Raw genomic sequence first — 60,948 nt, forward strand, 5'->3', positions numbered from 1 at the left:
AGGCTTGACCTCATCTTCACAAGAGGCTGTTCACCTACTAATCTCGCTGCTACCCCCCTCCAGGTCTACTACTTTGTTTCCTTTTCTGTCTCACTCTCCTCCAACCCTACCCACTCAGACCCTACACAATGGTCATGCGTCATCTCAATCTTCCCTGTCTTCGCTCTCTCTCCCACTACTCTCTTCTATTATCTCTCCTGCCAAATCCTTCTCCCTCCTGTCTCCTCAACCCTACTCTCCTCCCTTTCCGCATCCCATGACTCGCACTGTCCCCTTTCCTCCCGGAAGGCTCTGCCCTCCCCTCCTGCTCCGTGACTGAGTGACTCATTGTGAGCTTACAGAACAGGGCTGCAGGCAGCTTAAAATGGAGGAAAACTACATTTACGGAGGACCTATCAACCTTTCACTCCCTCCTCGCTACCTTCTCTTCCTTTGTATCCGCTGCTAAAGCCACTTTCTATCATTCTAAATGTCAAGATACTGCCTCAAACCTTGGAAACTATTTTCCAACTTCTACTCGCTCCTTAATCCTCCACCACCTCGCTCCTCACTTTGAAAAGAAGGTTGACAACATCCACTCACACAACTCACCTACCCATTGACCTCTTTCTCCCCTCTCTATTCAGATAAAATCCTGCGACTAGTGAGGTCCGGCCGCCCAACAACCTGCCCACTCGACCCCATCCCTTCCTCAGACCATCTCTGGAGACCCTCTCCCATTCTTCACTTCCCTCATAAACTCATCCTGACCACCGGCTGCATTCCCTCTGACTTCAAAATTGCCAGAGTCGCTCCCCTCCTCAAGAAACCAACAATTAACCCTTCTGACATCAAAAACTACAGACCGGTATCTCTTCTTTCTTTCCTTTCCAAAACACTTCAGTGTGCTGTCTCTGACCAACTCTCTCGCTATCCCTTTCAAAAGGATCTTCTTGACCCTAACCAGTCAGGCGTCAATACGGGTCACTGAACCAAGATGGCTCTCCTCTGTGTCACGGAGGCTCTCCGCTCTGCCAAAGCTGACTCTCTCTCCTCTGACCTCATCCTCATAGACATTGTGAACCATCAGATCCTCCTCTCCAGCCTCTCAGAGCTGGTCATCTCAGGCTCTGCACACTATTGGATTGTGTCTTACCTGGCAGGCAGTTCCTACCAGGCGACATGGAGAGGATCTGTGTCTACATAAAGTACTCTTACGAAAGGCTGCCCCTCAGGACTCGATTCTAGGCCCTCTCCTCTTCTCTCTATACACCAAGTCCCCTCGGCGCCATCATATGGTCTCTCCTAATTGCTACTACTTTGCTCCTTCTGACACCCAGGTGGTGACACGCATCTCTGCGGAATATATTTCAGCTCGGTTGTTGGCCCACCACCTCAAAAAAACATTCAAGAAACGTTAAAGAATTGTATTTTAAATGACCATACCAAACCTGCCCGCTCCAAGACCTTGGCATCAGGGTTGACAACTCCACAGTGTCACCCTACCAGAGTGCAAAGAACCTTGGCGTGACCCTGGACAACACCCTGACGTTTGCTGAAAATATCCAAGCAGTGTCTCACTCCTGCAGGTTCTTGCTCTACAACAGTGCTCACCAACCATTTCTGAGTCAAGATCACTTTGAGTCAAAATGCAAGCCGAGATCTACCGCTTAGATTTTTTATTTCTATATGACTTAAACAACATTAATCTACTAAAAATAGTTCTGTAGCAATGAATTGCCCGGCCAATGTTGTTCTTCTCAGACTATTTTGAAATTATATTTCAAAATGTAAGGTACATGATCACACTGGTAATAGATAATTTGTTGTATTACTTGTGAGGCACAGCTGAATGAGCATAATAATTTGCTTTTTATTATTTTACTACACTGATGGCCTGCATCTGATGGTCAGTCTTACGGGAGGGAGATACTGTAGCAGCGGTGAGACTGTCTGTCACTGTCCCTCCGCTCTCCCTCCCTCCGCTGAGAAAAGGGGACACAGACTTACAGCTGCATTATTTCAGGACCGTACCCCTCCCAGTCCATGAGGTACTGAAGGCCCCTCACCCGACGCCTCGAATCCAGTATGGAGCGAACGGAGTACGCCGGGGCCTCCTCGATGTCCAAAGGGGGCGGAGGAACGTCCCGCACCTCAGACTCCTGGAGCGGACCAGCCACCACCGGCCTGAGGAGAGACACATGGAACGAGGGGTTAATAAGGTAACCGGGGGGAAGCTGTAACCGGTAACTGGTGCAAACACCGGGGCCTCACTGCGGTGACAGTCTGCGCTGGCCTTCTGGCGCAGCACGGCCCGCTGGAGGTGAACATGGGCGGCGTACCAGGTCTCCTCCACGTGCCTGAACCAGTCGTCCACCACAGGAGCCTCGGTCTGACTCTGATGCCAAGGCGCAGAACCAGCTGGTACCCCAGTATGCAATGGAAGGGCGAGAGGTTAGTGGAGGAGTGGCGGAGTGGCGGAGCGAGTTCTGAGCCATCTCGGCCCAGGGCACGAATGCCGCCCACTCCCCCGGCCGGGCCTGACAATAAGACCGCAGAAACCTACCCACATCCTGGTTCACTCTCTCCACCTGCCCATTACTCTCAGGGAGAAAACCCGAGGTAAGGCTGATCGAGACCCCCAGACATTCCATGAATGCCCTCCAGACCCTCGAAGTGAACTGGGGACCCCGATCAGACATTAAATTCTCTGGCACCACGAAGTGCCGGAAGACATGTGTAAACAAGGCCTCCGCAGTCTGTAGGGCCGTAGGGAGACCGGGGCAGAGGGAGGAGACGGCAGGACTTGGAAAAACGGTCCACAACGACCAGGATCGTGATGTTACCCTGTGAGGGAGGAAGATCGGTGAGGAAATCGACCAACAGATGTGACCAAAGCTGTTGTGGAACGGGTAAGGGGTGTAGCTTACCTCTGGGCAGGTGCCTAGGAGCCTTACACTGGGCGCACACCAAGCAGGAGGAAACATAAACCCTCACATCCTTTGCCAAGGTGGGCCACCAGTACTTCCCACTCAGACAGTCCGACCGATGCCTGGATGACCAGAGGAGGGTGACGTATGGGCCCAATAGATCAACCGGTCACGGACAGCAGACGGAACGTACAGATGCCCAGCGAGACACTGGAGGGGCTCTGTATGCAACGCCCGCGTCCAGCTCCCATACTACCGGCGCCACCAGGCAGGAGGCCGGGAGTATAGGGGTAGGATCCATGGGCCGCTCCTCTGTGTCATACAGCCGGGACAGTGCGTCTGCCTTAACATTCTGGGAACCTGGTCTGAAAGAAAGGGTGAAAACAAAATGGGTGAAAAACATGGCCCAACTTGCCTGACGAGGATTCAGTCTCCTCGCTGCCCAGATGTACTCCAGGTTGCGGTGGTCAGTCCAGATGAGAAAAGGGTCTTGAGCCCCCTCAAGCCAATGTCTCCATGCCTTCAACCCCTTGACCAGAGCCAACAGCTCCCGGTCTCCCACATAGTTTCGCTCCGCTGGGCTGAGCTTCTTCGAGAAGAAGGCACAGGGGCGGAGCTTCGGTGGCGTACCCGAGCGCTGAGAGAGCACGGCTCCTATCCCAGCCTCGGACGCGTCCACCTCCACCGTGAACGCCAAAGACGGATCCGGATGCGCCAGCACGGGAGCCGAGGTAAACAGAGACCTCAGGTGACCAAAAGCCCTGTCCGCCTCAGCCGACCACTGCAAACGCACCGGGCCCCCCTTCAGCAGTGAGGTAATGGGAGCTGCTACCTGACCAAAACCTCGGATAAATCTCCGGTAGTAATTGGCAAACCCTAAAAAAACGCTGCACCTCCTTTACCGTGGTGGGAGTCGGCCAATTACGCACGGCTGAAATGCGGTCACTCTCCATCTCCACCCCTGAGGTGGAAATGCCATACCCTAGGAAGGAGACGGCCTGCTGAAAGAACAGGCATTTCTCAGCCTTGATGTACAGGTCATGCTCCAACAGTCGACCAAGCACCTTGCGCACCAAGGACACATGCTCGGCGTGCGCAGCGGAGTATATCAGAATGTCATCGATATACACCACTACACCCTGCCCATGCAGGTTCCTCAAAATCTCGTCCACAAAGGCTTGGAAGACTGACGGAGCATTCATCAACCCGTACGGCATGACGAGGTACTCATAATGCCCTGAGGTGGTACTGAACGCTGTCTTCCACTCGTCTCCCGCCCGGATACGCACCAGGTTGTAAGCGCTCCTGAGATCTAGTTTAGTGAAGAAGCACGCCCCGTGCATTGACTCAATCGCTGTGGCTATGAGAGGTAGTGGGTAACTGTACTTCACAGTGATCTGGTTAACCTGTCTGGGCTAGGGGGCAGTATTTTCACGGCCGGATGAAAAACGTACCCAATTTAAACAGGTTACTACTCTGGCTCAGAAACTAGAATATGCATATTATTAGTAGATTTGGATAGAAAACACTCTGAAGTTTCTAAAACTGTTTGAATGGTGTCTGTGAGTATAACAGAACTCATATGGCAGGCAAAAACCTGAGACAAAATCCCAAAATCTGAGTAACTTCAGACAGGAGAGGAGCTACTGTAGTAAACCTAGAGAGCAGCCTAGGGCAGATTAACAAAGGCTGTAGCTCACATACAAGCAAGTTAACACTGTAGGCTAAATGCACCCATCAATCACAGTCACACACATCCCTCTGCAAAGGAAAGCAGGCCTGAGCTTGACTCCACAACAACATCCTAGGCTATTTGCATACCTCTAGGAATTTGTGTTAGGCCTATCTTTTAAGTGCTTTAGAACAGATTTAGAATGGAATCGATAGACTACAGGTTTAGTAGGTGTCTATGGCATCCCTAATATCACAATAACCCAGACTGACTGTACACAAGGACACACACACACACACAATACACAGACAGAACACCTCTGCTGGCCTGTCTTTTCCCCTCTCTCTGGGCTGGTGCATGGAGAAAGGCTCAGCTTGCTCACTTCAGTTTCAGCCTATTCCCCAGACAGACAGATCAGATCACATCAGATCCGAAACATGTACACTATTTACACACTAACCAGGTTTCCACCATTTCATGCGGATGAATTACCTGACGCATGAAAAAAGTCACGACCGGGCTGATGGAAACAGGAAATGCCGGTACAATTTGAACAATGTTTGACATGGTGAGATCTTTCTGTGTCGGTAAAATGTATTATGCGAGAAATGGCGATGGAAAGTCCTTTATGCACAAATACTGATATAATAACCAGTCATATCAAAGTACATGTGGAGTCATGCCATGACATGTTGTGTGGTCCTCTCACTACAACTTGGAAAAGCATGCAAGTTATGATGAACTTCACAGGGTGGTGAAAGTGCAAGGTGATCATCTTGCTCCTTTCCAAAAAATGTCAAGGGTCTTATTGTGGTGACATGATGATTGATAATTGGCTGCTATTTGACTAATCAAAATAATCTCACTCTTATCAACAATAATTTCATCATATAGGTAGCCTACCCGCAATGTATCTGCCAGCTGTTGGCTAGAGCACATGTGAAAAGACCAGAGTGGGCTCATTTGCTATATAAACGCAACAGTTGTTGTGATAAAACCATCAGTAGAGTTGAAAATGCGATGGAAACCTATTTTAACTTAAAAAATATATTTGGTACATGGGAATGTATGCGCAAAAGTTATTTTTATGTGCACTACGTCATCACGGACGGGCTTTTAGCTGCAATGAGTTCGTTTGATGGAAACTCATTTCTGGTGGATTTTTGTTTTGCATATTTTATAATATTTACAAAGAAACACAGAAAATCTAGCTAATGACACTAAGTAGGGTCAGAATGCTTCATCTTTTGAATGTACAGTACCAACATTCTCTGCGCACGCTTACAAACATGAACAGGCTACACACTCACAGACACTAAAGTTAACGTGAGAGGTAAAAGGTCCATAAACCAGAGTGCCACAGGTGTGACACTAGATCACTTCAGCCTACCTGACAAAGCTGCATCACCTTGGCTACAGTCCACGCACAGATGCACATCCTCTAAAACCTACCCACGGCATGGATGGAATATTATCTTACTCCCTCTGGAAATGGCAAGTTGCCAAAAGTGATGGCAACCTATTTGACTCACTTCTGAGGGCAATATGCCAAGGCTGGAGGCAAGGAGGAACTTAAATTCCCTTCCTAAATTGACTGAATCTAAACGAAATTCACTCCAACGCTGGATTTCTACAACACATCCGAAGCCTTATCTCAACCAGTGTCCCAGCCTCCCTGGGGCCCATCCAAAGCCCCTGTTAATGCATTTTAATCTGAGCCACTGCAGTAGGTGAGTAACTCAGCTCTCTGACAGATTGATTAGGAAGTGCCAAACACAGTGCAACCAGGACAATAAAGCAGAGGGGCATCCCTAATATCACAATAACCCAGACTGACTGTACACAAGGACACACACACACACAATACACAGACAGAACACCTCTGCTGGCCTGTCTTTTCCCCTCTCTCTGGGCTGGTGCATGGAGAAAGGTTGTGACCTTCTTAAGTAACAGCAGTGACACCGTGACAGTGTCAGTGATGAGGTCACTGAGGAGGAGTCCCACCCATCCTGGACCAGCCCATCTGGTTCCAGTCCAACAGCCTTTTCCTGTTCCTACCCTGACGTCATATCCTGCAGGTAACCAGGAGAGCAGCATTACTGGCTTCAGCTAAGGCTATCTGGAATAGAGGACATACACCTCACTGTTCTCTGGAAGCAGTCCTAGGACCAAAATGTACTGAAAATCAGTGCCCTTCTCACAAGTTTGTTGATGACATTTTCTGAAGGTTTGGACATTTCTCACTCAAGAGCACCTGAGCACACTGATCAGTGATGGTGTGTGCGACGGAGCCTTTTTTCACTAGGGGTGAACAGGTGTGGGCTCAACACCCCACTACCTGTGTCCAGTCAGTGTCCAGGAACCCAGAGAGCAGAATCTGTTCATAACAAGGCCAAGATCACAGGGATCTAGCCTACCTGTCAAATGGGAGGATGATTTGTTTGTGTTTGAATGTTGTGTCATGCTATTTCCATACAGTGGCCAGGGATGTTCAGCCTCAGAGCGTCTTTGGAAATGAAGGCCTTACCCACAGCATAGCCTGAGCCAGCAGGTCAATAGGGTCGTCCTCTGTGGAGAGAGGCACAATGTATGTGTGTGAACTGGAAGTGGGTGTGTAAGAGAACTTTGAGAACGTCAAGGAGTCCATTAGGATTAAACCAGGTGTCTTTTTCCTGACACCAGGGCATAGCTATTCAAAAGGTATCGTCAAGTTGGTGTACGTGTAGGCCTATGTTTGTCTGTTTGTCTGTGTGTCTGTCTGTGTACGAGCCTTCCTGAGATTTTCTCACCCAGAGCAGAGTGACGATCTCGTCTCACCAGACGTGCACATGCCTTTTGGTCTTAGCTCATCAACAATAAATAAACCCTCTCAATCATATACCTCTCACCTTAAATATCAGCAGTCACGCATCTAAACACATGCTATTAAAGGTCTGAGAGGCCTGAGCGCTGACACAAAGAAATGCCACCAACACTGACCAAAACATCCCATCTACTCACATAGCCCAGGATTGGCTCTCCTTAAGGCCCATGCACAATAAATACATGCACTTCACATTATCCTGCATGCATGTTGGGTCCTTTGTGCATGACCAGAAAAGGAGAGGCAGCAGTACAAGTAGCCTATCGACCCACCTACCTGAACCGGACTTGACTGTATGAGACAGATAGTGACAGGACCAGTCTCAGGTAAACTAAAGGAAACCAACATGGAGAAGTGAAAGGTTTAAAAAGGGGCGATTAGTCTACTTCTCTGGAGAGAGGGAGAGAGAGAGGGAGAGAGAGAGGGAGAAAGAGAGAGAGAGAGCGTTTCACGTGGACAACTAGTATGGACAGGCTGGCTGAGGGAAACTCAAGATTGGCTTTTAAAGTTTCACTTGGAAATATGATCATATTAAAATAGGATATATGATCATTACAGGGTGACTGAGGGCTGGAATCTGCTGTCTCACCCTGGAAACGTAATACTTACTGTAAGTTAAGATCCTACACGCACACACAACGACACAACTAAAAGCAGCCAGACTTCTGACAGTTGAATAGAATATTGGGAAGCAGCAGTTGTCATTGGTGGTCTGAAGTAGGGTGCGGGGCCTATTAGGTTCCTGCAAGTTCATGTTGATAATAATCAGTGAGAAGTGCATAATAAGTGTAGTGTATGTGTGTGTGTGTGTTTTTAAAACAAGTATGACACAGGCGGTGGATAGAAGTTATTTGGGCAGTAGCACAGTGTATTTTGGTGTCATGACCAACAATTTGTCCCATGGCTCTGCAGTGCTTGTGTGCACGTGAGGGAGAATGTGACTCGTGTCTGCAGATCACAGAGGAACTCCTACCTGTCCTCTAATGTACTAATGTACAAAACCATTTCCATCTGCATGCTGAATCACTATCACCCTCTCTCTGTTCCTATCCTCTCCACTCATGCTACCCCACATAACAAATACTACAGTTTACTATAGAATACTACAGAACTTACAATAGAATTCTGTAGTAAACTGTAGCATACTGTAGAATACTATACTACACACTGTAGTATCCCTCGATCGTGTGTATGCAGTGCTTAGTATAGAATGGTGTAGTATACTGTAGAATACTATAGCAAATACTACAGTATTATCCACACAAAAAAAACACTTCAAAATAATACAGTATGTCCCCAAAAACACTATAGTAAATACTACAGACAGCCAAAACATAGTATATACTGCTCTTTTTTAACTACAGCATTTATACTATAGTTTATACTATAGAATACTACAGTATTCACTGTCAGTCTGCAAAAACACTACAGTGAATACTATAGTATTCCAAACATAGTACACCCTATAGTATTTTTTCATGTGTGACTGCTTGGGCATTCTGTGTAGAGTGCTGTAGAAAGGAAGAGCAGTGTCTGTGATGGATTGAAAGAATACAGACAGGGTGTCTGTCTGGCTGGCTGCTGAGGTGAGGTGAGCTAGCCAGAAAGTGGATTGGGTGACTGGTCTGATGATGACCCCTGAGTGGGTGCTGATGGGGAACCTGGGCCTGGTCCAATGAATAGGCTACACCTGAGACCCACAGTGGAGATAGTGACAAAGCATAGCACAATGGAACAGTACTGCAGCCTGAGTCACACAACACAGTGATCTGACACACACACACACACACACACACACACACACACACACACACACACACACACACACACACACACACACACACACACACACACACACACACACACACACACACACACACACACACACACACACACACACACACACAACCTGCTTACAAGCAGCTCAACAACTACAGATAAATTCATAAAGACACACAGAATGTTAAAATATGTGCAAAGCAAACAACATACTACAAGTAGACTAGGCAACAGATTCAGATCAGAACAGCTAAGAGAAGTGCATTTTGCACAGACAGTTCCACATCGAAAACTAATCGAGAAAATAAGGTCTATGCCAATGAGTGGGGAGCTAGAATATGGTCAGTGTGGGAGTGTGTCAGACTGATGATAAGAGCGTGAAGAGTACACCCAGTAATTTCTAGCCTTTTCTCTCCACCATTATCACCGCTCCCACTCAATCCAACCCCTCTATCCCCATTTCACCCCTTTACAATCCTCCTTTGTACTTCCCTGCTTGCGCAATCTGAGACAAACTCCCCTTGATGCCCCAAATCCCTTCATGCTCTTCAACAAGCCACTCCCAAACAAAATTGCCTTCTATTTATAGTCACCAAAACAAAGAAAACTCCAAACCACACCTAATGCCTGCTCAGCTGTACAGAGAGAGAGAGAACTTCTAACCCTATGCCCTCACAGTGTCTCTGTCTGAAGCAGCCTGGGTTGCTTTCCTCCAGAGTCCTCCTGACCCCTGACCTTTGAGTGCACATGCTGCCCTCCCCAGATGTCAACTTAGACAACACTTGATCAGTGTGCCCAGTGGCAACAGGAACAGTGTGTTCCCCACACACACACCATCAGCAAAAAAAACGAATCACATCCAAAGTAACGATGGGAACCAATTCTCTGGGTGCTCTGCTGCACGCAATCCCCAGCTGGAGAGAACAGGAGGGATCAGCCTGGCCCTGCCATAGCAAAATGGAAGAAGTGGAGCGAGAGAGAGACACACTAACCCAGCCACTGTGCCAGCCCGATGCATGTTATAAAAACCCATTGAAAATAAGATCCCAGGTTCAATATAATAGTTCAACAAAAGTGTGTCAGATTTGAATTAGAGTATTAGGGCGCCAGAGGGAGAGGAGGTAGAGTAGGGTACGGTAGGGTGGGGTAGAGGGAGAAATGTAGTTGGCACCATCATAACCATTTTTTTTGTGTGTGTGTAACGAACAGTTGACTAAAGATGTGACGGCCGGGCATTCGTGCAGTTGAGTCCATTTCTGACATGGACTCTTAACAACATGATGAAACTTTGTTGCTCAAACAAACAAGGCTTCAATTGCCTTGGCAACAGCCCCAAAATGCAGCAGCAGCAGCACACAGAAATAAAATGAATGATTATATTTCTATGGCAGCACATGCAGTCAGAAGCACAAGAAAATGTGCGTAAAAGGTATTACTCTAACAGTTACTACGGTGACCACGGTCATTTGGCTGGCCAATTACCGTCATCCAAAATTCCATGATCTTCACAGCCCTACACTCTACCTTACAAAGCAGGTTGCAACGACTCGGCTGTTACTGTGAAACAGAGCCATTCTCTGTGCCCTCTCAAGGACAAATACCATGGCCTACCTCCCTCCCTCTCTCTCTCTCCCTCCCTCTCTCTCCCCCATTCACTCAATCTAACCGACTTCCCTGGCACAACAGTCTCTTCATGGTTGTGCCACTTATGGAGCCTTATATACTGTAGCAAACCATGCTTCTCGACAACTAGGCTAAGAGCTGCAGGCCAGGAAAACAAAAGAGCAAAAGTTAGGATAGATATATATATATATATATATGATTCATGCATTTGACAAGACACCAACACACTTTCCATGACAGCAACCAAATGACTGCCTGTGTGTGACCAACAAAGGGCACGATGGCACCTCATAGCTCACACACAGGCAGTTGGACTGGGGGAGGTATTACTTTTCCTGGCAGTGTCACTCCTCATCTTAGGTTTGATGGTGCACAAATAAAGCCATGGTGTCCCTCCAGAAGAGCTTTTAGTCTCCCCAGTCCCCTCTCTCCTCTCACTCTCAGGAGGCAGGGAAACCCCCCCTCCTGTGCTGGCAGAAGAGTGAATATGTGTACTTTAGATACGGCTCAGTTGTGATTTAGTATGATCCACACAGTCCTAGCCTAAAGAGAATCCCTCCACTCTATTACAGCTTTTGTCTCATCAAACAATCTGTCCATCACTAGTAGTCAGTCCACAAGAGTGTACAAGACTTGAGCTTTGGTAGTATATTCATTTTGATTATGTTGACTCTACCTAACATAGAAATAGGGAGAGATCTCCATCTCTAAACATCAGATTCAATCTTATCTATTAAAGGAGAGTAGTTGATTTTATAGTCCTCCTCCAAAACTATATTCGGATGATTACTCCTTATTGGAATTTGGCCTCCAGGAACCCTCTCTAAGGCCAGAGGTCACCATAAAGTAGGTCTTAGTAACTGATATCTAGGCCCTTGAGCCATAAAATCGGCCATGGGGGTCCTTAAGCAATTAAGATGTTTCAAATGTATAGTCTATTCATTCCCTAGGTCTCAGCCTTTATTTAATGTTTTGACCCAGGGAAGGATGAGACAACAAACAGATAAGATGAGTATTTAGGTCAGCCCTCCCCGCTAGAAGGGGAGAGATTTGCTGCAAACCGCTTAGAGGAACGTGTCCGTCTTCCCATATGCATATATCTTTCTATGTTTGTCTATGTCTGTCTATTAAACCTTTAAATATAGAAGTTCTTCACCTTATATTTTGCATCGAGCATTTCCACACCTTGACCAGTTTTCAATTCCTAACAGTATCAATACACCCAGGTATTTGTCCATTTCCACTGAAATTTACTTTCCAAGCTTGAAAAGTCATAATTAGTCATTCACTTTGAATCCTGATACAGCACCATGTGTCCAACAGTTGAAAAATAAATGATAGAGAATGTTCTGGTTTGGATAAGGTAAAATGTAATCTGCATACAATCATATCACGTGTGGTTCTCCACCAATCTCAATTCCAAAGATTGAGCAATGGAAAGCTTTTTAAGGATATCTGATCAAGTCCCCATAACAGCCTGGCTACATATAAATGAGTGTGTGAGCAGGGCCATCTAAGGACAAATGTATGTATGTATGTATGTGTATATATATATATATATATATATATATATATATATATATATATACACACACGTGTGTGTGTAAATTCATCCTGACGATGTCTCTGCCTTCTTCAACCTGTTACTACGGGTCTAACCCTTTCCCTGCCTACCTCCAAGTATGTTCCCAACCCACTCAACACCAGTAATTACAATGCCAGCGGGACAGGGGTGTGTAAGTAATCAGAGCCCAAACTTCAGAGGGATCTCATATTAACACGAGGAGAGTGACTCACAGTGTGACGCTGCGAGTCTGGTAGAGTGGAGTTAAGGGGAGGACCAGGGGGTTGCCAAGGGGTAGAGAAGGAATTAAGGAGATGTAACCTACCAGCCAACTCTGCAACGTCCCTATCGACATACGAAAGTGCTGCTGACAATGTAAGACTTAAGCTATGTGTGTTTCGTTCCCTCTCATGTAACAGAGTAGAATAAATTCAAACAGCTGAGACGTCCAGGAGCAGTGCTGTCTCTTGACAACCCCTGCAATAATAAAAGAACAAAACAACATGCCTTTGGTTGAGAGGAGCCAAACCAATCATTACTTTATGAAGGACCTACATGGCAAGATTAGCCCCAGTGTGTGTGTGTTCCATCATCAGAGACAAAGTAACAAATGAATGACTATTAAAAAACTGCCATGAAAGATGTGAGGCAGCAATTCCAATGCCACCAACACAACTAATCAGAACATAGCCTAAGGGGAATTTCACAGTAACGGAATTACGCTGATTGTATTCGTCACATGCACCGAATACAACAGGTGTAGACCTTACCGTGAAACACTTACTTACAAGTCCTTAATCAACAATATAGTTCAAGAAATAGAGTTAAGAAAATAAGTTAAAAAAATAAAAAACATCAAAAAGTAACACAAGAAAATTACATAACAATAAAGAGGCTATATACAGGGGGTAAAGGTTGGGGGGGTTGTCAATGTAAATAGTCCGGGTGGCCATTTGATTAATTGTTCAGCAGTCTTATGGCTTGGGTGTAGAAGCTGTTTTAAGGAGCCTTATGGTTGTAGACTTGGCTGTTTAATCAGCTTCTTGATATGCCACACCTGTCAGGTAGATGGATTATCTTGGCAAATTTGAAATGCTCACTGGCCTGTAGTTGGTGAGGAGCTCAGGGTCCAGGCCCTGTTTCTTCAGAATGGAAGATAACCGCTGTTTTCAAAGGAGTAGGAACAGGGTCAGATGTGAGGGATGCATTTACAATCGTGACCACCAGGGGGCAGAGAACAGGGAGGCATGCCTTAATTATGGCAGCGGGCATGGGGTCAACGGAGCAGGTTGTGGTTTTAAATTTAGAAAAGAGTTCAGTGATGGTGGTTTCCTTGACAAGGGAGAAGGAATTAAGTCTGTTCTCAGGTGGTGAGTCAGGCAGTCCTGGGGGGCAGGGCCGGCCCTGGGCATAAGCAATATAAGGGGTTGCCAATTTCCTTTAAAACCACAACATTTTCCCTGTGCCTCAAGGTAAAATGGAGAGAATTACAGGAAATTAAAAAAAAATTAAAAAAAGATTTGTATAAGAATTCTCTCTGCCGTCAAGAACGGGTCTACCAAATCTCGCTTAGTGCCCCCAAAAAGCTAGGGCCAGCCATGCTGGGGGGAGAGGGGGTCAGATGAAGGGTCAGACTGTTGCAGCTGTTGGTAGATAGCCTCCTGGCCAGAAAACTGTCACAGAGGTCAGTGTCTGTCTGTCTGAGTCTTTCACCAATTTACCTATTGCAGCTTTATCAAACTTTTTTTCCTTGAATGCAATGTTTTGATTTATGCAATCCTATCAGTCAATATCCTTGACACTTATTGCATTCAATGCAATGTGTTGACTTCTATATGTCAATATCCAGTCTGTGGAGGTGGGAGAGAGGAGGGAGAAAGAGAGAGAAGGGGAGAGTGATGGAGATTGACTGAGGGAGGGGAGAAGAGAGGAGGGAGAGAGAAAGAGACAGGATAGGGAAAGTGAGGAAGGAAGAAAAAGAGAGAGAATGGTTGACACTCTTCTTTTCCCATATACTGCAATGTATTGACATAAACGTAAATTCATTGACACTCTTTTCCTATTTACTGCAATGTATTGACATAAACATCATCTGTTGTTTTCTTTTCACAAAAAATTCACAGAATGACGTTTTCCTATGATATCATGTTGCGGCCAGCCCAGTTTAGGTTCAGATCAGAACAAATTAGGCTATTATTTGCCAGGTTTGTCATTAGCCTAGTGAGTGCTTCCTATATCAAATTGTGGTCACCAAAGCAAGCTGAGGCGGTTCTGCATTATAGATGTTTGTTCTGGCGAGAGACAAGGTCAGTCTTTGAAACCAGACACATGCTGTTACCTCTGTGACTCAAAGCCTACAACACCAACAGAGACAAGAGAATTCTCTTATTACACACACACACACACACACACACACACACACACAGCTTTGAAGGTTAAATTGTAAAACAATGTTAGCAACCTCGGTAGCTGATGCTGTAAAGTGTTGGGAGGGATCCACATATAATGTTCATATCTGGTTACTGCTAGCGGGGATAGGGTGACCACATTTAAAATACCCAAATGCGGGACAACAGGATGATTTTGCGGGACATTCGCGGCCAAGTGTAACCAGTGTTGTAGCACTGGAGACCGAGGCAGTCCAGTCTCGAGAACACATATTGAGTGTCCTGGTCTTATCTGATGTCAGATACCTGTGTACTCTGTCTTGACACGGTCTGGGACAGTGAGGACTCTAATTTGTTCCCGAGACCAGCAGAGTAGAAAACAAATAATTAGCAGCTTCCATTCATTCATTCATTCAGCGCATACATATATACACTTCTTTCTTGAAATATGAATATCTTAACAGCCTGTATATATATTATAGACATTTTTGCGCAGTGGCGAACCTATAGGCCTTCAGTGTGTGACAGGTTGATGATTCTGAAAGGACAGCAATCGTAATACCAGCTCACTCACGTGGATTTTTTGTCATTTAGGATCACCACTTGATTTTAAGAATTTGAAATGTCAGAATAATAGTAGAGAGAATGATTTACTTCAGATTTTATTTATTTCATCACATTCCCATTGGGTCACAAGTTTACATGCTACCAAATACTAATTGAGTGTATTGCCTTTAAATTGTGTCAAACGTTTCAGGTAGCCTGCCACAAGCTTCCCACAATAAGTTGGGTGAATTTTGGCCCATTCCTCCTGACAGAGCTGGTGTAACTGAGTCAGGTTTGTTGGCCTCCTTGCTCGCACACGCTTTGTCAGTTCTGCCAACAAATTTTCTATTGGATTGAGGTCAGGCCTTTGTGATGACCACTCCAATACCTTGACTTTGTTGTCCTTAAGCCATTTTGCAACAACTTTGGAAGTATGCTTGGGGTCATTGTCCATTTGGAAGACCCATTTGCAACCAAGCTTTAACTTCCTGACTGATATCTTGAGATGTTGCTTCAATATATCCACATAATTTTCATACCTCATGATGCCATCTATTTTGTGAAGTGCACCAGTCCCTCCTGCAACAAAGCACCCCCACAACATGATGCTGCTACCCCCGTGCTTAACGGTTGGGATGGTGTTCTTCGGATTGCAAGCCTCCCCCCTTTTCCTCCAAATATAACAATGGTCATTATGGCCAAACAGTTCTATTTTTGTTTCATCAGACCAGAGGACATTTCTCCAAAAATTACAATATTTTTCCCCATCTGCAGTTACAAACTATAGTCTGGCTTTTTTATGGCGGTTTTGGAGCAGTGGCTTCTTTCTTTCTGAGCGGCCTTTCAGGTTATGTCGATATAGGAATTGTTTCACTGTAGATATAGATATTTTTGTACCCGTTTCCTCCAGCATCTTCACAAGGTCCTTTGCTGTTGTTCTGGGATTGATTTACACTTTTCGCACCAATGTACGTTCATCTCTAGGAGACAGAACGCGTCTCCTTCCTGAGTGGTATGACAGCTGCGTGGTCCCATGGTGTTTATACTTGCGTATTATTGTTTGTACAGATAAACGTGATACCTTCAGGCATTTGGAAATTGCTCCCAAGGATGAACCAGACTTGTGGTCTACAAATATTTTTTTTGAGGTCTTGGCTGATTTCTTTTGATTTTCCCATGATGTCAAGCAAAGAGGCACTGAGTGTGAAGGTAGACCTTGAAATACATCCACAGGTACACCTCCAATTGACTCAAATTATGTCAATTAGCCTATCAGAAGCTTCTAAAGCCATGACAATTTTTGGCAATTTTCCAAGCTGTTTAAAGGCACAGTCAACTTAGTGTATGTAAACTTCTGACCCACTGGAATTGTGATACAGTGGATTATAAGTGAAATAATCTGTCTGTAAACAATTGTTGGAAAAATTACTTGTGTTATGCACAAAGTAGTTTTCCTAACCAGACTTGCCAAAACTATAGGTTGTTAACAAGAAATTTGTGGAGTGGTTGAAAAATGAGTGTTAATGACTCCAACCTAAGTGTATGTAAACTTCCAACTTCAACTGTGTCTACCAGTAAATGCTAACTAAGGCAACAATTGGCATGCAACCTAAGAATTGAAAAGCTTTAGTCTGACGTGTTGGTTAGTAGGCTATTTGTGATGCGCAATTGTCATCATGCCCTGTTTGCATCATGGATGGACCTGAGTGGAGAGAGGCCCACCCACTGGGGAGCCAGGCCCTGACAGGCCTACCCAATCACATTGATGTCGTTTAAGTAACCTTAGAGCGTCACATTTTTTTTCTATTTAAAAAAGTGTGATTTTGAGAGTGAAAATCTGAAAAATCTACAGGAAAATCTAGTATTTCTTTACACAGGGAGCCTTTCCTTCACAGGGCGGGCCGTTTGACAACTTTTGGCTAAATTAGAGTATACCCACTTCTCCAGGCACCACTACACCACTGCATAGGGATGACGGAAAGACAGCAGTCACACACAGCATCGTTGGACATTCGTTGGACACTGTGTTAACTAACCTCCAGATGAGCTTCAATGCCATACAACTCTCCTTCCGTGGACTCCAACTGCTCTTAAATGCAAGTAAAACTAAATGCATGCTCTTCAACCGATCGCTGCCCACACCTGCACGCCCGTCCAGCATCACTACTCTGGATGGTTCTGACTTAGAATATGTGGACAACTACAAATACCTAGGTGTCTGGTTAGACTGTAAACTCTCCTTCCAGACTCACATTAAGCATCTCCAATCCAACATTAAATCTAGAATCGGCTTCCTATTTCACAACAACGCATCCTTCACTCATGCTGCCAAACATACCCTCGTAAAACTGACCATCCTACCGATTCTTGACAATGTAATTTATAAAATAGCCTCCAACACTCTACTCAACAAATTGGATGCAGTCTATCACAGTGCCATCCGTTTTGTCACCAAAGCCCCATATACTACCGACCACTGCGACCTGTACGATCTCATTGGCTGGCTCTCGCTTCATACTCGTCGCCAAACCCACTGGCTCCAGGTCATCTACAAGTCTCTGCTAGGTAAAGCCCCGCCTTATCTCAGCTCACTGGTCACCATAGCAGCACCCACCCGTAGCACGCACTCCAGCAGGTATATCTCACTGGTCACCCCCAAAGCCAATTCTTCCTTTGGCCGCCTCTCCTTCCAGTTCTCTGCTGCCAATGACTGGAACGAACTGCAAAAATCTCTGAAGCTGGAGACTCTTACCTCCCTCACTAGCTTTAAGCACCAGCTGTCAGAGCAGCTCACAGATCACTGCACCTGTACATTGCTCATCTGTAAATAGCCCATCCAATTTACCTCATCCCCATACTGTATTTATTTATTTATCTATCTATCTTGCTCCTTTTCACCCCAGTATCTCAACTTGCACATTCATCTTCTGCACATCCTACCATTCCAGTGTTTAATTGCTATACTGTAATTACTTTGCCACCATGGCCTATTTATTGCCTTACCTCTCTTATCCTACCTCATTTGCACATGCTGTAGATAGATTTTTCTACTGTATTATTGATTGTATGTTTGTTTATTCGATGTGTAACTGTGTTGTTGTATGTGTCGATCTGCTTTGCTTTATCTTGGCCAGGTCGCAGTTGCAAATGAGAACTTGTTCTCAACTAGCCTACCTGGTTAAATAAAGGTGAAATAAAAAAATTAAACATTTCACTGTTGCGGACAATTTATGTTTGAGGCTTTACTAAGCTGGACAAACTTCTCTGTTCAATGAGAGCCCAAGAACTTCCCCGGTGTTTCCCCAGATCAAGTATGAAGACATTGCAAATCTCTAATCAGAACAGGCCCTGCACAAACTTTTTCCCCTCGCACATTTTATAGCTGGCGCCCGCATTGCCTTCATTGTTGTTTTCCAAATCATGCATTCCGATTCTAGATTGTAATGGACACAAACTCAGCAAAAAAGAAACGTCCTTTCACTGCCAACTGCGTCTATTTTCAGCAAACTTAACATTTGTAAATATTTGTATGAACGTAACAAGATTCAACAACTGAGACAAACTGAACAAGTTCCACAGACATGTGACAAACAGAAATTGAATAATGTGTCCCTGAACAAAGGGGGGGGGGGGGTCAAAATCAAAAGTAACAGTCAGTATCTGGTGTGGCCACCAGCTGCATTAAGTAGTGCAGTGCATCTCCTCCTCATGGACTGCACCAGATTTGCCAGTTCTTGCTGTGAGATGCTACCCCACTCTTTCACCAAGGCACCTGCAAGTTCCCGGACATTTCTGGGGGAATGGCCCTTGCCCTCCGATCCAACGGGTCCCAGACGTAAGCTGTTAGTGTCTTAACGACCGTTCCACAGGTGCATGTTCATGAATTGCTTATGGTTCATTGAACAAGCATGGGAAACAGTGTTTAAACCCTTTACAATGAAGATCTGTGAAATTATTTGGATTTTTATGAATTATCTTTGAAAGAAAGGGTCCAGAAAAAGGGATGTTTCTTTTTTTGCTGAGTTTACATAGAGGCTGCTGCCCTAAAGGTGCATGGTGGAGTAACCAAGTGGTAGTGACAGGGACTAAAGTTCAGGGTAGGGTACTGGGCGTGGGGCGGCTAGTAATGACTATTTAACAGTCTGATGGCCTTGAGATAGAAGCTGTTTTTCAATCTCTTGGTCCCAGATTTGATGCACCTGTAGTGACCTAGCCTTCTGGATGGCTCGGGTGGCTAAGGTCCTTGATGATCTTCTTCGCCTTCCTGTGACACCGGGTTCTGTAGATGTCCTGAAGGGCAGGCAATGTGCCCCTGGTGATGCACTGGGCAGACCACACCACCCTCTGGAGAGCCCTGCGGTTGCGGACAGTGCAGTTGCCGTACCAGGTGGCGATACAGCCCGACAGGATGCTTTTAATGGTGCATCTGTAAAAGTTTGTCGGGGTCTTAGGTGCCAAGACAAATTTCTTCAGCCTCCTGAGATTGAAGAGGTGCTGTTGTGCCTTCACCACAGTGTCTGTGTGGGGGGATCATTTCAGATTGTTAGTGATGTGTAAGCCGAGGAACTTGAAGCTTTTCACCTTCTCCACTGAGGCCCTGTCGATCTGGTTGAGGGCATGCTCCCTCTGCTGTCGCCAGAAGCCGACGATCAGGGGCGGCATCCTTGCAAGGGTTAACAATCTTCACGTCGGCCACGGAGAACAAGAGCTCACAGTCCATGGAGCGGCCTGCATCGGCGGCACGTTGTTTCCCTCGAAGTGGGTGAAGAAGGTGTTTAGTTTGTCCTGGAGGGCAGACAGGCAAGATGTCCGTGTCCATGACGTGGCTGGTTTTCCCTTTATAATCCATGATTGTCTGGAGTCCCTGCCACATACGTCTCGTTACAGCCTGAATTCAAAATTGACTAAATATATATTTTTTTTCATCTCGCCCATCTACAGTGAGGGAAAAAAGTATTTGATCCCCTGCTGATTTTGTACATTTGCCCACTGACAAAGAAATGATCAGTCTATAATTTTAATGGTAGGTTTATTTGAACAGTGAGAGACAGAATAAAAAAATACATTTTTATTTTTTAAAACATCAAATGTTATAAATTGATTTGCATTTTAATGAGGGAAATAAGTATTTGACCCCTCTGCAAAACATTACTTAGTACTTGGTAGCAAAACCCTTGTTGGCAATCACAGAAGTCAGACGTTTCTTGTAGTTGGCCACCAGGTTTGCACACATCTCAGGAGGGATTTTGTCCCACTCCTCTTTGCAGATCTTCTCCAAGTCATTAAGGTTTCGAGGCTGACGTTTGGCAACTCGAACCTTCAGCTCCCTCCACAGATTCTCTATGGGATTAAGGTCTGGAGACTGGCTAGGCCACTCCAGGACCTTAATGTGCTTCTTCTTGAGCCACTCCTTTGTTGCCTTGGCCGTGTGTTTTGGGTCATTGTCATGCTGGAATACCCATCTACGACCCATTTTCAATGCCCTGGCTGAGGGAAGGAGGTTCTCACCCAAGATTTGAAGGTACATGGCCCCGTCCATCGTCGGAAGACGGACGTCACAAACATGTTGTCACTAAAAACATAAGGCTGGCTGTGTTAAAACAGTGTACAGTAAGTGTGTATTTTGCATTTGAAATTATTTTGATGTGATTTATGTTTCTAGAACCGTACCGGAATTGAGAATCAATTCACGTTTAGATTGAGTATTTGGCTGTTTTGACTGCCAGAGCCAATTCACACTTTAAAAACAACATTTTTGGACTAAGGAGTAATGTTAGCCCGTACAGGAACATAGGACAGGGGACTGACTGATGCAGCTGTGGACTAGTTGCTGGTAGAGGGGGTGGGAGTAGGACAAAAAGTGCCAACAAGAGGCAGGGCTGTCTCCAGCACTGGAACTGTTCCACAAGCTCGACAAAGCCCTCATCATACTCCCCTTGGACATCGGGATCGCTGCCGCTGTACACAGCCCATCTGTAAATAGCCCATCCAATCTACCTACCTCATCCCCATATTGTTTTTATTGACTTTCTTGCACACCAGTATTTCTACTTGCACATCATCTGCAAATCTATCACTCCAGTGTTAATTTGCTAAATTGTAATTACTTCGCTTCTATGGCCTATTTATTGCCTTACCTCCTCACGCCATTTGCACACACTGTATATAGACTTTTTCCTATTGTGTTATTGACTGTACATTTGTTTATTCCATGTGTAACTCTATGTTGTTGTTTGCGTCACACTGCTTTGCTTTATCTTGGCCAGGTCGCAGTTATAAATGAGAACTTGTTCTCAACTGGCCTACCCGGTTAAATAAAGATGAAATAAATAAAAAATAAATAACAAGGATCACCTGTCTCCAGTTCCTCAATGGCAGCCTTGTAATCCTGCAGCACCAAACCAGTCTGATTGAAGAGGTACTCCAAACCCATCAGCTTCCCTAAAGAAAAAACTACAGAAATATGAGAATACACCGGACTGAGTATGGAACAATTCTATAATAACATTTCACAAAGAGAAATGTGTTGCAGCTTTTATATTTAATACAAACAGCATTAGATTATTAAATATATAATCATTACCAGTGTATTTGCGTGGAACAATGTAAGGAACCACTGATGACCTTCCTACTGCACCTGGGACATTAAAGGTATTCTGCTGCCACATAGTAGGATCCATCCACAACCTGCCTGATCTTCTGGTGGAGTCCTGATGTGGTCAGCTCCCCCCTCTCACAGTCAGAATGTGGGGAATATAGCTTCACCTGCCAGAGCTTCCTGGGCATCCATTGCAGCAGAGGACGGGCAAAGTACCTCTCCATCACCAGTACTGAGCTGCAGATGAGGGGTGGTGGAGGGTCCCACCACCTTTTGTCAACCCTGGCAAAGTCCATCTCTGGAATCCCATTCCCCGACCACCTGAACAATGCCTTGGACACCCACTTACGGTCCACATCTGGCAAAATGCGTTGCCATTCCCTTGGGAAGTCATCCGTCTCTCCATGAAAAGAAAAGACAACATTCCCACACGAGAAATAATGTAAGGATGATACATTCCCCAAATAACAGGTTATCATATCACTTGAGACATACTGTGTAGGCCTAGTACATCATTTGAAATGTAAGTCATCACTATAAATACGTAAATACGTAAATAGTGAGTACTATATGTAATAAACTTGATACTCGTAACACCATTGGTCATGACATGTCTGACTCCTGTGACTCAAGCTGCTCTGCTGCCATAAAGAGCTCACCATCATCAGGCTCAGAGGATAGAAGGGCTGAAAAGTAGAACTATTAAATAAATGATATCAATTGATTAAACACCATCAAAAGATGATCCTTTGTTTTACTTATCTATTATCTCCATAAACTAAAGCATCATCATTATGATATAATTTATATTAACATAATATAGAGCTTATTAGGCTGAACCTTCCCGAGACATGAGCTTCCTTATTGTCCTGTCGAGATTCTGGGAGGGGCGAAGTTTTCCAACCAGCAATGACCTGAGTGAGGATGTTGAGGACCTCTGGGAACCAGTGGTCATCTGGTCTTTGCATTGCTGGGTGGTGGTGAATGGCAGACTTAATCCTGATAGCCTCCCGGCCCTCAGGGAAGAACTCCATGTATTCCTTGAAAGCAGCATGGTTTTTGAAATAACTTCTTGCTGGCTGAGAGGCAGATTTGTTCTGCATTGATGCCACCAAATACCTAGCCCAGCACGTTTTCAACCACCCACTTCGCGTGTCTGCTCCTTATAAAGGCCAAATCTCATGCTGACCCAGCAAATGTGCCCTGCTTGCTGGGTTGCCACCTCTGAGCAGTACAGCCCTCCTGGTTGAAACCACCACTTTGTCTGGAGACAGCCCTGCTCCACGCTCATTTAGTAGTTTTTGTCCCATAAATCCTGGAATCCTTACCGTTAAGACAAGGCTTCCATTTGGCAGTTTTCTGAAGCTGGGTTCCATGCCCACTGTGAAAATAAAGAGGAAAGTTTGTCTTTAATAAGCATAAATTTTATACATTTTAAATCACAGTGAGCAGACTGGATTAATAGATGGAACAATAAAATGAAGTGTATAAACTCTAGTTACCTATGTTGTCATCTCTAGTTACTTGCTAAAGCACATTTCAACCACAGACAGACACACCAGTATATGCAAGTGCATAGGATATCACTCATGGCTTTTAATAACATGATGACCCTAGCCTATTTGATATCAAGATAGTGTTTGCCCTATAGCTATGTCTACTAATTAGCTAAATTAATTAAAAGAGTAAAGGAGAGGTTTGCTGAGTTGAGTGACAAAACACAACTAACTTTACAAGCTTAAAAAAAAATCCCACTTTGTTAAAATAGCTATCTACGGTAATAAGAAAATAACTCCACGTTAGTATGGAAATAGTGGGTTTAACAAACTATTTTGATGGTCAGAGTCATCGGACGTTTGGCTAGCTACGTTACTTCGATAAACTGTGTCAGTGTCAAAACACCAGTTTACTAACGCGTTAGATAGCGTTACTGTAACTACACTGTAAATCGTGTTAACTGTGCTAACATATTACATGCTGACCAAACCGGATGTGCGCGGTGTGGTCAGCATGTTACTGTAGCCTACACTTTACCTGCTAGATATTCCGATCGATGATGATGAATGAAAACAGCAGACAACAAAAAATTGTAACTGTCGTTACTTCAAGAAAATAAAGATAATTCGCGAAAATTACCTGAGGAAATATATTTTTCCATTGTCCTCTTCCAGTGTTTAAAGGTCCCGCCATAGTTCATAGCTAACGTTACTTCAGAAAAGAAAGATAACACGCGAACAGAATTACCTGAGAGGAAATATATTTTTGCATGGCACTCTTTCTGCGTTTAAAGATCCCGCCATAGCTCTATCCTCATTGGTCAATATTGGTTACCTAGTGGTTGCGGTGGTGTCTCGGATTGGTCGGAGAGTGCAATTCTTGGTTAGTTCTTGGTGACAGACGGCGATATGATTGGTTGTCGCAACCAGACATTTCCTCGACACACTGTTGTCAGGGGAGGATATCGAGCATTTTATTTTTCAGAAGAGTACGACTAGCTAGGTTGTCAGGCATTATTAATCAAATAAGTAATCAGAAATGTACATTACTTGGAGGAAGAACAATTAATTTCTACTAATCAAACGGATGTATAGCTTAATCTAACTTGTCAGCTAGCTTGCTATGTATTTTTAAACAGTATAAGGTGTCCATTTCATTTTCTTTGTGAAATTGTAAAACAACTGTGTCCAGTCACGTGTATGCCGAAACCCGGGATCGAACCAGGGAGCTTTAGATCTTCAGTCTAACGCTCTCCCAACTGAGCTATTTCGGCTTGAGTGGGATTTGAAACGTCGTGGTTAGCTAGCTTGCTATGTATTTTTAAACAGTAAAATGTGTCCAATTTTCTTTGTGAAATTGTAAAAGAACTGTACAGTCTCGTCTCTGCCGAAACCCGGGATCGAACCAGGGACCTTTAGATCTTCAGTCTAACGCTCTCCCAACTGAGCTATTTCGGCTGGCGTACGGCTTTAGAAAACAAGCGACGATTTGAACACCTCCAAGGCATTATGGGCTATGATATTCTATTGCATGTAGTTTGACAGATATATCTGCAGAGGTCGACATAAGGCTAAAGATTGTAATGCAAAGCACAACTAAACTACTGCACCCCACTACATAGCTACTCAAACGTTTTGTATAATTGCATTAAAATACTGTCTTACATTGTAAACAAAATACTATTGACCAAAAGGCTATGAAATACAATCTGGATAATACTAGATGTTTATGACAGGCATTACCCACTAAGCATTTACCAACAGCGACATCTTTTAGATGTATAATTGATTCCGCTTTGGTCTGGTCCGGACTCACCTTGAATTGGTCCAAACAGACTTCTATGATTAATTCAGTTTGAACAACACAGCAGTATCATCATAGTTCAGTACAGTAGAATAAAGCACAGTAGTCCTGTACCGTTTAATTTGTAAGTCGCTCTGGATACGAGCGTCTGCTAAATGACGTAAATGTAAACGTAAATGTACCATACCATATCGTACTGTACTAAACTGTGCCGTACTATACTGTGATGTTCAAATTTATGAAACATAGCAGCCTCCACTGACTTCTGGGCTGAGGGGAGGAAGGCATAATAATGGGAACCATGTGGAACCATGTGTTTAATGTATTTGCTACCATTCCAAAGATTCCGCTCCAGCCATTACCACAAGCCCATCCTCCCCAATTAAGGTGCCACCAACCTCCTGTGCTAGAAGTCTATGATTGATTCAGATTAGGTCTGGTCTGGACCAACCAAATGTGTACTTGTTTGGGGGCGGAGCTCATTAGAATAATACCCAGCATGCTTTGCGAAAAAATATACATTTACATTTTGGTCAAACCAACTTACAGTCAGTGCATTCAACTAAGGTAGATAAATAACAACATATCACAGTCATAGAAAAAAAAACGCTACTGAGAATGTTAACTGTTCTGTTGGACTACTTTGAACATGATTGCTGCCAGTTTAAAGCTTTTGAAAACTCTATGATAACTGCATGTGACAGATGGGAGTAATAATACATATTCTGTTGGCTCCTGTATTAATAGGATTGAAAAAGTATTATTGTGATATGATTACTTTACTGAGAATGTATGTGCAGTTCAAATTTGGGTATAGAATCAATGACCAAAAAAGTTGCCTGTAAATGACATCTTTTCTACTTACATTCAGAACTGGAAATTACTTTGATTTCAACGTCCTTAAAATAGGTATTTTCGTCTTCCGAATAAGACATTTGCAACATACATATAAGACGTCTTTTATTGACGTCCGGAGAAGACGTCTTTTCACCTTTCATTCAGCACCTAAAATGCACCTGACTTCAACATCTGGAAAATACGTTTTGCTTGCTGGGTAGTGCCTGCAGCTCACTCTGTTGTTGGTTGTTGAACTGTTGCTCCTGCGCTTTGCATGCCCTGCAACTGCTACAGCCCACACACACAACTTCCTTTGACATGCTGAAGAGGTATTTTTTCCCATCTCCCACACCACACTTCAGCCTGTACTCAAACTGTAGATAGGCCTATTGCTCATAGCAACAGAGAACCCATCATTTGTACACACACACACACACACACACCCCGTATATGAATAATGCATGTCAGCATTGTCTTTTATTATAGTATGGGAAAAGGCAGTCTCAGAGAGCCTACAGTACAAATAGACCCAACGGCATTATTGTAAGTCTATTTCAAAGATATACATGGGTGCATGATTACATTCTGCATGTCAGTGTGCCTACAGTATGTGTCCGTTTGTGTGAGTGAGTGTGAGTGGTTGTGTATGTTCATCTGCCTCCAGCTTAAGGCCTCACAGCAGGGCCTTCCCTTAGCCCATTTTTATAATGAAGGAAATACTTCCATTAAGCACTGTAGCTCCCCAGTCTTCAACTCCAAGCAATTTTAAACCATGTAGTCTAAGGCCTAGATTCAATCAGATCAAGCGTTAACCGGTGATAGCAGACACCCACATAGCGGATGTTTTGGCGGTGCCAGAGTTGAAACTGCATCAGAGCCTTCAAATTGGTGGGCGGATGCTCTCGTGATCATTGTCACGAAGCCACAGCCGCGTTAGAAGTTTAGAACGAGAAAGTATAGGCTGTAGACATTTTTACGCTCAAATTGAAAAATCGTTAAACAAAATAATGAGGATTTCTATCATGGTGTAGTTTATATCTCATTTTCCGGTGTTTGAACTTGTAAACAAGGCCGCATGGAATTTCTGTTAACGCAACACCAGGCAGCCAATGGTAATGTCCGCTTTAGGTATAATGCCGTGAGTCACTTGTAGAGCCATAAAGTGTATTTATTCATATAGCAATGTGTATGGTACCCATCTTTATTCAGGGATGAAATGTGCTTCCTATTGAAAAACCTATAGATGACAAGAACACAGGAGTAGAGAAGCCAGATAAAAAGGTGACTGACTGCAAACAAAAGCCCCAATACAATAGTCAAATTTATTGATATTGTCAGTGTCTTCTCTCTATATATTCAGATACAAGAAAACACAATTAGAATTTATACAATGAATACATGCGTATATATACCAGGTGTGAGCATTCAGTAGGCCTACTATAAATACATCAGATTTGTCTCAGGTTTTATGACAATAAATCTAAGAGTCCCACAGGAGGATGAAGGTCCTACACCACAGAACAGTGTTGTGCAGAAATCAAACACAAGCCAAGTGTTGTTCAGTTTTGTTTTTACCTGATCAACACGTATAACTTCTTTCAGTCCTATATTTTCATGTATTATTTTTTGCAAACAACAAACAAACAAAAAAAGTAAATATACTAGAAGTGCAAAAACCTACCTGTATTTCATACAGGACAATTATGGGGAAAACACTTTCCTGTTCAGTTACGCCAGCTCTAGGGACCTTTGTATCTGCAAAGGTGTTGAATTGGTTTGACACAGGGGCTGACAAGATCACTCTTTGTTACATGACCAAATGATTTGGGGATCAATAGACAAGGTGGAAATCACATTAATTATTCAATGACAATGTCTATTTAATTTACAGCACACCGCAATAAATAAATATCAATACATGACTACAAATTCAGTGCCAAAGAGTGGACACATTTATGAGCTTTATGGAAGTTTGTCAATATTAAAACATCTGTTTGCTACAAACTATCCAATGCAACACTGTCTATTACATACAGCAGTAAGTTCTTTAACCCCCCCCCCCCCCCCCCCCTCTATTTACATATGAATAGATGATAATGTTCACAATATGTACATACAATCTTAGGGAAAAAAAGCGCTATCAAGAACCTAAAAGGCTTCTTCGGCTGTCCCCATAGGAGAACCCTTTGAAAACTCTTTTATTCAGAGGGTTCTACATGGAACCCAAAAAAGTTATTCCTGGAACCCAAAAGGGTTATCCTATAGCGACAACCGAAGAACCCCTTTGAAACCTTTTTTCTAAGAGTGTAGTTAAGTCTTATATCAGGAAGGATATACACATGTACTAATATTCTCATTCAGAATCAATTAATCATTCTTAATAGAATTAAGGCATCGGTAACATTTAGCAGATCCAAACGATCTGTATTTCTGTATCTATGAGTGTCAATGTTTTTGTGTTGGAAGCTGCTTCGAATGCTTGAGTGGGTGGCATTCTGAGCCTCTGCTGGCTAAATACACTCATACTGTACAGAAGTTACATAAGCATCTAGGGAGTATACTCAATATAAATACCGTATATGTTTCCATTTGTAAACAGACACTTAAGTATATTAAAGATGACCAATGTTTGACCTGTCATTAGCTTGTCTTTTATGCTTTGTTTGTTCTAACAAATAATTTATTAGTATTAGAGGCAGAGTAAGGTGGCTGAGGACACAGAGATGCAACAACATGGTTGGACTATAGTGCTGCAAGAGGTGTTTCTGAAATCCAGCACTTTGCTGGTGGTTATATTGTTGTACGTCCCCGAGGTGGATGCTACAGTGTATAATTGACAATTCACTAAGCCCCGCCCCATATGTTTGGCAACCAATTGCAGTGGTCGGTTGGATAGCAACTGTCTCTAACGTTGATGTATACCTCAGAAATACTTTAAGAAATGAGATGGGAAAATCCATTCGATTCGTATTAACACTTATTGTGTACATTGTCAAGGGGCCGCGCGGTGCATTCTGGGCGATGTTGGGAGTCGGACAAGGAGTGAATGGGAGTCAATTGGGTGCTAGCTAATAAAACACAAAATGTATACATATTTTCCAAGATGGGAGATAATAACCATATAGCTTTGAAATCGTGACATTTGGTACTTTCCAGGAAAGTGGGCAGGTTTCTCGACTCATAACATTACTTTTAGAAGGGATTGCGTGGCGATTAGTTTAGCAACGGCATGCAGCTGCATGACAACGTGAACTCAATTGATCAAAAGTCTGCTGGGCGGGGCCTTTCACGTTCCTCCCATACATTGGCCATTGAGGTTCCCATCTCATTTCTTCAAGTATTTCTGGTATATATGGAGTGGAAACAGCGTCCAAATTGGACGACCGTGGTTTTCAACATAATCTACTCACCTTTGCAATCGCCGTTTTGTGGCTGTTGCCATCTTTCTACATCGGCTTTTAGCAGAATGACTACCACTTAGTGCGCACTGGACAAACAGCCGTATCACAGATAGAACAATGAGACAGATACTTCACCGGATGTATAAATGTGAAGCATCCGCTTAGCTTTTCCACTCACTACCAAATCGTGATATTGGAAGCCCAGTGGCCGGCAGTGGGAGAAGAGGGAACGAGAATGATTTTGGCTGAAATGTTCTCATCGATTAAACATTTGATCTCAATACAGTTCCCAAAACTAAAATATGTTATGAACACAGCGGACGAAGTGTTGTAGACTTTACCCTTTGCCAAAGTTGTAAGACATCGCATTGTTTGGAAGAACGTAAAGCCGAATTGAGTTATTGCACATGCGCACTTCAGAGTAGGCATTCCCTAACGGAAATATGCAAAGCTTTGCTAGAACGCGCCAATAGGATCTGCCCAACTCCTTGCTTGTTCTGCCCACTACGATTAATTTGTTCACATTGTAAACGACAGGTTGTGGTCTATCTTGGGTTAGTTATAAAAATCTTTGGCGGTATCAGGTAAACAAACCAACAGGCTCTTCCCCCTGGCCAGCTGGTTCATGATGTCAGAGCATGAATGCAAAATGTTAATATCTTTGCCTGTGAGTGATAGAAAAATGAAAATCGGCCTCAGTGACAATACTAATAATTCAATGGATGTTTTTTTTTGTACAAAGGTGATGACTAAAGGAATTTTCAAATTTGACTTCTCTATGGGGCCGTCCATGGGAATTGTCTTGGCCAGACTTCAGTTAAACTGCAATAACTAAGCAGTCTACATGTACAGTATTTAATATATAAAAAATAATGTTCTCTGGGAATAGACCGGAACCTAGGGGCCTTGTGGTGAATTTAAGACTACTTGGAACTCGGAAAGTCTGAAATTTACGACATGGAAACTTATTATAGAAAGATGAGGACCGAGTTTCCCACTTGGAAAGTATCAGAATTACGGTTGCAAAGCTACTCGTAGATTACCAAAGTTACTGGAATCTTCAGTAATTAACAGAAAATCTATGGCGATCTATTGTAACTTTGGTAATGTATACTTGAATAATTTTTGTATTGATATATATAGTATTCCTTTTTCATATTTGTGTCCATATCGTTCATGAGTTTCTAGTAGATGGTCTATCTACTAGAAACTCATAGACAATATGGACACAGATATAAAAAAGGAATAATATATATGAATACATTTCATATATAAAGAAATGTCAAGACAAAATAGCCTAATTATTGAAAAAAAGCATCTAATCAACAACGGCATTATTTTCAATTAACTCTGAAACTCTTCCAACTACTTCTTTACCTTTACATTGAAAACAAATACATACTTTCATAGTAAAATTGATAAGTGTACAATTCATACTGAAACTCTCATATTAAACACCAATGGTATTCACTAAGTTGATGGTTTATATTAAGGATAATGTTTTACAGCTGTGTCAGTATTTTTTTTTATTTAAATCATCTTATTTCATGGTCCTCATGTGGTAAGGCCACACAGAGGGCCAGACATAATTATAGAGACCTTTACAAATCTGAAGTACCCAAAAGGGTCAAAAGATGTCTTGTGATATCTTTCAAGTATTTTATGTAATCTATCAAAATTCTGGTAGTTTACTGGTAAACTTAGTTTCCAGTAATATACCCTCCCTTTGCAACCCTAATCAGAATCAACCAATTGGAAGCTCTACACAAATAACTGAAGTTCATTTTAACTTGGGGGTTTCGAGTTTGACTTGTCATGAATACACCATTGATCTCTAACCAAGCTTGTGTCCAACATCCACGGACAAGCTTTCGTTTCAAATGCATGGAAGCCAATGAGGGCAGTGGAAAAATGTTGATCACAAAATTAATTGTTTAAATGGCTAAATAATTTAACAGTGCACTAGGGGTACTTGCTACTGTGATTCCTGAAATGCAGAGCCTGTTGGAGTATTTTTCGAATCCAAATTATACTTTTGCTGTATTGTTTACTAGCTAGCTCTCAGTCTCATTGTCCACCATTAAAAAACGTTGCTAATACTAGCTAGCTAGCCAGTTAATATAACTTGTTTTCTCCAAATGCATGTCAGCTAGCTAAGTTATCTATAGGCCTATTATGAGTACAACTCTCATCTGCTGTCGACATCAGGATACGATCGGGAGCACTAGTTAGTCCTTAAGTAAAAATACTTTAAAATACTACTTAACTAGTTTTTGGGGGGGTATCTGTACTTTACTATTTATAGTTTGACAACTTTTACTTCACTACATTCCTAAAGAAAATAATGTACTTTTTACTGTATACATTTTCCCTGACACCCAAAAGTACTCATTACATTTCTAATGCTTAGCAGGACAGGAAAATGGTTAAATTCACACACTTATCAAGAGAACATCCCAAATTGCCTCTGATCTGGTGGACTCACTAAACACAAATGCTTAGTTTGTAAATTATGTCTGAGTGTTGGAGTGTGCCCCTGGTTATCCGTAAAAAAAAAAAACAAGACAATTGTGCCGCCTGGTTTACTTAATAAAAAGGAATATCAAATTATTTATACTTTTACTTTTGATACTTAAGTATGTTTAAGCAATAACATTTACTTTTGATACTTAAGTATATTTAAAACCACATACTTTTACTCAAGTAGTATTTTACTGGGTGACTTTCACTTTTACTTGAGTAATTTTCTATGAAGGTATCTTTACTTTTACTCAAGTATGACAATTGGGTATTTTTTCCACCACTGTCCAAAAGTGGTAGCTGACTGCATGCTGAGTCATGGCAGTGGCTAGCCACACTAAAAGCTTAATTTTATCAGGTTTCTGTAAAGCGATTGTAATGAGTCCACCACAACGTACCCGAGAGTCTCCTAATCAGCAAGGGGTAGTCTGTTTCATTTAATTGTGTATAAAAAAAACACAGTTTGGGATCATTGTGAGGGGTTTTCTCCAGTGGTTTGAATGAGGAATTTGGCTTCCTGGGAAAATCTTGACCGAGGCAGGAACAATAACTAAGAGGGCGGGGCTTAGTGAAGAGTCAATTACCTTCACACAGACCTGTATAACGAGCAGGTGAATACACCTGTTGTCTGGCTGTTAGTAGTGTTATACACACTCAGTCTGTGCTGTTCTCACAGGGGCTCTGCCAGGCAACGGCCAGTGGCGTCGCTGCCCTCCAGCCGTAACTGACATCCCTTCTTTGGCTTCACCCAGGAGTTGTGTATGACTGTCCCTCCTGGCGAGGGGTCCAACTGCAGCAGGGACACCACCCGCTTCTTTACCTTGGCCCTGAGGGCACGCCGCAGCTTCTGCCTCGTGAAGGCATAGAGCAGTGGGTGGGAGACGGTGGTGCCGTAGGCCAGGGCCAGGAACCACAGGCGCATGCTGACCAGGGTGTCGCTGGGGCCCAGGCCCAGGATCAGCACATTGGCCATGGACAGAGGAGCCCAGCAGCCCAGGAAGGTGGAGATGATGAGGAGGGACATCCTGAAGACGCGCCGCTGGCGCTCCCGCCGGTCCCGGTGACGCCTCACGGCCCGCCGCAGTGCGATGATGGCCGACACAGACGCCTGGACAGTGGGACCGGGGACAGGGGCAGCAGTGGCAGGGCCTTCTAAGCTGACCAGAGGGGCTGAGGACAGGGCTGGGGGGGAGGTGGCTGTGGAGATGGGGGGGATGCAGGGAGGGTGAGAGAGTTGCTTGCTTGTGTCTGTACACTGCTCTCCTCCCTCTATCACTCCCAGCCCTGCCTTCTGCTTCTGTCTCTTACGGCGCCCCCTACAGGGTGGGCGCCTGAAGCGCTGGCTGTTCTTAATATGAGAGCCGATGTGAATGTTCAAGGCCCGCAGGATCCGTGAGTATGTGAACAGCATGACTGCCACCGTGGTAAAGAAGATGGGCACCTGCAGCAGGAGGTGGTAGTACATGGCCAAGCCTGTGTGGTAGCCCTGGCCGCCCACACACAGCAGTGTCCGGTTACGCCACACTGGCGCCAAGGTGGTGGCGGAGGAGGAAGAGGTGGGGATGTGCTTCCCATTCTCCGACCCTCCAGTGAGAAACTCCACCTCCAGGAAAGGGATGAAGAAGACGGCCAGAGACGTGGCCCAGACGGCAGTCAGCAGCAGCCCTGCCCTCCGCGGGGTGAGCAACCGGTTGGCGGGTCGGACGGAGATGTCGTAGCGGTCCACGCTGATGACCAGCACATTAATGGCAGTAGAGATGGAGGCAAAGGTGACACAGGCCTCGTGGAAGCAGCAGAGCAGGGCAAGGTTTGGCCCTGGGGGTAGCAGCACCACCACCAGGGTCAGAGGCAGACACAGCACACACAACACCACATCCAGCACATGCAGGTTGACCGTGACCATGTTGCTGACCGAGTCGACCAGGTTGGACTGAGAGCAGTAGAGCACCAGCACCGTCATGTTGCTGCTGAAGCCCAGCACCAGCTCCAGCATAAGGAAGGCAGTCAGGGACACCTGGAAGCCCAGGGAGTAGGGCATGTACCAGGCTGTGCTGGAGGAGACACTCCCCCCTGAGACCTCCTCCAGGGCCCCCACACTCACCACCATCCCAGCCCAGTCGCTGGGGACCGGGGTCGGGGTGTAGCTGTCCGTCTCCATTTTGCTGACCTCTCAGCCGTGATGTGTTCTCATGCTGCAACCTGGCTCCCTGATGGTGATGGAGAACAGTTCAGTGACAGTCCTGCAGAGAAAGGGAGACAGGAGGGATGAAGTGTCTGGTGGGGGTCTGAAATTCAATGGTTAATTAAAGCTATAAAAGGCAAAGATAAGTCATCAAACATAAATATCACAATCAGCAAACTGGTTATGATCTTTGGCCAGTTAGCTATAACTCAGAATGCCTGCTATATTTTTTTGCGCTTTCACTGTAAGTGCATAGATGTTATGTAATTTGTCAGAATTGACTGCTCTTCAAATTAATTTCAGGACATCATATTCAATGTCAAATCATTTGAACCATGAATTCATAGAAATGGCAGTCGGTGGTCTAGAAGCGTCTATATAATCCACTGGAGGTGAAACCACATCATGGCACTCTGACAGAACCGGCCTCTCCTCAAGGAGATTAACTACATCATGACAATGTTTTTTTACGCAAACTGAACATGCGAGTGCAAGACCAAGTCAAGCTTCAGCGCTTGATTAAGACGGCGGGAAGGATAATTGGTATAGATCAAGAATCAGCCACCAACCTGAACACAAGACTCATCCTCCTAAAACTTGAAAGCATTTTACAGGACAGTACTCATACCCTCCACTCAAAATACAGTCACAGCAGCAGACGGACAAGGGGAAAGAGAGTTCTACAAAAGAAAATTAAAACGGACAGATATGAGGACTCTTATTCCAACAGCCATTAGGCTGTACAATAAATCGTATGTTGGTCCCTTGAGTATACAATATATTGCACTTTCACTTTAAATGTGTAGCTATAGCACTTTGAATTAATTATTTTGTGTAGTTTCTGTGTTATGTACTGTCTTTTTAAGCACATGAATAAATGAATTTCCCCCTCGTGGGATAATAAAGTTAATCTGAATCTGAATAAATGAATTTCCCCCTCGTGGGATAATAAAGTTGATCTGAATCTGAATAAATGTCAGCATCAGTCATGGCGGCGTTGGTTTAGAAAGCACAGAGCATTTACGGTGCTACATCAGGACATGCATCGAAACAGACAAAACATGCATGAACTGCACATGACACATGAGCATGTTTCATAGTAAGATATCATTAGGTATTTAGGGTCACAGTGTCCTGACATTCACACGTGAAACTGATAAATGAAAATGTTTGTGTGTAAGGTGGTAGTACGAGGTCTTAATTGCTCGCTCTGAAATGGAGCCGACACACCAATCTACTGCATAGTTTGGCATGGCCACGATGAATCACCACTATGCTGCAAAGCTACATTCCAAAATACACTGTGTGTAATGCACAATCGAAAACACAGTCAGCCAAACAAAGTACTGTCCTAAGCCTTGTGTGTCAGTGGAATAAAGACTTCAGAGATAAAATGTATAATCTGTTTTCTAACCTGAGGTGCTCTGGGGTAATCAGATTAGTGTCTACAGGCCAGACTATAACCTACTGCTGTATTGACAACATACCAGTGGTGATGTCCTATGACACAATTCCTGAACAGTGATTAGAGTCCAGCTGCTGAGGGCACTCAATTGATTCATCAAAATCACAATGTGTGCTTTAAATCAGGAAATTGGACCAATCAGTAAATTGCGCCTATGCCCGACACCTTCTGCACTACTTTAGTAATCACACATTTGGTTGAAAGATGGACCAAATTTCATGTGTTGTTGTAGCCATAGCAACTAGTCTGCGAGGGTCTAGAATGGTTAATGAGGGCACACAGATGCTGTAGTACTACTCAGCTACTGTGTGACACCATGTTGGTGGCAGTGAAAGTGTTAACCGACCCACGACAGGCTACAGCTTCCTCGTGGGGGTTTTAGAAAACAAGCAACACTTGTAGAGTTTATTCCAGAACTGGAAAATGGATGAGAACATTAAAATATTTCATGGATGATGAGACAAATGAATGCAGAGGCAGACACATTTTCCAATATATTCTAAAAGAGACAGAAAACACGAGGTGAGAAATGAGGTGAGAATTAAAGGGCTAGGACAAGAGAGGCAGGGAGGGATGTGTACAGAGCACTGCAGTCCTACGCTCCACTTATCCTAGAGATTTTCAGCTGGCTTGTTTCATGAGCAGACTGCCTGATCACCACTACACTACGAGACTGTAAAGAGATAAGAGGAGAGGGACAGAGTCCCTGAACACATACAGTAAGAAGATAGAGTTGGTGGTAGATATTGAACGAGACCTTCAAACATTGGACCTATTGCAGGCATCTCTGATCTCTTCCTGCATCACATTCTGATGGGAAAGGAAGGAAGGAGAAAGGAAGGGAGGGAAATTTGCAATCATGCTGCAAGGGTAAACAAGGGTAAACAAGCCCAAGGGAGAGAGGATGGGGTTGTTTTTGTTCCACTCCAATCTCTCCCACCAGCCTAAACCTGTTCCTGTCTGGTCTCCTGCTCCCTCTGCTCTGTTTTCCTCAAAGGGCTTACACACACATCATCCACCTTACATACATCATCATCCACCTTACACACACACATCATCCACCACCTTACACACACACATCATCCACCACCTTACACACACACATCATCCACCTTACATACATCATCATCCACCACCTTACACACATCATCATCCACCACCTTACACACACCATCATCCACCACCTTACACACACCATCATCCACCACCTTACACACACCATCATCCACCACCTTACACACACCATCATCCACCACCACCTTACACACACCATCATCCACCACCACCTTACACACACCATCATCCACCACCACCTTACACACACCATCATCCACCACCACCTTACACACACCATCATCCACCACCACCTTACACACACCATCATCCACCACCACCTTACACACACCATCATCCACCACCACCTTACACACACCATCATCCACCACCACCTTACACACACCATCATCCACCACCACCTTACACACACCATCATCCACCACCACCTTACACACACCATCATCCACCACCACCTTACACACACCATCATCCACCACCACCTTACACACACCATCATCCACCACCACCTTACACACACCATCATCCACCACCTTACACACATCATCATCCACCACCTTACACACACCATCATCCACCACCACCTTACATACATCATCATCCACCACCTTACACACACATCATCATCCACCACCTTACACACACCATCATCCACCACCTTACACACACCATCATCCACCACCACCTTACATACATCATCATCCACCACCTTACACACATCATCATCCACCACCTTACACACACCATCATCCACCACCTTACACACACACCATCATCCACCACCTTACACACACCATCATCCACCACCTTACACACACCATCATCCACCACCTTACACACACATCATCATCCACCACCTTACACACATCATCATCCACCACCTTACACACATCATCATCCACCACCTTACACACACCATCATCCACCACCTTACACACACCATCATCCACCACCTTACACACATCATCATCCACCACCACCTTACACACACCATCATCCACCACCTTACACACACACACCATCATCCACCACCACCTTACACACACCATCATCCACCACCTTACACACACACCATCATCCACCACCTTACACACACATCATCATCCACCACCACCTTACACACATCATCATCCACCACCACCTTACACACATCATCATCCACCACCTTACACACATCATCATCCACCACCTTACACACACCATCATCCACATCATCATCCACCACCTTACACACATCATCATCCACCACCTTACACACATCATCATCCACCACCTTACACACATCATCATCCACCACCTTACACACATCATCATCCACCACCACCTTACATACATCATCCACCACCACCTTACACACACCATCATCCACCACCTTACACACACATCATCATCCACCACCACCTTACACACATCATCATCCACCACCTTACACACATCATCATCCACCACCACCTTACATACATCATCATCATCATCATCCACCTTACACACACCATCATCCACCATGTGCAGAGCTGCATGATATCTACAGGTGCGACACTTACAGTCTCTCTTGATAGGGGGAGACAACTTCATTCCTACCTGGGAACTGCACTCTCTGTGATGATGCTGCTGTGCTGGTGGATCGATGTAGAGAGGAATCCTGTTATACTCTATTAATCCTGGTCTCTAGCCCCCCCCCCCCCCCCCCCACCACCACCACCACCACGCGTTGCACAACAGACACTTGAATAAAACTAGGTTATGTCCCCCTAGGCTCTCCTTGTAAATAATAGGTTCAGGACCAAAAGCAATGAGGCTGGAGACACTCAAGAATGTGTTTGGATATCTTAGGCTGCATTTAGACAGGCAGCCAAATTCAGAGGTGTGTTCAGTTGCTTGAACGTTTTCTACCTTGTACTGAACACGTTTCCACAAAATGTTATTGAACAGACTGAGGTACGTTTGCTCCCATTTGGTGGGTGTGGCTTGAAGCAATGAGTGACGTATTTAAAGGGCAGTGGCCACAACCCAGCCCTCCCCGTTTTTCAACTGGTTGTTCAGTACAGCACAGTTCACGTTCAATTGAACGTTCCAGAAGGTAAAAACGTACTGAACGCAGCCCTGATCTTTTTTCCACTGATTGGTCTTTTGACCAATCCCATCAGATCTTTTCACAGTGAAAGAAAATTCTGAATTGGGCTGCCTATCTAAACGCAGCCCAAGATACAATCCAATATGATTGGTTTGACCACAGACACATGGTTTTTGCTAAATGGTATGTTTGGGATGACCCAACTCTGACTTCACCCCATCAGACTGACTGGAGCGAAGGCTGGAGCATCGGCCTTCTCGCCTGCTCCAATTTCGCTCCAGTAGCGCTCAGTTTATGAGCTCAGGGCATGCCTGGCCCAGCATGCATTTGTAGTCTACTTGTGTGCTGCTATAGCCCCTTGCTTTAGCTACTGTCATGGAGTTCACTAAATATTTTTTATAAAAGAAACTGATAAAACACACAGGTGCTAAATCAAGGTGACTTACAAAGATGAGGACCAAGAGCAAGAGAGGGAGTGCGGTGATGTAGTGTCCACAACTAAATAATCATTGTGGAATCTGAAAAGACACCTGTATTTAGTGAACTCCATGACAGTAGCTAAAGCAAGGGGCTATAGCAGCACACAAGTAGACTACAAATGCATGATGGTGTACTTACTACATGCACATGCTGAAAGAAAGGAACGAGGTGGGTAGATAACTAAGTGTGTCATTGTAGCAAAGTATTTATAAATTAAAAATCAGATCTCTTAATGAATTTTGTTCTATTGTCTATACAATAGGGCATAATTGATTTTAACCCAATAGGCCTGGCATATTCCCATAAGGAGCTTTCCGTTTTGATTGGGTTATTTTTGCCTAAAAACCTTTAGGCCTGCCTACCTAATATATATATATATATAAACTGCATCTCTGCCCAGCCTGGCAAGAGTGGCTAAAGGGGTGCTTAGCATCCCCAGTGGCTCTGCAAGTGAGGAGAGGATATTCTCCACTGTTGGCCTGCTCTCCAGGCAACATCGCATGAGCCTGAAGCCACAGATTGGCTAAAAATGAATTCAAAAAGCACTAATACATAATTTTTAATTTGTATTTAACTCTAATGAAGTCACAGGCTAGATGCGCAATATATATACTATAATGATATTTTTTTATTGGTACTTTAACCCCTTTTTCTCCTCAATTTCGTGATAACAAATTGGTAGTTACAGTCTTGTCCCATCGCTGAAACTCCCCTATGGACTCGGGAGAGGCGAAGGTCAAGAGCCATGCATCCTCCGAAACATGACTCTGCTTCTTGACAGACTGCTCGCTTAATCTGGAAGCCAGCCGCACCAATGTGTCAGAGGAAACACTATCCAGCTGGTGACCGAAGTTAGCTTGCAGGCGCCCGGCCCACCACAAGGAGTCGCTAGAGCACGATGGGACAAGGAAATTCCAGCCCTAACCAAGACGTCACTGGACCAATTGTGTGCCGCCTCATGGGTCTCCCGGTCACTGCCGACTGTGACACAGCCTGGGATCGAACCCAGGGCTGTAGTGACGCCTCAAGCACTGTGATGCAGTGCTTTAGAACGCTGCGCCACTCCGGAGGCTGGCTATAATGATTTAATACAAAGAAATGTTGATTAAATCCTGAGTGCTTTATGTCCCTACCAGCCTATTGTGTTGCACTCACAAATTCTTCAATGTATTTCTCTGTAGGCTATAGCCTTAAAATAATTGAAATAATATAGCCTAAATAATTAATTTTAGTCCCTTAGGTTCCCTGTCTGACTCCTGACCTATTTAGAGTGTTTATATTCAGTTTAATATGACATGTAGCCTATTTGAAATTATGAGCTGTTCTTACATTCACCTTTTCATGTTTATTAAAATACTTTTCATTCAAATCCACATGGTTTGGTTTAAATACTTCAGAAACAAATGTTAGGTCCAGGTAGTCACAAAAATAGATGGTTCAATTGTGATTTTAATGAATGGAGCGAAAGCAGTTCTTTTTTCTTCCTGTGAGTGCGGAGCGGTTTTTAGCAGAGTGGTTGGAAAGGACAGAGAGCTGGAGCGATGTGCTCCATGAGCGGGATTTCCAACTGCTCAACTCCGCTCACATGCTCTGCACCCCATTGAAGTTTAAATTTTAAATGGTTTAGGTAAGGGTTAAGGTTAGGTAAGGGTTATGGATAAAAGGAGAAGCTCATTTTTTGTTAGCTTTACCCCAACTAGCGATAGCTTTCTTCATGCTCGTTCCGCAGTGGGGTAAGCTTCTCTAAACCAAGTGAAATCGCAAATAAAACGGTCTGGATGAACTCTTCTATAACATGGTAAAAGAAAAAGTTAGGGTTTAGGGTAGAGTCGTCCCAAGTATCCGGAGAAAGGGCCACGGTCCATGCTATCCGTAATCCTTGGGACATCCCAACTCTGACTTTACCCCATTGAAGTTGAAATTTAAAATGGTTAAGGTAAAGGTTAAGGTTAGAGTAAAGATTAAGGTTAGGGTAGGGATGTCCCAAGGATACCAGATAGCGCTAACCCAGGGTCACATGGCCTTACAGCCGCATGTCTGATCACAAAACACAGCGAAGCCTCACCTCCTGCCTGTGGAAGACCTTGGTTACCATAGTGTCAAAGTGTTTTTCCCATCACAAGGGAGAGAGCTCAGGTCTGGCAGAGCAGAAGTGTGTTAACATAGTTCCCCTTGTTAGTTCAGTATCTAGACAGTCAGTGATGAAAGTGCTGCAGTGAGAGCAACAAGGGCTCTACCAGTTAATTTTCAACTCAGCACCAGTCCAGCTATGAGCCGTCCATCCTGATCACTCAACAGTTAATCATCAGCATGCTCTGCAGAGTCTGCACCCTCAGTCTGCTCTGGATAGTGTGAAACCCAGGTGCAGCAGCTCTAAAGCTAACTCTAATTAAGTCGTCTGCTGGTTGCTAGAGGAGGCCCACAGGGGAGCTCTGGGGCTCCAGGTAATTGTGTTTTCCACTTCCGACCAGCAGAAAGAGTAATGACTTCACTCCACAAAGAACAATTGAATTCATATGTAGCATCAGAGGAAGAGGTGAAAGGAGAGGGTCCACTCCCGTCAAAATCTGTCCACGTGGGAATACAGTGATTCTACTTAATAAGCAGACCGCCTGACTTCCCGCCTTTGGGACAATGACTCCCATTGTTAGGGGGAGACAAGACCACCTTGTCATTATATACAGTATCTCTGGCACCATTCACATTTCCAGGTATGGCAGGATATAATCAACACCCAACTGGGCAACTGTTGAGTCACCAGCCTGGAAACAATAACTACTCAATGCACTCTGCAGAGTTTCTAATGAAGACTGGCTTACTACTTACTGAGGGTTTAAGGGAGAGAGGGGGGGTGGAAAAGAAAATTATACGATATGGCCAGGGATGGAAAATTCCCGACCTAAGGGACAGAGGGAGATGGTGTTTGAATCATAAGGGCTGCAGTAGTCATGAAAGTGGGGTCAATTTGGAGGAGAAAGCGGATTCTGCTCCATTGCTGTTTGGTGGAATTTGTGTCCTTTACATATATCTTTGTCAACATGTACATACAACAGCTTTATATACTGTAGACCCATTTACCTGATTGGAATGCTGTGAGCACATTATCTTGACACCCATGTAAAATGATTTGAAATCCATTGAATTTGCAGCATAATAGAAACTGTCTTCACAGAGCACACTTGAGAGAGTGGCACTAAAAGCACTCACAAAAAACACTGCAGATGATCAGTTAAAGTGCAAGCAGCTCAGTCTTGGAACTGTGTCTGGGGCAGGTAATGTACCCCCGTCACTGCAGTAGGAAGTATGAACAGTCATGCATCATTTTCTGCTTATTCTACTGTTCCCCCCACAGCACCTCAGCCTGGTCCTCTCCCACATCTATCTGCTGCCAGGTGGCAGATCCATCATCCTGATGTGACGCTGGCCTTTAGTGAGTTAAAGAGAAGTCTGGGCCAGCTCCCTGAGACAGACATGGAGGGAGATGGGGATGGAGAGAGAGAGAGGAGGGAAGGAAACACACAGATCCCACACAGAGAATAGACATTTCCTATAGGGTTCTTAGTGATATACTTTATCCTCTTATCATGCCAAAAACCAGTCACTAAAGATTGATGTAAACAATCTCATTTATCATACTGTTGTACTACTATTATAGTAGAGGTCGGCCGATTATGATTTTTCAACGCCGATACCGATTATTGGAGGACCAAAAAAAGCAGATACCAATTAAATCGGCTGATATATATGTAATAATGACAATTACAACAATACTGAATGAACAATGAACACTTTTATTTTAACTTAATATAATACATCAATAAAATATTTAGTCTCAAATAAATAATGAAACATGTTCAATTTGGTTTAAATAATGCAAAAACAAAGTGTTGGAGAAGAAAGTAAAAGTGCAATATGTGCCATGTAAAAAAGCTAACGTTTAAGTTCATTGCTCAGAACATGAGAACATATGAAAGCTGGTGGTTTCTTTTAACATGAGTCTTCAATATTCCCAGGTAAGAAGTTTTAGGTTGTAGTTATTATAGGACTATACCATTTGTATTTCATATACCTTTGACTATTGGATGTTCTAATAGGTACTTTAGTATTGCCAGCCTAATCTCGGGAGTTGATAGGCTTGAAGTCAAAAAAGCTGCTGGCAAATGCAGGAAAGTGCTGTTTGAATGAATGCTTACAAGCCTGCTGCTGCCTACCACCGCTCAGTCAGACTGCGCTATCAAATCAGGGACTTTATTATAATATAATAACATACAGAAATACGAGCCTTAGGTCATTAATATGGTCAAATCCGGAAACTATCATTTCAAATACAAAACGTTTATTCTTTCAGTGAAATACGGAACTGTTCCGTATTTTATCTTAAAAACGGGTGGCATCCATAAGTCTAAATATTGCTGTTACATTGCACAACCTTCAATGTTATGTCATAATTATGTAAAATTCTGGCAAATTAGTTCGCAACGAGCCAGGCGGCCCAAACTGTTGCATATACCCTGACTCTGCGTGCAATGAACGCAAGAGAAGTGACACAATTTTCCCAGTGTAACGAGGGTCGTATAAAAGGGACCAAGGCGCAGCGTGTGAAGTGCTCATATTTATTTTTAAATGAATATATTTTAACAAAACAACAAAACGACCGACAACAGTTCCGTCAGGTGACATACAGACAGAAAACTACCCACAAAACCCAGGAAGAAAAACCCCTACTTAAATATGATTTCTAAATCAGAGGCAACGAGGATCAGCTGCCTCCAATTAGAGATCAACCCAAACAATCCCAACATAAAAATAGAAAAACTAGCACTTAAACATAGAAATAGAAAACATAGAACAACCCAAAAACACCCCGTCATGCCCTGACCTACTCTACTATAGAAAATGACATCTTACTAGGGTCAGGACGTGACACCTAGTTAATATTGCCTGCTAACATGAATTTCTTTTAAATATGCAGGTTTAAAAAAAATATACTTCTGTGTATTGATTTTAAGAAAGGCATTGATGTTTATGGTTAGGTACATTCGTGCAAAGATTGTGCTTTTTTCGTAAATGTGCTTTTGTTAAATCATCCCGTTTGGCGAAGTTGGCTGTCTTTGCTAGGAAGAAATGGTCTTCACACAGTTCACAATGAGCCAGGCGGCCCAAACTGCTGCATATACCCTGACTCTGTTGCACAGAACGCAAGAGAAGTGACACAATTTCCCTAGTTAGAAGAAATTCATGTTAGCAGGCAATTTTAACTAAATATGCAGGTTTAAAAATATATACTTGTGTATTGATTTTAAGAAAGGCGTTGATGTTTATGGTTAGGTACATTGGTGCAACAACAGTGCTTTTTTCGCAAATGCGCTTGTTAAATCACCCGTTTGGTGAAGTAGGCTGTGATTCAATGATAAATTAACAGGCACCGCATCGATTATATGCAACGCAGGAAAAGCTAGATAAACTAGTAATATCATCAACCATGTGTAGTTAACTAGTGATTATGTTAAGATTGATTGTTTTTTTTATAAAGATAAGTTTAATGCTAGCTAGCATCTTACCTTGGCTCCTTGCTGCACTCGCATAACAGGTAGTGAGCCTGCCACGCAGTTTCCTCGTGGAATGCAACGTAATCGGCCATAATCGGTGTCCAAAAATGCCAATGACCGATTATGAAAACTTGAAATCGGCCCTAATAAATCGGCCATTCCGATTAAATCGGTCGACCTCTATATTATACTACTGTATATTTTCACACATACATTTGTGTCTTGCTGCACAAGTGGGTTAAGACAGAGTTAAATATGAATTGCAGTGGAGCAGAATTATCATATTCCTTTGAGACTGCCTGATCTAAACAGGTTGTTAAATTTAAAAAGTGAAAACATAAGGAGGGAGGGAAACAGAGAGAGTGCATTGTGATGGTGTTCATTTACACCTGCACTGCTGTATGTATAGTACAATATCTCTAATTTTCCACTAAATCATAGTAATAACACTGCATCTTTCGTGTGGTTTATTGTTTTGTTTTTCTGCAAACACTGTCAACGTTCTCTTTGCTCTTTGTCACAATCCACAGAGTTTGAATGTACTGAATACATGAATAATAGAGCAGGAGATATGAAAACAAGGAGAGACGATGGTCTGGGTAGGAAGAGCAGCACTAACAACCGCTGGCCCTGTCCCTCCATCCATCTATCCCTCCCACATGTCAATTGCTTTCTCAATCATGTGTCATAAACAAACCAACCAATTACAATGTCACAGTAAAACACAGGACAACCCTCTATCTACTGTATCACTCACTCCAAGACAGATTTAAACACATTACTAACAACGCAGCGAAACACAAAAAGACTGCTTTATGATCAAATACAATGACAACTTTCCAATATGAAGCCTCACAACATGACGAGGTGACTAACAACACAACTAAATGGTTCTTTACTGCATGCAGTCCAGCCTCACAGAACTAAGTACATGGAATGGACAGCATGGGTTCAGATGGAGGGAGTGACTAGCTGGCTAAATCTCCATTTGTTTGAGCACCCCACTTAGAAAGCAGATCCCTATTTGAGTTCTCACACTGTATTCATCACCACATTCTGATTTGGGTGGGTTAGACATCACGTTTATGAAAGCGAAACACAGACCACATCTTCAGCACAGTTATTTGGGAATGCAATACAACACACACACACACACACACACTAAGCAGCCCAGCAGGGCAACAGCTAAGGGTAAGTGGTCTTGTTGGTAAACGTGGAGAGGGAAACAGCTTTATCCCCAGCAGTGTTCCATTACGGGAGATGGCAGAGAGAGATTGTTTGTTTCCAGAATGTATACATGCACAGTTAATGTACACAGTGTGTTATATAAAGTGACATATAGCTCCTTGCACTTGTTTCAGCTTTCTTGGTCCCTACCAGTGCTTCCTTTTGATACAAAATATTTCCATCCTGCAAACAGAAGGATGTGGCTGAATATACAATATATAGTGAGCCTAATTATAAAGAGCCATATTCTCAACTCATTATTCCCACGACTTGAAATGAGAATGATCTGTCCAACCCAGTGCTCTGACCTTCATCAATAGCATAACATGAGCCAGTCGAGGGCCACAGGCCTGTTCAACTGCGATTGGCTTACTGACCATGTGGCTAGAATTTTAACAGCCACTCATTCTGTGTTACGGCTTCATCCTTTATTTTCATGCAGAAATCCAATTGCCCTTTCTTTCCAGGCACTAAATATTTTTTGATAATTTCTTACCTGTGCTAAAGAGCAGTAAGAGATGCAGCTATTCTGGTTGAGAGTGTGGTTGCATGAAATATGAAGAGAACACGGGGAGAATGAGATGCAAGAGGATGAAAACAGGAAAAGATGGTGGACTGGTGGTGTGACAGATGTGGAAGATAAGGCCTACTGCATGTCTAATTTAATATAGCTAGCTCCAAACAATCCATTACAAGTTGCTGGATTTACAGGCCTTCAGGGGGCCTTATGCGAGTGCTATTTAAGGACGGAGTAGGTGAGTAGAATTATATTGAAATAATATATTTTTGATATGTGCTTTATCTTTATCAGATTCCTTTAGTTAGGTTAATATTGTGAAGCTCCTTTATTTTGCGGGATAACTGGCCAAACTGCATGTTGGTGAGATGGACTGTTCAACCTTGAGAGGCAGAGACAACTGTGGGGCTTTATATTGTCCTATTACATTAATCATTTATGGTTGGCCTTTTACATAAATTTGGACCTGAAATAGCCAGACTGAAAACTTGAGCAAGAAGAGGGAGCGAAAAAGAAGAGGGGGAGAGAAAGGAGCGAAAAAGAAGAGGGAGAGAAAGGAGCGAAAAAGAAGAGGGGGAGAGAAAGGAGCGAAAAAGAAGAGGGGGAGAGAAAGGAGCGAAAAAGAAGAGGGGGAGAGAAAGGAGCGAAAAAGAAGAGGGGGAGAGAAAGGAGCGAAAAAGAAGAGGGGGAGAGAAAGGAGCGAAAAAGAAGAGGGGGAGAGAAAGGAGCGAAAAAGAAGAGGGGGAGAGAAAGGAGCGAAAAAGAAGAGGGGGAGAGAAAGGAGCGAAAAAGAAGAGGGGGAGAGAAAGGAGCGAAAAAGAAGAGGGAGAGAAAGGAGCGAAAAAGAAGAGGGAGAGAAAGGAAATGCGGAGGAGGAAGAGTCTTTTGATAGTGTGTGCATGTGTACGGTGACTGTGTGTTTAGGGGAGGGGAAGGGCAGAGGATCAGGGATGCAGGACACAAAGCCGCTTTGCTAAAATTATGAGGTTACTTATCTACAGAAGGAGGCAATTAAAAGACAATCCAATTCGCCTCCTGGCTGCAGGGAGACAGAGAGCAGAGTGACTTCATAATGAATGTGTCTCTATGTCTGTCAAAAGGTTGCCCTCTGTTCTTCAAGTACTTCACAGGAGCGCACACACACACACACGGCGGGAGGTAGAGGAGAGTTCCAAATAATTTCATCAAGATCATACCCCTCTCTAATTACCTCCTTCCTCCCACATTTCCTTGTCTCCATCTCACCACTCCCCCATAGACACTATCTCCATTTCTCCTTTCTCAATTTTGATTTCATCCGCTGAAGCAGTCTGCTTTTAGAAGCACTTTTCACTCCCTGTCAGTAGTATCACTCTTTCTCGCTCTTAGTATCTTTATTTATCATGTAGTTACTTAAATTTGACTGCATATATGTTTATTCTATTTATTCTGCCGTTTGAATTAATCTGATGTTAATTAATGAAGACAACTTTCTGGCTAACCTTCTTTCCTCTCTCTTGGCTAACGGCTAACACCACAAACAGACAGACAGACTGTATGTAGAGAGATGTTTTCCTAGTCAGATCTCTGAAGACTGCAGTGGAGGTGTTCCCAGAGGAGTGTGGGGGAAACACAGTCTCAAACCATGTTTAGTGTCAAGCAGTTTCTCCCACAATAAAGCCTGGGGGGGTTGAAAAAAGCCAATATGCATAAAAGTCAATCAATACTATTTTCATACAGATTTGCCACCAAAAAACCCAAAAAGCAAAACGAATACAGTTTCTTGCCACAGTTAAAATGATCTAAAAATAACGAATCAATATTCATTTTTTTAATGAAAAACAAACGTTTACCTATTTGATAAAATGCAAACACTAGGACTCCGTACAGTTAGGGACACCGTGCTATAACACAATAGGCTAATACACGCAAATATATAACAAAATGTTGCTAATAAATGTGCAACAATTTTTTTATTTTATTACAATATTATCATAGGGCAGTTGTAAATTGTAAAGTAAAATGTGTTATGGGACTACAAGTAGCCTGCCCTATAGGCTGTTAAATTCAAATGTTTGTTACACTTACACATGTGGGCCGCATACTTTGTACAATTTATTAAATTCATGCACGGTGTGTTTGCATTTTAGATACCATATGAAATTAAAATAGGGAAACAGGATTTACCTTGCCTCGTGCCAGTCCCGGAGATTCCCAGCTACATTCTTTTGCAGGTCCGTTTGTCGCGCTCTGTCTTCTGTTTCTTTGACAAATAATCAGAATATTGCAATGTATTTCATATCATGTTTTATGGCTATGTAATGTGACTCTAATGATGCTGTTGTAGCCTACATCTCTGCATGTAAAAGCTGTGCCATTGCCTCTGTCTGAGATGATCGTTCACCCGTTTTAGGTAGCCGACCGTAAAGAATCCCTACTCATCTCTCACGGTCATGTTGATAATGTCTTCGGAGACCACATGCTCAGCGGAGAGTAGACTACTGTACCTCTGGTCAGATCAGAGGGAGAGCTGCTTTACGTCCATCCAATACGGGGCGTGCCGTGCACGTACTGCACGGTGGTGGTGTAAAATTTAGTAACGACTGTATTTCGCACCCTGAGTGACAGGAGGGAGGTGCTAAATTTGACAGGCAAGGTCATCAGCATGTGGAAAAGCATATGGCACATTTTTGGATAGACTAAGATTTTTTTTTTTTTTGGATAGACAAGATTTCAGTGATTTCCAATAAGCTATAACGAACAAAAAAAAGTACCACCTACAACGAACGCAGTCACGTTGAAAGAGAAAAAGCAGGCTAAACTAGATGTAGGCTAAAACAGGCAAGGCTGGGTGTGGGATTTTTGCGCTCTCCAATGTCTAGAAAGCATCATACACAGAGAGCATGGTTGTGTTGCAGGATAGGTTCCTCTGTTGACTACTGCAGAATACACAGACAAAACATACTGGAGGTGCTCCTGGTTCTTCATATAGTGTGAAAACAGGTGCACCTTACACCTTCATGCGCCAAATACAACAGGTGTAGACCTTACAGTGAAATGCTTAGACTACACAGCTATGTAAAGGCATCAGGTCAACCTGCTTGAAATAGCTATCCAACAATCCACTCACTTTAAATGTTCTGCATATGAGCTGATAAATTGGCCTACAGAAACCATCCACATTATTGCATGGTTTATATTCAACACACTCGAATGTTTCCATTAACCAAATCACATTAAGAAATGCCATCTGGAGGGAGTGAGGGGGAGAGGCGCTCTACATGTTGTTTACTGCAGCCCTCTCTCACGCCACAGACCAACGCAAACAAACGGCCTTGCGCTGCTCTCCTGCAGTAACTTAAGAGGGAAGTAGCTAGATAGTGTAGCATCAGGCCAGGGTTACAGCTAAATCACAATTGCTTTTGAAAATCCGGTAAAAACTCTATGATTCTGAACACTCCCTATTCCCAATTTCGGCAGACAAGTTTCAAATTCTCACGGAAGTTTCTAACCGCAAGCATAAACTATTGTAGCTAGCTGGCGAGGGCTCAGGAAGACTGACTGAACAAACTGAACCAAATCCATTCATCCCCACTGAAGTCTCGCTGCACGAAATACGTCATCAATTTTGAGCACCAGGCATGTCTGTATACCCTTTCCCTTATTGACCGCTCTTCAATATAGTACTCAGGACAGCTGGAAGATCCCAAAATGTGTTAGGTAAATTACAAAAAAATCCGGACGCCATTTAACTTGAGATGAGAGGGAGAGTAGATTGATTGTTGATGCTGCTGCCAAAAGCGTCATCCTCTCTCTGGTCTGTCTGTGTAATGGCTCATTTCCTTGGCCCTCCACTTCAGCCCATGCAGCTGTGTGCCATTCCCTGGCCCTGGCTTTCTCCCACCCCCTGGCAGGCCAAGGGACGCTGGGCTCCAGCTGGCAGCACAGAACAGGGGGCAATTAGAGAAGTGTGGGAGACAACCAGACCTGCTGCCAATTACTGTGCCCATGAGCCAGACAGACGTCACCCATAATAACATCCAACACTGTGGAGCACAGCCCTGCCATGTGACAATGGTTGGACAACAAAGTTACACAGGTCTCTGCTTTCAGGTGGGACTTCAAGTGTGTGTGTGTTTGCTTGTGCGTGTGCCTGCGCGCATGTTTATGTTGAGGGGAAATAAAATCTCTCAAAGGTTAATATTCTTGTGATTTATTCATGCTTATTAATATGAAAAAAGCCAAGTGCCTTCTATCAGTTGAAGATACAGACCAGCAGCAGTCACTGCAATAGAAAAGTGCATTCGCTTGTGGAGTGTTGCAAGCCATATAGACAGACAAATGTAACAAAGTGCAAGTGATCATAGCCAAAATGTAGGACAACACAGCATTTCCTGTCCCAAAAGTCAACCGAGAGGAGTGACCTAACCAAAAGGTGTGTACCTGCCACTGTAACCATGACATCCGAGTGATGCAGCACTGTGCCGTGGTATTGGTCCTGCAGTTTGCCAGTACCCATTCCTTTTAGCAAACAGCAATTTTAGAGTGTCTCTCTGAGCAGAGCCCTGTTTGAATATCTTGACAATCCATTCTTCCTTTCCATGAAGTGATTACTTATCAGCCATGACTGGACAGGTGCAAGCTATGTAGTATAGCATTACCTTTCCCCTGTAAAATCGATTTAGATGGGTGATTACTTCAAGGAAGGGAGAAGGGAAAGATGCATGTTCATAGTATTGGGATAGATCACACAACAGTCTTGCCCATCACAGCAGTCTTGCCCATCACAGCAGTCTTGCCCATCACAGCAGTCTTGCCCATCAGGATGCTCTGTAGTTGTTTGATCTTTCCATCCTGTGGCAGTGGTGGCAGGCTCAGGTCTGCCCGGTCATCCTCATCCAGGAGCTGCTCGATGTAGCAGGAGGAGCCCAGGAGGACGTGGCCTGTGGCCTGCATGGAGAACAGGGTCCATCTCAGAGCCTCCCTACAAGAACAGGGGAAAATATGTCAGACGAGAGTTGAAAAGGGAGGTTATCTTACTGGAAACTTTTGGAGTTTACCAGTAAACTACCAGAAGGGGAATTTTATCAGAAGACATTTAGTTGCCTTTTTAAGTACTTCAGATTATTACAGGTATCTGTAATTATCTCCGGCCCTCGGTGTGGCTTTATCACATGTAAAATATATTAAATAATAAAATAAGATTATTTAAAAATAAAAAAAGAATGGCAAACCTGTAAAACATTATAAATATAAACCATCAAAACAGTGAATACCATTGGTGTTTAAACTGACTTGCCTAGTTAAATAAAGGTGAAATAAAATGAGGGTTTCAGGATGAATTATCCAATATATACAGATTAATTTTACAATGTCAATATGTATTTGTTGTAAATGTTTTGGTGCCAAACTGCTGGCAGTTGTGAAAGAAGTCAATAGTTGGAAGAGTTGCAGAGTTAATTGAAAATAATGCCATTGTTATTTTCTCTAGAACCATATTGTCTATCCACTAGAAACCCATTGACAATATGAACATAGATATAAAAAATTCAATAATATACAGTACCAGTCAAAAGTTGACACACCTACTAATTCAAGGGTTTTTCTTTATTTTTACTATTTTCTACATTGTAGAATAATAGCGAAGACATCAAAACTATGAAATAACACATATGGAATCATGTAGTAACCAAAAGTGTTAGAGAAATCAAAATATATTTTAGATTATTCAAAGTAGCCACCCTTTGCCTTAATGACAGCTTTGCACACTCTTGGCATTCTCTCAACCACCTTCATGAGGTAGTCACCTGGAATGCATTTCAATTAACAGGTGTGCCTTGTTAAAAGTTAATTTGTGGAATTTCTTTCCTTCTTAATGCGTTTGAGCCAATCAGTTGTGTTGTGACAAGGTAGAGGTGGTATACAGAAGACAGCCCTATTTGGTAAAAGGCCAAGTCCATATTATGGCAATAACAGCTCAAATAACCAAAGAGAAACGACAGTCCATCATTATTTTAAGACATGAAAGTCAGTCAATGCGGATTATTTTTCCCCTTTCATTATTTTGATGTCTTTACTATTATTCTACAATGTAGAAAAGGAATGAGTAGGTGTGTCCGAAATTTAGACTGGTACTGTATATGAATGCATATTACCAAAGTTACCATAGATGGATGATCTGTTAATCATCAAAATTACAGAAGATTCCGGTAACATTGGTTAATTCCCGGCACCTTTGCAACCCTATGTCAGACAGATACCTGTACTGTAGATAGTGATCAGACAGACATAATATGAACATATAGTCAGGAAGATAGGGAAACGCTGACAGTGCAGGGCTGGAACCTGCATCTCCCTAATCTCTCTCTCCTAGTTGAGATACAAGTTTTATTCTCTCAAGTGACTTTTCAAAGAGAAAAATATGAGCAGAAAATGAAATCTAGAAACCTGTTATTTGTTGATTCTGCACAATTTAATCCTAGTTGTCACAACCGCTCAGCTAAAGCCGAAAATCAGCCGCTCTCAGCACGTATGACATAACCTTCCTAAATGTATCTGAACATACAGTGCCTTCAGAAAGTATTCACACCCCTCAACTTTATCCACATTTTGTTGTGTTACAGCCTAAATGTAAGATTTATTACATTTAGATTTTGTGTCACTGATCTGCACACAACATCCCATAACGTCAAAGTGGATTTTTTTTTTTTATTTAAAAAAAAAAGTTTACAAATTAATAAAAAAACGTAAAGCTATAATGTCTTGAGTCAATAAGTATTCAACCCGTTTGTTATGGGAAGCCTAAATAAATTCAGGAGTAAAAATGTGCTTAACAAGTCACTTAAGTTGCAGTGACTCACTGTAGGCAATAATAGTGTTCAACATGATTTTTGGATGACTACCCCAACTCTGTATCCAACACATACAGATAATTGTAAGGTCCCTCAGTCAAACAAGCACAGATTCAACCACAAAGACCAGGGATGTTTTCCAATTGTTTGCAAAGGGCAAATATTGGTAGATGGGTAAAAAAAGAAGGACAATATCCCTTTGAGAATGGTGAAATTATTAATTACACTTTGGATGTGTATCATTACACCCAGTCACTACAAAGATACAGGTGCTCTTTCTAACTCAGTTGCCAGAGAGGAAGGAAACCACTCAGGGATTTCACCATGAAGCCAATGGTGATTTTAAAAAACAGTTAGAGTTTAATAGCTGTGACAGGAGAAAACTGAAGATGTAGTTACTCCACAATACTAAGAAGGAAGCCTGTATAGAAGGAAGCCTGTACAGAATACAAATATTCCAAAACATGCATCCTGTCCAAAACATGCATCCAAAAAGGCACTAAAGTAAAACTGCAAAAAATGTGGCAAAGAACTGAACTTTTTGTCCTGAATACAAAGCGTTATGTTCAGGGCAAATCCAATACAACAAATCACTGAGTATCACTCTTCATATTTTCAAACATGGTGGTGGCTGCATCATGTTATGCGTATCCTTATCATCGGCAAGGACGAGGGAGTCTTTTAGGATACAAATTAACTTAATAAAGTTAAGCACAGGCAAAATCCTAGAGCAAAACAGTCTGCTTTCCAACAGATCGGCATGAAAATCTATGGCAAGACTTGAAAATGGCTGTCTAGCAATGGTCAACAACAAACAGGACAGAGCTTGAAGAATCTTTTAAAGAATAATGGTCAAAAATTGTATAATCCAGTTGTGCAAAGCTCTTAGAGACTTACCCAAAAAGACTCACAGCTGTATTCGCTGCCTAAGGTGGTTCTAACATGCATTGACTCCACAGGAGGTTGGTGGCACCTTTAATTAGGGAGGACGGGCTCGTGGTAATGACTGGAGCGGAATCAGTGGAATGGTATCAAATGCATCAAACACATGAAAACCATGTGTTTGATACCATTCCATTTGCTCTGTTCCGGCCATTATTATGAGCTGTTCTCCCCTCCTGTCATTGACTCAGAGGGTTGAATACTTATCTAATCAAGCTATATTCGTTTATTATTTTCCATCAAAAAATGTAAAATGTTAGAATTTCTCTTCTACTTTGAAATAAGAGTATTTTGTGTCGATAGTTGACCAAAAAAATTACAATTAAATCCAACAAAATGTAGTAAAGGTCAAGGGGTGTGAATAATTTCTAAAGGCTCAACCTCCTCCTAAATCTTACAAACTCACCTTTAAGTACCCACATCAACACACAGAGAGAGATTACTCACTTCAGCATCTTCTTGGCAGCGTAGCAGCGCACATCATAGGACACAGAGTAGGTGCCATACAGGGTGGCCTTCACATTCAGACAGCCAATGAAATCCTGAGGGTTGTTCTTGTATAGGTCAAAGGTTATTCTAGCCACATCTTTCCTGCGCTGGGGTTTGAGCTCATTCTGCATTCGGGGATGAGTGTTCTGGGAGCCGAAAGGTGGAGAGAGAGGGAAGGATATGAGACAGAGGAGAAACATGAGCAAATCAATTTTCCCCAGTTAACACAAATTAAGTCTAGTCTCCTACAGCTTATTTATGGGAAAATCAAATTGAACGTGAAGGAAAACTGCATATATAACCTCTGACACTTATTGTTTGTCAAACTAAGATGGATGAACGCAAGACTAGCTAGCCCCCCCCTACACACTCCCCTTCCTCCCCTCCACCCAAGAGCTCCAGTCATCTGCAAAGGAAGCTAACAAGCATTGGAATACAGATTAATTCATTCTGAACAGTGGAAGGACAACAGGAGAGGAAATTGTATTATGTTAATGAGACACGCTCAGCATGACATGACAGGAGCCAAGTAAACACACAGGGTGATGCCATTCAGGTGGCAGAACATAATTTAATGAATATGGAAATGACCTGCTTTGGACAAACAAACACCCCTCAACTCTGACTTAAATGGTGCTTTAATTGTGGCCAGAAGTGTGAGGTAACTAAATGAGTGGGTTATGATTTGCCATATATGTCAGACATGCTTTCACTCAAGTCTTCGCCCAGAATAAGAATGCTTTTGTATTTATGTGAATGGAATCATTTCTGAATATGCTTACTCTATATTCAGTCACAAAAGTTCAGGTCATTCATATACAATATGGGAGTACATTTTCTTGTTCGTCCCATCTTATCTAAAAAGGCAGGCTATACAACTGCATCTTCATCTGAGAACACGTCGGCACCTATGACGAAAATACACAGAAGTCAAGCCTCTTCACCATTCTACCAGAGTGACCCTGTGTAATGGCGCCACCCAGTGGACTCTGTGGTAAGAAGGTCATGCATATGTCACCCTACCAACCTGTGGAGGTGTCCACTTCTGCCCCTTCTCCAGGACCATGAGGACAGCGTTGTCTTGCAGGGTCAGGAAGAACTCCTCCGTATCTACCCCCGTCCCGTCTTCATCCAGAACCAGGGCACTGACGCAGGACACGTGCAGAGAGTCCATGGCCTGAGAGGGAACAAACTACCCATTAGCCTAGAAGAGACAGAGTCCAGTCATTAGGGACTACAGAATCATTCCCCCTCTCAGAAGTAGTTACTTAGCCACTCCATTCTCTTGCGTGTCATAGATTTCTACAGTGAATAATACAAATGGCGAGTGTTAAAAAAACATTGCATATCTCTGCTGAGTAGATAACACATGATATTGAAACTTTTCAGGAACTATCATTATGTTCAGATTAAGTGAAACTTTTCAAAGACATGCGTAAGACAGCAGTATTGTCACAGTTGGCGAACCAGAACAGAGACAATTGTCAGTATGTGCATGTGAGCACATACTCCAGCATGCAAGCATGAGGAAAACCGTTAGTTCTTTCTGCTTCCCTTTGAAAGCCTCTGACTCACCCATCCTTTCATTCCTTTATCCATCTCTGAGTCACATTGTTCACTGGATTGAATTTATGATGCCATAAATAAGTAGAGTATGTAACCAGACTCCCTCTTCTCCCTCACTCATACACTACTCTTCTCTCATTCAAACTCACTGATGTTAGAGACTTATATATCCCTCACTAACTTTTAGCATCAGCTGTCAGAGCAGCTTACCGATCGCTGCATCTGTAAATAGCCCATCCAATCAACTACCTACCTCATCCCCATATTTGTTTTTCGGCACACCAGTATCTCTACTTGCACACCCTCATCTGCACATATATCACTCCAGTGTAAATTGCTAAATTGTAATTACTTCCCCACTATTGGCCTATTTATTGCCTCACCTCCTTACTACATTTGCACACACTGTATACACATTTTTCTATTGTGTTATTGACTGTACATTTGTTTATCCTATGTGTAACTGTTGTTGTTGTTTTTGTTGCACTGCTTTGCTTTATCTTGGCCAGGTCGCAGTTGTAAATGAGAACTTGTTCTCAACTGGCCTACCTGGTTAAATAAAGGTTAAATAAAAAACACTTTTTTTTTTCTTTTTACTTGTACTCCTCCCTCAAGCACCCTCTTCCCTTCTCCTTCATCCCTCCCTCTTCCTCCTCACTTTGTTGAGTAGGTCTCGTAGCCCATCAGCCATGATTCCCTTCTTAACGCTGCGGTCAGCACTGGTGACCCGGAAGGGCTTAGGTCGAGGAGTCCCGACAAGGAGCTGCTGGGTCATGGAGGCACTGGCTGATACGCTGGCTGTCACACACCTGGTGGAGATACATATGCAGACACAAAGACTCAAATGATGTCAAATCTATTTGAAAACGATGCTAACTTTCACTATGACTTATGTCCTACGATGTCAAAATAAATTCCTTTAGTGCTGCGGCATCAGGCTCTTACTTGGAGAGTGAGGCAGGGGACAGGAGACTGAGGGACTTCATGGCATAATCCATCCTTTGGATCCTCGGCTAACAGCGCCTGGGGATTCACCAATGTAGTCTTTATTGCTGCAGTTACAACATATCACCAGCAGGTGAGGCTATCACCACACTGACTGAACACGGTACTGGTGGAATTCTTTTTACCAAAAAGTATTTCGTATGATAGAAACATGACCGACATGAACACACAAGCAAGCCACGACTACAGCTCCAAACAGTAATATTGCTGGGGAGAAAAGGCAACCCTTGACAGCTCGCTAACAGACACAACAGATAGTCGAGATGTCAGCTACCATAATGTAATTTACCACAGCTAGCACTTCATTATACTGTAATGGTCTCGTGACTATTACCCATCTGTCCTCAACGAAAAAAGTTTTATAAAAATGTGTGTAAAGTAATTCTACAAAATTAAAACACTTTTTGCTAATGACATCTTGAAACATGAATCCCTAAAAATGTGACAGAAAACAGAGCGGACAGTTGTGACACTAAATCTCTGGTCTGTATTGAGTTTGGGTTACCTTCTTTGGCTTGCTCTCCCGTCTCTGTGAAACAATGGTCCAATTTCTAAATCGCTAAATCGATGGATCCTTGATTTCTCCCTGCCGTCTCTTTTTTACTCCCTCTCTCGCATCACTTGTTCTTTCACCTTTGTTCTAATCTGTCGACTGTATGCAGTCATTTATATTGAGCAACTCTCTACACCCTCCCACTATCCCGCCCCTTGCCCCTATACTGTAATACCCTGCAATCTGATGCGTGTCACTCCTATTCTCTATGTGGTCTTTCTACTTTATGCTTGAAACTTTGACGTGAATGAGTGAATTTCCATGCACTTAACACAGGGCAGATATAGCTGGCCTTGCCAGTAAAAAGAACAGCAGCCACTTCTTAAATCGACACAGTGTGGGTCTGTCCTCTGATATAGCCCCAAAGTATTTTGTCTGATCAAACTTGATTACCAATCTAAGACACACAGTGAGTAAGTGAAGCTGTGGTATAGGGCAACACTATAAAGTCACGCTATAAAGTTTCCAAAAATAGAAACATGACAAATCCCAGTGCTGTAAATCAATAGATGCCAACAGTAGTGGGCCAACTGATATGAGTCCATCAGTAGGCCCACAACCTTGCTGTTGTTATCTGACCAATGTATCACACACACGTCACTCAGTGTCTCGCGTCAGATGGCCGCCTGCTCGGACTTCTGGCCTTGTCACCTTAGAATGACGCCATCTGACAGAACACAATGACACGTCAATTGAATTATACATCATAGGGAGTGCCCTGAACTTTCAACTTCATCACACCACCCACATTGCAAAACCCAGGTTAGATTTAGCTCTAGATGGTATTGTGTAGACTCTATGGGTCGTAATTCAACTGTGGTAAATCAAAAAGACGCAAAGTATGTAGACAGGATTCATCTGACTCAAACTGAGGTGTGACAAAACAAAACCATGAATTCAATCACAGATCATCTTCAAACCCCTCATTATTGAGTCTGATCAGATCTGAGCTAAAAATGGGTCATCCCCAACCGAGAATAGCAGCACATACTAGCAGTGGCGTTTTTGGGGCAGCCACTGATGTACACACTTGTCCTTTGACCTCATATCTGGTGTGGTCCAATGAAACCTCAGGGTCACTGGGGATGGAGGGACCGCCTTGGCTTTCACGTGTTGAGGGACTGAAGAGACATTTTACAGAACACAGTGCCAAGACCTCCTGCAGTCCTTTAGCTTGGTGAGAAATTACTGGACTCTTTCACAATTTGCTCTCTCTTGCCAGTTATTTCACACACTGTCTGTGACCCTCTAGCTTTTACACACAGAAATTCCCCACAACAATATAGAGCATTCACAAGCACACTCGACCACAAGAACATTTAGAACAAACATACACGCTGAAATGAAAACACAATTCAACTGCATCGCAAATCGAAAACACACACACCTGGCTTTGTACGCTCAGCCAAATAATGAAAGTACATAAATGGATTAGGGACAGAGAGGATTGCAGGAGAGTATGATAAAATGCTTAAGTTCATGGAGATGACAATGTCCTGCTGTTTATGCTGATGTGCTGTTACAACACACATCTCGTTACACAAGCCAGAGGCACATTGTTAAACAGTGGCAGGATCATCTTCACTATAAACCCTGACTCAGTAATACAGCTAGGGTAACTCGGGTCACAACCTCACAGTACCAAGTTACCACTTACCACCTCAGCCTTCTTGCACTGGGTCAAAATAGGTCAAGTGCCAGGGTCAGGACTAGCCCTTAATCATGCCTCTCAGTTCCATTACCTTACACCTAAGTGTCATTGGACGAAGGCGTCTTCTGTACGAGGGAGTTTTGTTAAGAGCTCCAACGCTCGGTCTGAACATTAACACACATCGCTTGCGGTACAGTTTTGGAAGCATAAGGACCTTATCTTTCATATCAGCAAGAAATAATTTTCCAAAAAAAGAAAATGGTCAATTATACACCTTTATAGGGTTAGTGTTCCCACACGGCCATATCACAGCACAGAGGGACCAACTGTGCTAATTAGCCATCTAGCTGCAACTGTGAAGCCGGTTAAAACAGTGTACATACAGTAATTGTGTGTATTCTGCATTTGTGAAATTATTTCGATGTGATATGAAAGTAAAGGGCTTTATGTTTCTAGAACCATAATGCAATTGAGATTTGATTCACGTTTATATGGAGTATTTGGCTGCTAGAACCAGTCCACCTCTGAAAAGAACATAAGGTTCTTGGACCTTCAGGAGTAAAGGTAATTCTGGGCTCCTTAAGAGTACATCTTGGGCTAGGTCAGGAATAGTCAAAGCTCAACAACCTAGGCTACTGTACATTAGAATGTGTGCAATGTGCAGATTTAATCTGCACAATAACACACATTTCATGATATGCAATGTCAAACTCAGGACCATGTCCATTCTATTCTATCAGTGCAACACCAAGTACCTGCTATATTAGGCCTACTATTGAGAATTAATGATTTGAATGGGCAGATGTAAATCACAGATGTAAATCACAAACTTACTTTTTGGTATTCCTCTGAGTCAAAAAGCATCTCCTTATGCCTGTCTGCAGAGTGTCATCCACCTGGCTATTATTGGCAGCACCTGTTTTAATCACATGATAAAACTAAATTAGAGCTACTGTGCTGAACATAGGCTATAAACACTGAAATACATTAAATGTGTTTTTAATAAGTTTGACAGGACCAGAGGAAGTATCCGTGAAAATGATTCTGGTATTTTAATAAATGGTTTATTAATTACTTCGTCCAACTTTGTGTGAATAACGACATCATGTGGACAAATGTCAAATTACTTTCCAACACCCGTGAGGCTGCTCTCGGTCGAGGCACTGAACTGGCTTATCGTCTAATGATTCCCGAGGCCGTCGACGCCATCAGAAAGGTATTCAATCTCAAGTATGTCCTGCTTAATTCACTACGTTTATAACCGCTCTGATGCACCTCAGACCGCTTCGGGGTAGTAAACAATGAGCTACAATAAGTTGTCATCTACGGTCTCGGTTACGCAGGA

The 60,948-nt window shown here is 43.2% G+C and overlaps 2 protein-coding genes, 1 long non-coding RNA gene and 2 other non-coding genes across 6 annotated transcripts; all 5 read right to left on the reverse strand.

The window, feature by feature from the left end:
• Positions 1-20,791: 20,791 nt before the first annotated feature.
• On the reverse strand, positions 20,792-24,426 carry LOC115150806 (uncharacterized). Its single transcript, XR_003867161.1, has 4 exons — positions 24,078-24,426; positions 21,927-23,322; positions 21,698-21,796; positions 20,792-20,915 (listed from the first exon to the last, which is right to left on the reverse strand). It is a non-coding gene; the product is annotated as an uncharacterized LOC115150806 (long non-coding RNA).
• Positions 24,427-24,638: 212 nt separating this feature from the next.
• Positions 24,639-24,711, reverse strand: trnaf-gaa (transfer RNA phenylalanine (anticodon GAA)). Its single transcript has one exon. It is a non-coding gene; the product is annotated as a tRNA-Phe (tRNA).
• A 111-nt stretch (positions 24,712-24,822) lies between these two features.
• Positions 24,823-24,895, reverse strand: trnaf-gaa (transfer RNA phenylalanine (anticodon GAA)). The gene has a single exon. It is a non-coding gene; the product is annotated as a tRNA-Phe (tRNA).
• A 7,364-nt stretch (positions 24,896-32,259) lies between these two features.
• On the reverse strand, positions 32,260-49,684 carry LOC115150807 (G-protein coupled receptor 22-like). Its single transcript, XM_029694496.1, has 2 exons — positions 48,734-49,684; positions 32,260-34,239 (listed from the first exon to the last, which is right to left on the reverse strand). The coding sequence occupies exon 2, from the start codon at positions 34,155-34,157 to the stop codon at positions 32,670-32,672; it is 1,488 nt and encodes a 495-aa protein (XP_029550356.1). The 5' UTR covers positions 34,158-34,239; positions 48,734-49,684; the 3' UTR covers positions 32,260-32,669.
• Positions 49,685-50,743: 1,059 nt separating this feature from the next.
• Positions 50,744-60,529, reverse strand: cidec (cell death inducing DFFA like effector c). 2 transcript variants are annotated; one of them, XM_029694499.1, is made up of 6 exons: positions 60,438-60,529; positions 57,340-57,417; positions 57,053-57,203; positions 55,856-56,005; positions 54,787-54,974; positions 50,744-51,530 (listed from the first exon to the last, which is right to left on the reverse strand). In XM_029694499.1, exons 2-6 carry the CDS (start codon positions 57,390-57,392, stop codon positions 51,293-51,295), a joined length of 780 nt encoding a protein of 259 aa, XP_029550359.1. In that variant the 5' UTR covers positions 57,393-57,417; positions 60,438-60,529; the 3' UTR covers positions 50,744-51,292. The 2 variants fall into 2 exon arrangements, with proteins under 2 accessions (XP_029550359.1, XP_029550358.1); XM_029694498.1 differs by lacking the exon at positions 60,438-60,529 and adding an exon at positions 57,905-58,094.
• Between the last annotated feature and the right edge of the window lie 419 nt (positions 60,530-60,948).

This window comes from Salmo trutta, chromosome 16 (assembly GCF_901001165.1).
Source record: "Salmo trutta chromosome 16, fSalTru1.1, whole genome shotgun sequence".
Lineage (NCBI taxonomy): Eukaryota > Metazoa > Chordata > Actinopteri > Salmoniformes > Salmonidae > Salmo > Salmo trutta.

Bases quoted from the DNA above. Each gene is read 5' to 3' on its own strand.
- LOC115150807 (XM_029694496.1), bottom strand. From the start codon at position 34,157: ATGGAGACGGACAGCTACACCCCGACCCCGGTCCCCAGCGACTGGGCT.
- cidec (XM_029694499.1), bottom strand. From the start codon at position 57,392: ATGGATTATGCCATGAAGTCCCTCAGTCTCCTGTCCCCTGCCTCACTC. The intron at 56,006-57,052 runs GTGAGGAGGAAG...GTTCCCTCTCAG, and splicing joins TACGAGACCTACTCAACAAA to GCCATGGACTCTCTGCACGT. The intron at 51,531-54,786 runs GTGAGTAATCTC...CTGTTCTTGTAG, and splicing joins GCTGCCAAGAAGATGCTGAA to GGAGGCTCTGAGATGGACCC.